Raw genomic sequence first — 72,089 nt, 5'->3', positions numbered from 1 at the left:
TTTTTGGGACCATGATTTTATTTTGGGTAAAGACATTGGAAGTAAATCTAGGTCACCTTTTATCTAGATATTTATATTAATACCTAAATTATCCTCCTGATTAATCTTGGGTCGTAATTAGTTAGTGTTAATAATAATTAGTGTAACGATTAGTGAGATGATTAAGTTAAAGATATTTAGTGAGATTAAAAAATCAGATGTTTTCTTTTTTTAAAGAAGTAGAATTATTAAGAGAGTAAAGTTAGAGAAGATGAAGAAGGAAAACATGAAAAACGATGGATTTTACCAACCACAACCGGAGGAAGGGTATTTGGGTACCCAGGTAGGCTTCAAACTTAGATAATGTTGGTTGAATTGCTCCAAACTTTCAAAAAATGAAATTTTTTATGTAGATTTGGGCCAGTTCGGTTACCATATGTCAAGAACATGTAACCGAACACACCTGAAAGTGTAGTTCGGTTACGTTTTCCAAACACACAGGTTACCGAACTCGCTCGTTAATGGAGGTTTTGGTCGTACAGTGTAATGTTCGGTTACCTAGGATAAAATGGTAGGTAACCGAACTTTGAACTTAACAGTTTATTTGGGTACACCTTGTGTGTTCGGTTAGTTCGCAAACTTCAACGCAACCAAGTTCCTAACCGAACTGCAGGTTAAAAGTAACCTAGTGTTAGAAGTTCAGTTGGTTCGCAAACTTCAACATATTTTGCGAATCAACCGAACTGGGCTTATATATGCAATTAGGCAAACGTTCGGTTACTACGAAATTTATTTCTTGGCGAATTAGGTAGAGTTCGGTTACGAAGTTTCAAAGGTAGAGTTGGTTACAAAAAAAATGTGAAGTTCCAACGTCTATTGGCTAAGTTCGGTTACTTTGTAGTTTTAAAATTTTTTGCGAACAAACCGAATTCTATTGGCTAAGTTCGGTTATTTTGGAACTCAACATAGTGGTCACAACAACACAGTTCGGTTAGACTGGATTTGTTTTTTTTTCGGTTCTAAGGGTGGAGTTCGGTCACTTTGTAGTTTTAAATTTTTTTATGAAACAACCGAACAGAGAGTTCGGTGACTTAGTTTCAAATCCAATAGAACCGAATTGTTCTTCGTGTTCTTCATTTTCAAGAAGTTCGGTTAGTTCGATAAAAATATTATATACCCGAACTTAATTGTGATTGCATTGATGTTGTTACATTTCTTAAATAAGCGGTGGCGGTGGTGGTGGGAGGAGGAGGTGGTGGTAATCGGTGGTTGGTAGTGGTGATAATCGGAGGTGGTGGTGGTGGTAATCGGCGGTGGTGGGCGGTGGTGGTGGTGGTGATAATCGGTGGCTGGTGGTGGTGATAATCGGAGGTGGTGGTGGTAATCGGCGGTGGTGGTGGTTATATATATATATATGTGGTTATTAGGTTGGTTTTAAATTAAATTAGGTTAAGAGTAGATTAGTCATTTCAACGTTTTAGGATACCCCTTATCACTATAGAAAAGGTGACCTAATAAAACCATGGTCCCTCAAAAAAACCATGGTCCCTAAAAAATCATTCAAAACCAATCACCATTGGAAATCGAATGTAGCCAAGAAAGTAAAATGAGCTTCCCAATAGAAAAGCTCATAGGGTTCATCCATATGGGTTCGACATCTTTCTCAGGCGTGCTTGCACATATAGCACTAAGCTGATCTATAAAGCGTCCGGGTAGCAATTCTCCGAATTATACACTAATTTCTTCGAATCTAAATTATATACGTATCATACGTATGGAATTCAGAATTAGTTTAACAAATTTTCTGTACAAAATGAGTTATACGTATACTGATGAATTAACGGGCTGTACTCCGTGAATAATACTTTTCCGCATTATCGTCACGTATTATTTTCGACCATATTTTAATCTTTCAACATCCATTTTTTTTTCCAGAACATGCTAATAGCAAAGAACTTTGAACCTGTGATTATGGATATAGCAATGTAGCTCGTTAAAATCATTAAATTATAGTAACAAAAAGTGAGATTATATTTGTAAAACGAATTATACACATGGATATGTAGTTCCGGATCACTGTTGAATCACAAATGGTTGACTGAATAGTTGACCAAATTAGATTTTATCTAATTGAATAATACTCGTACATTTATCGTCCTGAGTATGAAAAGGGTATCGAATTGGTTATTTGAAACAATTTATCCGAGTGGTATAAGTTATAATCATCCAGACATGCAACAAAATCTTTTATCCTTTTCAAATAGCAAAGGGAGCGTGAACACCGCTAATTATATCTTTTATTAGAGTCCTCTTTTTTTTTTAGAGATAGAAAAAGAGAGTTACTAAGAATAGGTAGCTGTATCCTTTGCCTCCCACATTAGAGGACTTTGAGTACTACTTCCCATTTTTGCAAGATTCCGGAGATCTAAGAAGTTTTTGGGATTAATAACCTTACAATTCACTTTCTCAAAAGAATTGATTTTTAAAAGAAGCTGATCTATTTCAGAGTTGGTCTTCCAACTAATTTTTTTGTTTCCTCCCTTGAGAGTACTGGTTATGTGATGATTTGTACCAAGCAAGTTGAACTTTTTGCATTGCAGTTGAGAAGGCCCACTCCAGAGCATCCCGAGCAGCTAAGCAGTCTACTGCTTCTTTTCCTAGAGTTATTGCTCCCCTGGTTCTTCTTCCGATAGTTTCTCCTGTGTCACCTATTAAGGACACAACAATCCCAGTTAGACCTGTGCAGTTATTGTAACGAGAGTAATAAGCAAAAGAGGTTGTCATGTGCTCTTCCTGTTCAACAAAATTTGGAGATCTAGATTGACTGTTTAAATTTCTGGCTTGCAGAGTCATACTAGAGGTGATGTGGTTTATGATGAGTTTTCCTGTTCGGCCTGGACAAGGTTTTATTTTCTGAAGGACTCTGGATTTCCAGATGTGCCAGCTGATGGTAGCACAAAGATTTTTCCATGGGCCAAAAGGAGTGTCAGGTATGTCATTTCTAAACCAACTAGTGCACCAATCAGTAATGTTACTGAAATCATAAGTAGCGTTATCCAGATTAAGATAACACTGAGCCCACACCGCCCTAAAAAAAGAGCATTGCATGAGAGCGTGTTCTCCTGTTTCTATGTTATTCCTGCACATGACACATATGAGATCAATATAATTTATAAACACAGAAAGACAACCAATAAATGGAAGAATATTTTCCTTCATTTTCCAGGTGAAAAATTGAGTTCTTGGCAAAAAATTCATACTCCAGATTTTACTAGCAAGGGTATCACTGCATTGAGAGGTTTTGTTGTCTAGAATATCATATAAAGACTTTCTAGTGAAATTGCCATGTTTGTTGTCAATCCATCTGATTGTGTCATCGATGTTGGAATTAGGTTTAATAGTCAAAATTCTTTCAATGGTGTTCGAGTCAAATATCTGATGTAAGGTTCAAATATTCCAATTATCTCCTATCATAAGATCTCTAACAAGGTGGAAATTACTAGATTTGCTATCATCTCTAATAGTTATAGGATTCCCCTGAGCATTGGGTATCCACTAGTCTTTCCAAATATTAACACTAGTATCGTTACCAATTTCCCAGAAGCTATGCTCCTTAATTAGCATTAAACCCTTATAGACTCCTTTCCAAGCCCATGATGAGCTCTCATTACAGGTGGCATGGAATGAATTTGAATTCGGGTAGTATTTTCCCTTTATAGTTTTGGCATAAACATTTTTTGGTTGTTTGAAAAGTCTCCAACCGTTTTTGGCAATTAGAGATAGATTCATATTGTCAAGATCCTTGAGGTCGTTTCCCCTCTTCTCCTTACTTTTACTCAGTCTATTCCAACCTCTCATGTAAACACCTTTAGTGATCCCTGTTTTTCCCCACCAGAAATCTCTAATTATACTCGTGACCTTCTTTGTTATTTCTTTAGGAATAATGAAAGTGGTCATGTTATAGACAGGGATGGACTCAAGAACAGCTTTGGCCATGATACCTCTACCAGGAGGGAATAAAGACTCACCTTTCCACCCCTTGAGTCTACCTAGCATATTCTGAAGAAGGTTTTCAAAGCAAACTATCTTGGATTTATTGGTAAACAAAGGACCTCCTAGATATTTATCATCTTGTCTGATTTTCTTGACCTTAAGAATACCTATTATCTCTTTCCCTAGACTATTTTGGATATGGGGGGTGAAGAAAATACCTGATTTGTAGAAATTTATCATCTGACCTAATGTGCTTCCATAATCATCCAAGATTTTTAAAAGGTTGGCAGCTTGCTGAGTGGTGGCTTTGGCAAAGATGAGACAGTCATCTGCAAAAAGAAGGTGACTAATAGAGGGACAACTTTTATTTGTTTTAAACCCAGAGATCAGACCAAGGTCTTCAGAATGAGTGAGAGTCCGTGAGAAGAACTCCATGCATAATATGAAGAGGTATGGAGACAAAGAGTCTCCTTGTCTCAACCCTCTAGAAGGATTGAAAGGTTTACTAGGAACTCCATTTATGAGGATGGCATAGGAGCTAGTGCTTATGCATTGAAAGATGAGGTTGCACCAAACATCACAGAAACCCATCCGTTTTAGAATATCAATTAAAAAGTTCCACTATACCCTATCAAAAGCTTTCGACATGTCAATCTTAAAGCCCATTGAATGAGTTTTGGTTTTTTTTGTTCTTTTTCCTCATTGCATGTATTATCTCATGAGCAACAAGGATGTTGTCTGAGATGAGTCTTTGTTTAATAAAAGCAGACTGATAAGGAGAAATCAGTCTGTCCAAAAAAGATTTATTAGAGTAAATCCTATGAATAATGGCACTCTTTCAAACGAACGGGAGACTTCCAATTAGGTCTAATTCCTGTTAGTTTATGTTATCATTTGATTTTTATTAACAAAAATTATGTCAAAAATGAGAGAATAAAAATGTGAAGAAATCATTTCCTATTATCTATATAACTAATATGCTAACAATAAAAATCAAATAAATGTGGATCCTTTCCCTTTGTTTAATATCTAAGGCGTTATTGCTTTAAATTTAGGGATGGGATAAAGCCTCATCTAGTCCCAGGGGTGTCCAATTTTTCTGGAACCGAAATGGAACAAGTTACTTCGATTTTGGTTCCTAACTCCAACCCATTCGATGTTTTAAAACCTGATAGGTAGGTCGGTGCCTATCGAGGCTAGGAAATTGGAATGCCAAATGGCCTGGGGAACTGTCTCACCACTATGTAAGAAAAGCTAAGAGATAGAGTTCCTATCGTCAGGATCAAGACTCCGTCGCTCGACATATACTATATGTCTCCGATCGTTGGTTCTCAACCGCTATAAATAAACACATCCTCGTTTCATTTTTTCGTACTTTTCAATATTTTTTCTCTACCTTCTCCGTATTTATTTCCCAAATTCTTCAACCTATTTCTCTCTAAATATGTTATTGTACTAAGTTTTTTTTAAAAAAAAATGACTAACCCAAGGGGAAGAAGAAGAAAAAAAGATATCAAGCATCACCCTAACGAGTCAAATAGACTGGTCACAGAATGTCGTACATGATTTCAAAAATAGTGGGAAACAACTTGATCCTGCAGGTGTACACCTTCTGCATATAACTAGCCACCATGGACGAGTTAATTCAATCAAAGTAAGAGATGAATGGTCCGAGTTCGCGGATGTGTACGAGTTCGTTTTCCCAACTATTAAAGAAAGATCTGAAGATATCCTTGGTGGCGTTTTTATTTTATAAACTTAAATCCATAAGACTTTAATTTTTCAAGTTATATTAGAACCTTGATGGAGACCAAATATACGTTTTTTTTTAAGGATCTCCAATGCAGTAAGTTTATTTATTCTCAAATTTAAATTTTGGATTTAGTTTTTAGTTTAGATATATGTGAAATGTGAGATAAGGAAATTCTAAAGTATGCAAAAATTTAATTATGAACATGTTATTTTTAAGAGTTACACAGTTAGATATACACATGATTCTGGGAATTTTATGTGAGGGAGACTTGGTCCCATTAGACTAATTAAAGTGGGAGTCACAGGGAAGATGGAAAGAGTTAATTTCATTGTACCGTATTGGTGTAGAAGAAAACTCAGAGCACAGAATAATAAAAGCATGCAGACTAAGAGTGCCTAGGTTGATTTCTTTTAAAGCGTTGTTCTGAGAAAATAGAAGTGAACAAACTAGTGAAACATAATATTTATTTCCTGGCCATTTGGATGAGATCAAAAGAGTGTTTGTGTTATATGTAATAGAAAGATGTTCATTTTCAAAAGGTAGCTCAATGATATTACTTGGTTTTTCTCGAATATTTAGAATATTTAAAGCTAGCACCAACATACAACTGAGAATCTGCAATATAACCGAACTGTACATAAGCCTTGGTAGGACTGCACAGGAACCGTCCCGTCTCATGGAACCGTACCGGAACCGCAGGAACCGTACCGGTACCGTCCCGGAACCGCAGTCAGATGGGACAGGTACAAGTACCAAAAACTGGTACCGTGCCTAGAGTAAGTACGAGTAACGATTCTATGTTATTCCCGTCCCGTACCGTAGTACTGAAGGGAAGTGTATTCTTGCGATAAATATTGGAAGTGTGTATGCCCACGAAGGGAAGAACATTGCATCCCTTTGCTCGTAAAAAACTGGCAACCTTGCAATTGTCATTTGCAATTCAGCCAGTCCATTAAACATATTGTTCACTAGTCCAAAGAAAAGAACACCCATATAATTCTGTGCGCCTTGTGCAGTGTTGTGATTCGTCTATGTTCTTAGGAAAACTGTCATGGTTATTGTTGCAACTACCGTAATCTCCCCAAATAATAAGGCAACAAAATTCTTAGCTCGACCAATTCACTATTCTGACGATTATTGTTTCAACAATTTTAAGTTTGGAAGATGACAGGTGTTGTTTCTCTCACCTGTATGACTTTAAAGATGTAAATGAATGCGCTTCTCTTCATAAGCAGAACTTCGCGGTCAAAACATGCTTTAAAGAGTTCTTTGTTGGTTGCTCCATATTTCTGTTTTACCAAAGCAGCTGGATGACACACTGATTTGTCATAAGTTCTAAGTTTTAAACTTAGAACTTTCAAGACTTTTTGCTTTGTTTTTTCTTTGTTCTTTTTTTTTTTTTTTGGTTACATATGTTACAGGTAAAAAACCGGTCCCGTCCTGTACCGAGTTAAATAGGTACAGGTTCCGTCCCGTCCCATACTGCACAGGTACAGGTACAAAGTATAAGGTACAGGTACCGATCATAGGGAGGTACAGGTACTGAACTAGGCAAAAATCCGTACCGCCCCGTCTCATGTGCAGCCCTAAGCCTTAGTGAATCCTCGAGCTTTAAACCAATGACGTACCTACAGCTGGGCTAAAGGGGGCTTTAGCCCGGGTAGGCTTCCCAGTCCACAAGCCAATTTTTTTTTTTTTTTACTCGACCAAGACTTCTAGCCCGGGTCTTAAAAGAAAATTTATCTTTCCTGGGTCCGTCCCTACTTTAAACCAAGCCTAAATGGTTTGAGAAGTAGTATAGGTAAACCCCACGATTTATATCAATCATTTTTTTATATTTGTTTTAATTTTGTAATGGTAATGTACTAAAATGCCAATGTCATTGGTCTTGGTGGATGGTGGTATACTTACTTCCGTGACGGTAAACCTTATCTTCGAAATACTATCAATGTTTTACACAAGTACCAAATAGATAATTGGTTTCCAGGTTAGATAGATGATGGTCAAAGCATTAGCATGTTCAAAGGATTCAATAATGTGTGGAACAAGTCGTAACATTGTTGCCATGCCGTGTGAAACTTTTGAAGAGTACCAAAGTGTTGAATCCTAAAGAATGCTATAACTAAGGCTAAATTGGTACGTCCGTATTTTTGAAAATGGAGTTTGGTACATTAGTGAAAACACCTTCTTCAGCCACAAGGGAGAAAAATAAAATCCGTCCACGCTCTTTCGAGATGGGATATTTTTCCTGAGGATTGGTTAGATTTGTTAGAACCTTGGAAGAAGCTGAACACTTGATCTGGGTGCCTCGTGATGAAAGGTTTGGGTGGGATAGATATATACCATCTTTAGATAGTATTCCACTATGATGATTGTCCTTCTTCTCATCCTCCACTACCAAAACCCTTCGCCTTTTTCGTAACCCATTTGTCAAAGAGCTTCATCGCTAGCTAACTGTATCTCCATATTGACAGATTATTACTGTTTATGGTACTTCTGAAAGGTTTTAATCTGAATCATCCGTAATATTTGTTAGATCACTGCTCGGTCGAACTCGCATGCGTTGCTATCTCAAGCATGTTTGTAAATATTAGTGATCAAAACTATATGTCTTGATTTCTAGTTTACTTATGACTAAGTCTCGGTCTAGGATTGTTAAGTGTAGTTGAGCTCCAGACTCCATGGCGATCATCTTACGAAGACGAAGAACTACTCGAGGAACCAGTGGAACTTCATCCGACTAAAAAGGTATGTGGAGACTTGAACTTATCTATCACTCAAAAATCTACTCTATCTCCTACTCTTGAGACAATAGTCGTATAAGTATGATAGTTTTCATACATACACATTTGCTATTTCGACCCGAGTTTACTCGCCTATCTTTTTCTCGAAATATGTGTTGGTAAGCTTTTGCTTTAACCACTTTCATCTTCACCCGTGACGAAAGTCATGATGACGTTTCAATCTTGAAAATAGCTTTGATGACGATAGTCGTGAATAACGATTGTTATAACATTATAGAAGAATGTTTTAATGATTGAAATGTAGAGTTGAGATTACCAACTATGGATATAAGCATATATAGTGTGTTCGCACATTAGTGTATAAATCCATGTGCCGGAAACCAAGTGTGTGCATATGTGTACATACGATATTGGTGAAGGAGACAGGTTGGGCACGCGTACCAGCGGAAGTTTTCAACCGAAAATTTCTGCTGAGTTTGTAGTTTGCAAACTAGTAAACCAGTCTGAGGCTAGCAACTTGTTTACAAAACTACACCCGTTTTATCACACTATTTAAAGATCTAGCCATACATCTATGGAATGAAACGGACGCTGCAGATTTATCTAACTTAAAAATTTACGGATGCACCCATAAATCAAAAACCTTTCAAGTTGCTTTCTTAGTAATAATACTACTAAATTAGAAAAAAAAAGTTTCTTGTTGTTGATAAGGATGGCGTTGTAGTTGCAGTAGGTGGTGAAGGAGGAGGTGGAATTAAGAGTGCTCGGTCATCACTTTTGGCCCTCAACTTGGGATCTGATTAATTCTCTTGCTCCCATAAACAATAAGCAAACTCTTCGGATGAAGATGAACAGGAAGAGTTGGAAATAAGGAATCGAGTTCATCGCGATACTTTCAAAACCTTTGATATCAAACAATTTCTCAACTTCTTCTCAGCTTCTATTCAGGTGTTTAACTCTCTGCAAATACTCATCGATCCATACAACTTCTTCTTAACCATCAACAGCTTCATCTCCTCTCTAATATCCCAGCAAATTATCTTCCACAATCTCAAAAACCCACCATCAATAGCTTTCTCTGCTTCTAGTTCCCATTCCCGTAGGGGTTTTTCATACTTCTCATGTCCTAACAGTTGTAAGACAGCTGTATACTTAACTGTCGTTAGCCGTTCTTTTTAAAAAACGGATGGAATAATCGTAACGGGTGTATTTTAAAAATATAATAAAAAACGTGTGTATGTTACAAAACACATTATCTGGGTGTACATTAGAAAAAGCCCCATCTTCTTGTAAACATATCTTTGACCAAACCATGTAGGTCAACCTTTCTTTTCATTTATTTTCTTGTAAACATATCTTTGACCAAACATGTAGGTCAACTTTTCCACTAATCAATAAGAAACGTGTTTAGACTTTAGAGGTACCCCAACCCAGCGTGTCTAGGTGAGGTCACCGGAACTAAATTGATCAAGGAACGGTCTAAAAATGAAGAAACTAGAAATAAAGTTGAAGCTATAGCAAAGAAGAAATAAATGAAGAATGAAGCAGTTTTGTGATTGTTCGAAATTTCCTCCTCTTGTTGTCTGTAAGACTGAAAGCTATTCACAATTACCTCCTCTTACTAGCAGTAGTACTTGTTGGAAAAACAACACGTATTTTAACTAAATAAAACAAATGATTTGTTTTTTCTTTGTAATTGAAACTTAATAATCTCTTAAAGCGCAGTTCATTACGATCCTTATTCGAAACCTTCCCAATCTAAGACAAAAGAGGGAGAACTATTTTGTAGTAATTTACTAAAACGTATGGCTTTACTGAGCATTGTTTAACAAGGAGTCAATTATTTGTACGAACATAGACTTCAAATCCATCAAAAAAAGACAATAAAGACTAAGGGGTAGAACATATCACCATGGTACTGCTTTAAACTTTTGGTACAACTGGATTTGAAGTAGTTAAAATATATTAAGCAAAGGCATAAAAACTATTGAGTAGATTGATTATTGATCATTCTAAACGCTCTAACTTGAATATTCTCATAAGTTTTTATCAATCTACGGATCTTCAACAACAAGGTGCTGAACGAACAACTTGAAGAGCTTGAAGAGAGAAGAATTTAAGTGTCAAGAAGTATTATGGAGATTTAGTTAAAAAAATATATATATTTTTGAATCCATATGTAGTTGGTAATTTTGTCACTAAAGTTAACAGGGGGTGGTGGTGGTGGTGGTGGTGGGGTGGGGGGGGGGGGGTGATTGTTAGAGAATCGCTGGGTCAAACTCACAAGTTTTGGTATGTCAAGCTTTTTGTCAAATTTAGTTATTTAAAGTCAGTCTATGACTAGGAATAGAGCATGGTAGTTGAGTATTAGAATTCACCAATCGACCTTGAAGATTGAGGATTGAAGAACAATGGGGACATGTATGAGGACTTCATCAACAAAGGTATGTGAAGAATGACTATCCTATTTACTCATATTTTCTATAATTCTATTTACCATGATGTTGTATAGCATATTATGTTGAAAATTGTAAAGAAGAAAATTTCAAGTTCAAGCTACTTGATAAATCTCAAATTATACTTTCAAGCAATGGAAGTTCTAAAGAACTTATCGCATAATAGGTTGAGAACAATTTGATTGTTCAATATATTGTAATTGCTTAAAAAGTTCATGTGAGGCATCAAGTTATATTCATGTTCATGAAATGAGTAGGTCAATACGCGAACCATGCGTTTATTGATAATACACTTGATGAATAAATCTCTTATTGACCTTGCATTTTGAGATGTTTGTCGTCAATTTTGAATGCGCAAATACACGAACTGATTTGGTCAGTATGTAAACTGGTTGATTCTAATAGGTTCATGGATAATTTTTGTAACTTGAGTACACGAACTGATTTGGACAGTCCACGAACTTATAGATATGAAAGTTCCTGAAATATGAGATGAAAATTTATTAACAAACTGTTTTGGTCAGTTCAAGAACTGATTTCGTCTTTTAGAGTTAAAGAACTTGATGATTTCTTGATGGTTCAGGGAAAACATAGCCACTGTTTTTGGGCTAACCTTTCGTTGTAGAAAGATTATATCGTTAAATACGCTGGTGCACATTCTTCTTTGTAATTCAAGGAAAACTTCTCACATGCTTACATGATCAATATATATTGATAAATTGAGTTTACTTGGTCAAATTAATTCGTAAAACTGTAAACTAGTTCACAGACGTAGATTTGATTGTAAACTACCTAACATTGTTCATCATTACAAATCTGCATACTAGAATCTCAATCCTTGCACTTTGTGTCCTAGTTGCAGCTAGCTTCGTCCTTTGAAGACCTAGGTTTCCTTGTGAAAGTGTATTAGGATACAACTTTTGATGTCATTACTAAGGGATTTGTGAAGTCCGGTTAGACTATCTTTTACTTGATAGTTTTTGATATATGGAAACTCATCTTGATCATTATGGTTCTTGTCAATTGTGGGGTTCGTCTTTCTAATATACGACCACTCAAGAACTATCGATCATGGAATAAGATCGATATAAATTATCTCGGTAGTCTATGCAGCATCTAATTTTTTCATTTATCTTTTTTACGAGAACAATGTTTGTAAGCCAAGTCGGATGTTGGATATGTTTGATGAATTTAGCTTCCAACAAACGCTCCACATCTTCCTTGATTGCAAGGGCCGTTGTCCGAGGGAACTCGCGACTCATCTGATTTACCGGTCTAAAATCGGGCGAGATGCTGAGGTTATGGGCGATGAGGCTGTTTTCGAGTCCTGGAATCTCATCATATTTGAAGGAGAATACGTCTTTATATTCTCGTAGTAATCCTACCAATGCTTCCCTTTCTTCACCACTCAAATTTTTACTGATCTTGATAAGGAGCTCCTCTGTTTGAGTTCCAATATTGACTTGTTCCATTCCATCCATAGTGAGGTCTTCTGGTGTCCGCTCTCCGGACAGGGTTTGCGTTCCTTTTGTCTGTTGGTTTCGCAAATCGTCGTCATCGAGCATGTCGTAGGTTAACTCGGCTAGCTCCTTGTTGATGCTTTCGTAGGGATACTCTGTTTCTTTATCAATTGATGACATGACACATTCTTGTTTGTCAGTGCGAGCCCCCTCGGCTGATTGCTATAAGCGGTACACATGTCCTCTGCCTGGTTTTGAAAAGTGCAGGAATCTAGGATGCTCTTCTTGTTTCCACTTCTTTTCAGTCGGGCGAACCATCCTGGAAGGGCTGAATACAAACTTGGTCGTTCTCGGTTTTCTTATTTTTCCCATTTAGGTAGCGGAATAGGCTGTACTTCCGGTATCTCACCTGATTACTTTGGGGTGTCGTAAAACACCGCGTCTTCCATGTATATGCTTCCTCCGGGTCGAATGGGTTGCTCGTCACAGGGATCTGATACTTCCTACACCCTCTGTTGGGTTTGACACATTGATGATACGTTGAAGCCACAATCTTGTGATTGAGCAACCATCCTCATCCTAGAAGTACGTGGAATGTGGTGTCATCTTCTAAAGCGTAGAACGGAGTGAGCGCTCTGATGGGTCCAACTCTCATTACCAAATTAACGATTCCAATAGCTTTCTGCGTATGGCCTCCAAATCCATTCACGATCATTGTTCACATCCGTATGGATGATCGTTGTAATCCTAGGATTTCGAGGGTGTGCCTGGAGATTAAATTTAAAGACGCACCACCATCGACAAAGTATCTCTTTAGTGGTTGTCCGTTGATGGTGACTGTAAGATATAAACTCCTGACATGTTCTCCTGGATATCAAATATCCTCGTTTGTAAACACGATCGATCCCTTGGGCATGGGGTCGTAAGATTTTCCGTCTGCAATGGTTGTTATTTTCTTTGACGCTTCCTTGATTTGGTTTTCGCTGAATCCTAACAAGTCGAAAAATTGTTGAGCCAGGATTGTTTGTACGAATTTAGTGGCTATACCTTCGGTGTTTTCGAACGCGGGGGCTTCTATTTCTGCCTCACATATCTCATCTTCAGTGTCTTCCCATGGCTTCCATACATCTCCGCTTGGGTCATGGGTAAGAATCATGACCTGGTGTTGGAATGGCCTATTGGTTCCTTGGTTGTTTATTTCGATTTCCCCCGCCGTCTGCTTCCGTTGGAATATTCTTTGGAGGGAGAAACACTCGACAGTTGAGTGATGTATCCTCCAGTGGAAATGACAGTACTTGGCGTCGTTTTGGCCAATGGTGCTGGGATCTACCGTTATTGGTGGTAGTGGGACTTTCTTGTTTGCCAACCATTACTCGAGTATACCTATGATTTTTTCCCGACTGCAAGGTACGGAGGTAGTTTGACGAAATCCCATTTCGGCTCTCTGGCGCCTTCTCGATTGTAAGATTGAGGTGCTTGTGCACTCTACCCATCCTGACTGTTGTTCGCACGGGTGTTATGTAGGGCCACTGACACCGTGTTAACCGAATGTCGCCAAGCATAATCCTCGTTAGACTCGTCTACATAGTCGGCGATCCTTTCTGCAGCATCTTCTAGTTTGACAAAGGTATGGAACCGGAAATTAACTAGATTCCTTCTAAAGGCGGGTGTCATTCCGCGTATGCAAACCTCTACCAACGTGTCTCATGGCAGTCCAATGCAAAGTGACATGAACCTGGTGATGAACTTTCCTACTTCTTCTCTTATTCGTTGGTTGCATCTACTCAAGTCTACTGATGTGACCTTCGTTTTGGCTGGGTAAAAACTTTCTGAGGAAAAGGGTGGACATGGATACCCATGAGTCTATACTTCAGGGATTCAGGTTGTTGTACTAGGTAAATGTTGTGTCTGTGAGCGACTTGGGGAATTATCTCAAACATAGATTTCCGTCAGCTGCTCGATCATTCTGTCAACATGACAGAAACCGACTAAGGTATTCTTGCGCATTCCTTTGCCCGTTGTATGCTTTGAAATTAGGTGAGGTGTAATTCTCGGGGTATTGATACTCCGCGACTTCAGAAGAATATGGAATGTTCATGAAATCATAATTGTCTTGTTTCACCACTCGGTAGTTTGCCTTCAGGGACTTTGCTATCGCCTCCTGTGACATAAACGCAGACGTTTTTCCTCCGTCTCCAGTATTTTTTATTGCTTCTTTAGCAGCGCTCTGCTCCGCTTCATCCGCCTTCATTAATTTTCTAATCTTTTACTCTCTCATGACATGATCCTCCAACTCTCTTTGTATATCTTGTAAAGTTGGTCGCGCGGGTGGTGTGTCCACGGGTGCTTGCTGTTTTTCCTTTCCTGCGAGACTTTCGTTCTTCCTCCCCTTATAATCAGACTCTTTACTATTCCTCCACGCGCAACTTCTACTCTCTCGCCATCAAGATTGAGTGGCTGGTCGACTGGTTGATCCTCTAACGCGCCCATACTGGTGCTTGTTGGGTGTGTCATGGTGGACGAGAGACGAGCATCCGGGTATGGTCACCAAATATTGAGAGGTAAAGATGATATATAGGTCCTACTCGTCCTAGTCACAACTATGACTACACCTATTCCTAGAATAATATGAGAGAGAGCTTTCTTTCCATTGTACTATATTCCTCCTTTTATAGGATTTTCCCAAAATCCCTTCTTCTCATAACATCATGACACATGTCAGTGGAGTTTCTTATTTACCATTGTTGCCATTCTCCTTATTATAACCCTTAGTTTCTTTTTAATCCCTTCCTTATCCCTACTATTCCATGGACACACTCTATTGGACTTGGACTTTAGTCCCCAAGTCTCCATTTTCCTAATGGACTTATCCCCCCCCCCCCTTTGGGGCTCCCCAGCCCTACCAAGGGGTAACTATTTTCATGTATCGACATGGGGTGCTTGTGCTACAGAGGAAGCTGTTATGAAAAAAGGCTTCAATAATGTTTCTAAATGTCATTTATGTGGTAATAATCAAGACATAATGGAGCATATACTGTGGTACTATGATTTTAGTGAAAGTATTTGGCACTGGATGGGGGGATATTTCATTTCTTAAATCCATTAAAATTTTGAGGAAGTAATAAAATTAGCTCCAGACAAGAGTACTGAAAACGTGGGGTTACCAAAATGCACCACCACTTTTTTCTTTGGGAAATCTGTATGGACAAACTCAATACAACTCCGAGAGTTAAACTCAATCAAGAAATAGTATCTAGAGTTATATCTCTCTCTTGCGATAAGAAGGTTTACAGAAACAAGTCCGTGAACCTAATCACAAATTACTTGGACGATACCAAAGACCAATTTTCCAAGAATCAATCAAGTCGTATCCAACAAACTAGGTCAGATGTATCTACTATGATTCATCAACGTACAACCTGTGATATTTCATTATAAAGATAAACAATATAATGCGGAAAAAATAGACACCAGAAGTTTTGTTAACGAGAAAACCCCGGGACCTAGTCCAGATTGAACACCAAACTGTATTAATTAAGCCTCTACAAACATTAGTCTACTACCAATTAACTTCAGACTGGAATGTAGTTGATCCCTAAAAGGTATCCCACCGATTAAGGTACATTCACGCTCCTTATGCATCTTGAATCCCAGCAGGACTCTGCGCAATTGATTCCCTTAGATGACATCACACGAACTAAGAATTGTTTCAACTCAATTGAAGACTTTGAACCAATTTTCCTCCCGCAGATTAATCCTATTTATATAATTTCCTATTAGAATCAAATAATTTGATCAAAGGTGTGGAAATCTCAATAGACAAAGTCTATCTAACCTCAAAATCCGGACTTATGCAACCCGAAGTGCATCCTAGATTATTACTCACCTCACAAATATAAAACTTGTGGAATCAAAAAATTTTGAGACGAAGAGAACTTTGATGTTTTATATCTATCTTGATCGATGGAGCAAGCTCAACAAACAATCAAGATCAGGATACTCGAGTTATCAAGGAAATATATTTGGACATGGCTTCACGAATTCCTATGAAGACTTTATAGTCGCTAAACCCTAAAAGGGTTAGGAAGAGGACGACTCTAGATACAACTAGGACACAAAAAAGTAGTGTAGGGATTCAAAGATCCCAGTTTCTTGAAGTTATCCTTTTATAGACATTCAAAGCATAGGTTGCTTTAGGTTTAAGCTAAGATAGCTTTGGAACCAAGCAATCAATATCCAATGTTAGATGAATCTTTGAATTTGATTTACATAAGCATGATATACACTTTGGTTAGGTGAAACTGTAACCGAACCTGTACAAAGTCTATGTTCAACATGGTTAGCCGAAACTAGCCGATTTCAACTTAAAAGCTTAATACTCATTTTCATGAAAATCTTGAGTCACAATCATGTGATCAAATAAGTTTAGTGTTTTTAGAGAATTAATCAAATGTTAATTATCTCGTAGAAATAATTTAATCCCACTTGAAGATAATCGACATGGTTAGTAAATGCACAAAGTACAAATACCTAGCCGTTCGTGACTCAGGTCAGTCAGAGTACGTGTACCGGTTTGTAAACATTTAACTAAACCAAGTTCCGGAGTCAACAGAACTTTTAAAGTATGCGTACCAGTTTCGAAACCTTAAGACTACGACCGGTTCCGTAGTTCGTAGAACTATTTTGGTATGCGTACCAGTTTGGGTACTAAAACCGAGTTCAGAAACGCAAAACTATTTTGGTTTGCATACCGGTTTGTAAACTAACCAGGTCCCGTAACCACAGTTCCTAAATGGTTTGTATGCCGATCCGGTTCACAAGTTGAACAGATTTTCACATGATATACATACGAATATGTGTACCAAAATTCTGCAAGTCGATATATAGCTACTCCGTTACGTGTACGAATACATGTAATACGGGTTAAGACTTATAACAGTTTTCCCAGTTTGTAAGACTAATAACACTGTCTTGTATCCGAATCTATATTAGTTATATATTTCTCTCTAAATGATTCAAAACATTCCTGAATAACATCAATGACACATATCACTGTTTCAGACTATTTTCGAATAATAAAAATTGAATCGTGATTTTGATTTTGAACAATAAATTATCCTTAACCGAAATTCATCAAGTATGAAAAAATATTCATTAAGCTTAGTCATTATATTTCGAGAACTAATTGTCAATATAAACTTGACTCGAAATTCTTGTCTATGCATAATAGTCTAATTAGTTATGTGATATCGTCTCAGTAATACAAAAGTGACTATAACTTGAGAAATAGGTGGTTCAGTATTCACTTACCTTTTGTTGATGAAGTTCTCCAAAAGCTTCAGTTGATCTTTGCCTTCAAATGGTAGAATGCAATTATGACTGTCGTGATCCTCTGTTTCTCAACTACATTTCTACCCTAGTCCGAGACTTAACTAAATGTAGACTAGAAATCAAGATATAGTTTTGACAACTAAATTTGACAACAAGCTTGAGATAGGAACACTTGTGAGTTTGACCGAGCAATGCTCTAACAAGTACAATAATAAAGGAGGTGTGGTATAATTGTGCGTCAATTATCATGGTTGAGCTATGGCATACAAGAAACATAGTGATATATGAAAAAGAAAAACCAAATTTTGAGAAGTTTAAACAGAGAATTATTAGTTTCACAAAAGAGTGTGGTGTCAGAATGATGGGGACAAAGTGGGGGAGTATGTATGATCTACGGATTCTTCTTTTCTTTGGTATTATAGGATTAAAACACACACTGTAGGGATTAAACAATACTTTATCAAGCTACTTGTTCAGAATCAGGTTCTTATCTGTTGTGATTGTGAATGTAAAGGGAATCCTGGGAGTGCAGGTCTTGAGTTTGTTGTAAGGAGTAGTAGTGGTGGGTGGAGCATCAGGTGGTTGGGTGGGTGGAGAATCAGGTGGTGTGGGATAACCACAAATTATCTGGATGAGGTGATGACATCGATTGTAGCAGGTGAATGGGTAGTCATGCAAGAATACGTGGAAGTATGTTTCAGTCTTGACGGTAAGGCAGTTTTGGTGGCTTTAAATAATGGTAAGATACCCTGGATAGTGGTAAATAGATGGAATAAGATTAAAAACTACATTACCGCAATCACTTTCAGACACTCCTACATGGAAGTTAATTTTTCTGCTGATAAAATGGCCAAGAAGAGTGTACTTCTGGAAAGAGGAGTAATATACTTTTATGAGGACAAACCAATTTTTTTGGGGGATTGGAGTGTGAAGAAGAATTATATTTCAGAGTAAATTCTTGAGGTTTAATTGATAAGCACGTATGTGCTACATTTTATACACATATTTATATTAATTAGGACTCGATATTTTGGCTAATAACACTATTTTAGTGTTTTTGTAGAAAATACGAGCGAATATCATCATCCAAAAATAAACTGCTAAATTTACAAGCTTGAGCGCGTTTGCAACAAAAATGACCGGAGCGTCTCAAGGCAGCAAAGGGAGACAAATTAATTAATTACGAGCTATCAAGTAAAATCTGTTTTAGCACCAGTAACAATTTTCACAGATAGTAAATGGTAAAACAGAGAAGTGCATTCTTTGATTCAAGCAAGTGACGTGTCCACCACAAAAGGAATGAGAAAAATATCTTTTGGTCCTATTTTAGGTGGTCTCATGTTTGTTTGGTCTAACAATAAAAAGAGAGTTCCATTTGGTCCTTAATTATTTAAAAATATTAGAATATCTAAAATACCCTCTTTAATATTTTCTCTCTTCTCATGTGTTTCTTCTTTTAGTTTTGTCTCTTCTTTATTTTCTCTCCACAAATTTCTCTCTCTTCTTAACTTTAATAAATAAAAAACTTTAAAATGAAATATCTCTCAAGATATAAGTCGAAAATTAATAAATTTTATATATTCGGAAAGGTCTCGACGATATCTACACACGGAGTACCCATTATGCTATGTATCGGAATTTAATTTTTTCGGTGTAATAGTAGTTCATTTCCGAGAATGAAACTATTTTAGAACATATATAGTTCATTCTACTTATAGCAGTTCATTTCATAGAATGAACTCGTATATGTTAGTAATTTGTTTTGTAGAATGAACTCATAAAAGTAGTTCATTATGAAGAATGAAGTCGTAATGGTAGTTCATTATTATAGTTCATGATAGATGTTTCTTATTGTCAAATGAATTCATAATGGTTGTTCATATTGTAGGATTTATAATTCACGTTGTAAAATGAATTCTCAATGATAATTAAGTATGGTAGTTGATATTGTAGAATGAACTCGTAATAGGTGTTCATTATGGTAGTTCATATTATAAAATGAACTCGTAAATGGTAATTTATATTGTAGAATGAACTCGTGATAGGTGTTCATATTGTTGAATGAACTCATAGTATTAGTTCATTATACCCGTTCATTATGTAGAATGAACCAGTTCATATTGCTAGTTAATATTGTAGAATGAACCCTTGATAGGTGTTCATTTTGTAGAATGAACTCGTAATAATAGTTGATTACACCAGTTCATTTCATCTAATGAAGTCGTATGGTAGTTCATTTTATAGAATGAATTAGTATGTTATTTAATCCTAAGAGTTCAATTTTTAAAATGAACTAATTAGCATAATTATTCATTATAGTAGTTCATTTTATAGAATGAATTCGTATAATAGTTCATTTCATAGCTAAAAAATAAGGTAAAACTTAAAAGCACCGAAATATAGCGACAATGGTACTCGTTGGAAAGCTCTCATCGAGGGCTTTCCGAAGATATAAAATTTGTTCAAAAGATATTTAAGTTTTAAGTTTTTATTTATTTATTTATATTAGAAAAGAGAAAAAAAATGAAAAAGGGTATTTCTGTCACAATTAAAGGACTGTGACATCATTGATGACATCATCCCGCGTGGGTATTGTCCACCCTAGGACCAACAATAATTTTTTGGACCAAATAATAATAAATATTTTTTAAAAGGACCAAACAGACAGTTGACTGGGTCAACTGGACCAAACTAATTCTAATATATTATTTTTAGGACCTATTAATATTTCACACGGAAGGAATTCTCATGCAGGTGCAGGGACGGACCTATGAGAGGGCTAATCGGGACTTTAGCCCCGGTCGCCCTCCCGGTCCATAAGCCTAATTTTTTCCATTTAAGCCAAATTTTTGATTAATCATGTGTAGCCCGGTTCTAAAATGAAAAATCCGTCATCCTGGTAGACGTGTCTAGTTAAACGAGAATCTGGTAGACGTGTCTAGTTTCCCAACTGCCTCCTTTCCTTGCAAGGCAGAATATGCATTTCCTATACTCTCTTCCAAGCAGCTGGTATCACATTTTCTTCGTGGTGATAAATATTAATCTACAGAGAAATTGGCGATGGAAGATTACAAAGGGAAGGCACAGCAGTACGTCGTCGGCAGAGTTTTGGGGGTTGTAGTTACTCGCAGTAGAGATGGAGCTCATTGTTTGTCGCTGGAGTTAGGAGAAATATGTGGCTGTTGTTGCGAACGGAGAAGATGATGAAATTGTTCAGGGTACATGGTAATCGTTCAAACTGTTGGTGGTAGTGGTGTCCGTATATACATGAATGGTCGTTGTAGCTGGATGTAGAATGGTGATGGCCTCTAGTGTTCGATTGCGAAACACTTACCTGTGGTAGTAATGGATTTTATCTCTGAAATGAGAGGACATTGAAGAAACATAAGAAGTGAATCAAACTGGTGGTCGTTGTGATGAGTGATATCCCACAGTGGCGTTTATTGGCAGCAATACTTGAAGACCTCAAACGAATGGGTGACTGCAGTTGGTGGAGAAGTTGGGAGATGAGTTATGTTTCCAGTTGTATGGTTTGGTCCAAATGATGTTGCTCGTGTGTAAGTTAGATGGACGGTGAAGGAAGGTGGTCGGTCTGGAATGGAGTTGAAGTCAAGAAGGGTTATTGCTGTGGCTGATCTTGTGCCGAGAATTTGTGAGGATAGTTGATGTGCTCGGCTATCAGTAGAAATGTTAAATGGCCGGATTAAATGGCTGGTTCGTGTAGTGAACTGTCGGTCTCGATTAAGAAGTTTTGGGGTGTATTTCAGCTTGGAGGATCAGCAAGAAGGCATGAGAACAGATGGGTGCTGGAAGAAAAGTGAACATTTTCGAAGAAGAATGGTGCCTATTGTGCGCAGTTAAGAAGATGAAGTCAAGCTTCAATGGAATCCAACTCGTAATGCTACAAAGTGCATATATAAGCAAACTTCGAATATGGAGATTTCTGGGTGTTGGCAGTTGGCTACGTACAGATCTTAGCCGTGAATGAAGAAGAACGGTGGTGGTGATGGCTAGATGGACGAACAGAAAATGGAGTTAGGTGTTGTAGCCGTAGCGAGATGCGGTTATGTGTGAATTGGTTATGGAAGATGCCTCGAATGAGTCTAGTTCGTAATGATCTTGGGAAGGAGCTGGTTGCATTTGGTGGAGACGGTTCTCAGAGGTTCGGGAAATTGATGTTGTGGCCGAGTCTGAAAAGGAAGGGAAACTGACGGCTGATTAGACGGAAGCAACTGGAGTGGGCCTTGGTAGTCCTTGGTCCGAATGGTGTGTGGACTGGGCCTGGCATTTGTGTTGGGTTTAGACTTCTACGCAACAACTATATATGAATCGAGAAGAAACAGTAAAAAGGGGAGGAAGACTTTGTTGATGAAGGGGAAGCAGTCAAAGAGAGTGAACTGATTCTAAATCTTGTTAGAATCCAAGCTGATAGAATCAATCGGTTGAAACACAACGTCAATGTACTCATCGGTATAGTAAAAGATTGTGACTCTAAATTAAAGGCTCTTAGCGAAGAAAACGCCGATGTTTGCTTCTCACGAACCTTACTCGAGGCGAAACTCAAGAAGGATGCCTTGGAAATTGAACATCTTTTGATTAAACTCTCTATTCGAGGATGTTCTAAAGAGTCCACTATACCAATCGCTTATGACCCAACTGAAAATTCAATTCCAGAAGCTAAATCGCAATCCCTTCCGATTAGAAAAGATGTACTTGTATCTTCCTCTAATCAAGGAAACTTCACATCGCTCGGAAGGAAGAAATATCCTAACTATGATGATAAGTCTGTTCACTCTAACCACTTAAGTGATCAGAAAGTGTGTGTCTTTTGTGATTCAAAAGGACATGTTGAACGAAAAAGCAAATCTAGGTTGAATGACAATTCTATTGTTCAACTTCAACACACCTTAGATTTAATACTCAAAGGTGGAACTGACATTCGGATATCTAAACCTATTGGTTTTAGTACTCACCCTGTGAATTCTTCCAAGAAGGTCAGTTCAATTTGCTCATCGAATGTACAAATTGTAGCTTTAATACAATTTGGTCAAGGAGATTTCAGAAAGGTCCTCTCAACCTAATGAGAAGAATGATGTTCAAGATGTAAAAAAGGTTCCTGTAGTTGGAAGCAACAATGGAGATATGAAAGACAACCTTAATATGATAATTGAAGGATACAAGGATCATATCAACAGTCTGTCAAAATCCTCCATACAAACTTCTTCTGGTAAGGACTCTAACTTATCCTTACATTTTGATGACAACAAGTTTCATGATAATTTTTCACATCAAAAAGGTTTCTCTTTTAGAATTGGAAGAAAGAAAAGACTCAATCGTGAACACCATTCATTTAATGAGCTTAGGGCTCATACTTGTGCTAATTAATCATAAGGTTGAATGCTTACTCATAAAAATCATGTTGAGTAAGATTTTTTAATAATCAGGTATACTTTCAGCAAAATTTCTTTCTTATTAGTTGAGCTATTTTTTTACCGTCCATAGCTAAATTATTTTCCACAGACAGCTTTGCCGAAGTATTGGTTGTGTCTCGAGAATCTCGTCGATTGTCTTTTTTTTTGAATAAAAGGTTTTTGTTGCAACTATGTTGCCTGCTACGCTCATGCTCTAGATTCTTCTCTGTGAGAATATAAAATTTATTGAGCCGAGTCCTGTTATAATATTCACTTAGCAAAATTTTGCTTTCCAAACGTTTTTCTTGGCTTGCATTTTCTTCTTTAGTGTTTTCCACCTTGGGTTCAGATTGTGTTCGTACGGGTACCCATGACTTACTTGTCACGATCTGCCTTTGGAAACCCTAAAAGTTACCGTCCCTAAGAAACCATTTAAATACCAAACCTATTGAGTCACGTACGCATACTCTAGGTTATTGTGTTTTTGTCAAGAATGTCTTCACCTTCTTGCACTGGTGGTTTTGCAAGAGGTTTTCTTGATAAAGGTATTGGTTTCGAGTCCAAAGAGAGGAAGAAAAGAACCCTAGTAGAAGATGATGATCAAAATCCTGATGCCTCATGTTACTATGCCTATATTCATCAAGATCTTGAGAATGAGGATATGGTTTCTGCTGAAGTGGTTCATGATTTTCTTAAATACTTTGAGGAAGCAAAATTGCAACTCGTTGATACTATGAAGGGTCTTCATGTGTTCAGAACTGAGTTGAAGAAGGTTAATTCATACCTTGTTCTCATGAAGACACATGTTAGAGATCTTCTCAATGAGGATATCTTCTCTGAAGAAGCAATGGATGTTGTCAATCACAAGCTCAAAGAACTCAAGACTCGTGAGGGTTCCGGAAGTGATCTTTGATTTCCATTCATGATCGGTTTTGTTGATTTATGAGTCCTTTGTTTTTGCTTGTTGTCTTTATCTTTTGTCTAGGAAAATTCTTATGAGAATTTATTCTTGTGTTTTAAGAAGGATAACTAAGGTTTGGAATAACAATTATTGTGAGTAACATAGCTATTGCCAACAATTTTTATCTTGCAATGTTTTTATATTTATTTATTTAAATTCTAAAGTTTATTTGGAAGATGATTTTGAAATATTAATCTTTATGGTTTTGTATATTGCAACTTGTTATAGGATATGTGTGTTTGTGTCCGTGAACTGTGATTGTCCCATATTTTTCTCAAAAGTTAAGTCTATCATATGTCTTTATTGATAAAAGATAGAATGAACTTTTGACAACAAAAGTTAAGCCTATTATGTCATTATGCAAATATTGATGAAGATAGGATGAACTTTTGTATGCAAAGATTACGTCTATTATATGTCTTTACACAAATATTGATGAAAAATAGAATGAATTTTTGTATATTCCGAAGTATTTGTCTTTCCCTGATCCACATCTTTGTGTAAATATTGTGCGGCTTCGTAAGTTCTCTTATATGAGCATTTCCGATTAAATTAATCATGGGTTATGTTGTGGTTAATTTAATTGAGTTTTCTGGATACAAATTCATGTTTCATGTGATTTGTTAATGTCCAAAGAAATCCTTCTTTTCTTGTAAAAGTAAGGTCGCTCTTGTTGTTCTTTCAGGAATGACATTTTATAGGGGAGAGTTCTTAATTGAACTTGTACTTAATTGCCAAATCTTTGTGGGGAGTGCGGTTGTGGAATATAGTAGGATTTTTCTTGTATCTTTATTAACTCCTTGATGAATGCATTTAGTTTCGACTATATGATTGCATCTAAACAAAGTTGATATGTTTTCTTTTGGTCATGAAGTATCTCCATGAGAATTTCATTAGGATCCCACTAGTTTTCGTATCTTTGCCAATTTTTATTGGCAAAAAGGAGGAGAATTAATGTGTAGTTCACACTACAAATACATATGGTTTACGGATCATTATGATGCTGAGTTGAACACGTTCAGAATCATTGGAGTACTTGGAAGTGTGAAAAAGCGGGGGTCTAACAACCACACCCAATATTTCGTTCGGCAATCTGAATAGACAAACTCCAATATACTTTCAATAGAATCAACTAGACAGTCATACTCAATCCAGAGAAAAGTATATCAACGAGTTTATATCTCAATTTCTCAATTCAATCTGCAATCAGCAAATAGGAATTTGCGACCCCGTTTGAATAAGAGAAATAACTTGAACGGTGTCAAAGACCAATGTTCAAGTGTCAATCAATTTATATCAACAACCAAAGGTTGGATTATCTAATTGATTGATCTTAATGCACAACCTGTGATATTTCTATTACATAACAAAATATAATGCGGAAAACGAATAACACTGACACCAGAATTTTGTTAACGAGGAAAACCGTAAATGCAGAAAAACCCCGGGACCTAGTCCAACTTTGAACACCACACTGTATTAAGCCGCTACAGACACTAGCCTACTACCAATGAACTTCAGACTGGAATGTAGTTGAGCCCTAATCAATCTCACACTGGTCAAGGTACAGTTGCGCTCATTACGTCTCTGAACCCCAGCAGGATTCTATGCACTTGATTCCCTTTAGCTGATCTAACCCACAACCAAGAGTTGCTACAACCCAAAGTCGAAGACTTGATAAACAAATCTGTCTCACACAGAAAAGTCTATTGGAATAGATAAATCTGTCTCCCACAGAAATACCTATGAGTTTTGTTATGTCTTTTGATAAATCAAGGTGCACAGGAACCAATTGATAAACCGGACTTATATTCCCGAAGAACAACCTAGTATTTTCAATCACCTCACAATAATCTTAATTGTATGGAAGCGAAACAAGATATTGTGGAATCACAAACAATGAGACTAAGATGTTTGTGACTATTTTTTATCTTGCCTATCGGAGACTAAATCTCGAGCAAATCTTAGAGAAGATAGTACTCAATCACGATAGAAAACAATGTTATTTCAAGCTGCCCAGTCAAAACCAAGTACTTATATGCTGTGATGGTGCTTTTAAAGGGATCCCAAGGATGGAAGGTTTGGGATTCATATCCAGAAATAATGTTGGAGATTGTCTAGGTGCTGCATCAGGTGGACTGGGTATAGCCACAGACTATTTGGCTGAAGTTATGGCTCTCATAGTAGCAGGGGAATGGGCTATCACAAAAGGATATCAAAAGGTATGCTTCTGTTTAGACTCTAATGTTGTTCTGGTTGCTTTTAATAACAATAAAATACCATGGATAGTATTTCATAGATGGATGAAGATAAAGCAAGGTATTCCTCTGATTACATTTAGATACTCATGCAGAGAAATAAATTTCTCTGCTGACAAGATTAGGCCTTTCAACGGAAGAATATCCGTCGGATATTTAGAAATCCGATATCCGACAGCTTAAGCACTACCGGATATTCGATATCCGATAATATCCTATAGGATATCAAAATCAGATATCATTTCCGATAGGTTAAGCTATCGGATATCGGATATTTATCCGATAATATCCGATTCTGACAAAAAAATAGTTTATAATCTGTAAAACATATACAAAGGTGAAATTTAAGTTCTATTTCTCATACATACCATCCAAATTGTCTTCAAAAACAGTCTTAAAACATTGCTCTAGTTATGTCTCTAAGTAAGTCTCTTACTCACACACATACATGAAAAGAAACACAAGCAAATGTTATAGAAAGTAAGAAACTTCGAAACACGAAGTATGATAAGTATCTGTCACTCTCCTCTCCAGCCTCTGACATTCATGCAATCCTTTCATAACAATCATTTACCTAGAGTAAGGCTTCTTAGTAGCAGGACGCCTCTTCTTTACTGCTCCGGCAGCAATGTCCTGCAAACAATCACAAATAACAATCAAATGGAGCTTCCGTTGTAAAACTAAATATCATTATGAAGTGAAAGTCATGCTGAAACCAATAAAATAAAATAAAATTAACAGGATATGTATAGTCTCTCGGGAAGTTTTAACTCTTACAGTTGGGGCGGTGACAACCCTATGGTGGGAAATAATACTTCACTCCTACAACAAAATTAATAAACCAACCGACCAACAAACACATACTACTACAATGGAGTGTCATTTCTTATATAAAACATGCAGTACAATACTCCTACCTACCTACATATGTACCCACCGACAGAATTTAAGTAAGAAATTCATTACTTGTAACACCACGATGGTTGCACCTAACTAATCACCTGAAACAGCAAATACACCTAACTAACACCACAGATCTCGTCAAAATCTGAAATGAAAAAAATAATTAAAAAAGGCACAGAAACGACCCAGAGGAGAGGAGCATTCACAAGAATGAACCACATTCATAAAACCCAACAACCAAGTGAGAATTCACGCACCAACCTCATAGGCTCGTACTTGCAAGTATAACGACAAAACAAAGGAAACAACCACATAAGTGAATAAGTATAAGCTCTCCCCATAGGCCAGGGAGTAAGGAGCGTGGACCTCCCACAAGCTAGCCAGGGATCCAATGATTCACATAAGAGTTGCAAAATAATTCCGGAATCTGGTTGAGATGATCTTGTATCTCAAGTAACTAGGATTATGACATATTATATATTCTGTGGATGACACTGACTGAATGCAAGTTGACCCTGCATGCTTACTGAGATATTATAACTCCATGGGTAATCAACATGATTAATGTTCAACAACCTGTGGTTTTCATTAAAATTTAACCAATAAAGAGAAAACCCAACTTCAATCATCATCTAAATGATTCAATTCAATCAATAATAACCAGTAAACTCAACAAGTTTATCCTATGATTGAGAAGAAAACCCAAATTTTGAAACAACAACAGAAACCCTAATTTGCAATTTCTAATTTCAAAACCCTAATAAATTCTAATTTCATAAAAACTCATACAAATTCATCACTCTATATCATCAAATTCTATCTACAAACAAACAGAACCACAATACTAGATAACTTTCTACACAGAGAGAAGAGAAAGATTGGTACCATAAGATGACTAACTCCTGCTGCTAACACAAAAAAAGAGAAGAGAAAGATTCTTGCGGAGATTCAGTGGAGAGGCGGTGAGAAATAAGAAGAGAAGAAAAAAAGAAATGACTAATAAGTTCTCGAGTCCTCGACTAGTGGAGTCAAATAAAATAAGGGTATGAGAAAATTACAAGTACGTCCATATTACATCTAATATATCAGATATCTAAACAAACAGATATAGCCTAATCCGATTCCGATATGTTAACGAAGAAATATCCGATAACATATCATATCCGATATCCGATAAAACGGATAAAATCCTATAGGATCTCGAATAGTCGGAAACGGATTCCGGATACCGGACAGATATTGACAGGCCTAGACAAGATGGCAAAAAGAGAAGTTACACTAGCTAGAGGAGTAGTGCAGTTCTATGGTGAAAACCCTCAGATTCTTGGCAGAATGGAAAATGAAATGGATGTATACTTCAGATTTTGAATTCCTTACTTATGTTTCTTGTAATGCTCTGCTGAGCTTTTTTGCTTTTTCTTGTTATTAGGCTTAGCATACTGGGAAGTTTTCTTTTTGTTTTTCTGCCTTGAAAATGTCTTGGCTCTTTTGTAAGTTGTAAATTGAAATCTTTTTAGTAATAAAATTTCATGCTTAAGCAAAAAAATAAAAATAAAATAAAAAAATAAAACGATATAAAACAGAAAGATCAAAACAAGCAACTACAGAGAAAATAGTTGGGTCTGGCTTCACAATCCAAATGAAGTCTTTAAGTCGTTAACCTACAGGGTTTCGTGAAAAACCTAAGTTTAAAGGAGAATCGGCTCTAGTCGCAACTAGTATCACACATGAGGTGTGGGGATTAGGTTTCCCAGTTGCTAGAGTTCTCCCTTATATAGTTTTCAAATCAGGGTTTGCAATCTAAGTTACCTTGGTAACAAAGCATTCAATATTACCGTTAGATGAAAACCTTATTAGATTCAAGCTAATATCTTTCAACCGTTAGATCGAACTTAGCTAGTTATACACAAATGAAATGTACCTTCATTTAGGTTTGAGTAACCGTACCTAAATGTGTACACTAAGTTGGCTCAACAGTAGTTAACCGAAGTTAGATATATGAACACTCTCATATCAACCTTATTCATCTTAATCACAACTAGTTCAAATGACTCAAATGAAACTAGTTATAGAGTTGTTCAATTACTATATTCTCATAGAATTATACAACAACACAATTGAAGCAAAACCGGTTTGATTCACTCGAATCAATTCATGAACATTATAGCCACGGTTTGCAAAGAATGCATTCCTTAATATATAAATATATTAGTTCATTTAAAAAACCGATTTTAGAACATTAACCACTCAAGTATGCAAACGGGTACGCATACTTAAGTAGCCGGTCTGAGTTTAGGTTCACCGGTATGCAAACGGGTACGCATACCTGCAAACACGACAGAAAATTCCGGACCCAAAAGTACGCGTACCGGTATGTGTACTTAGGTACCGTACTTTCACAAACTAACAGGTACGCACACGGGTATGTATACTATGGTTCCCGGACATGGATTACATATATGCAAGTACGCATACTATGCTTATATCCAATTGTTCTAAACTCTATTTCAATCATTGAAACTTTCTTAGAGGATGACAATAGCTGTTTTCACACACTATTAGCATCAAAGCACCTTTCAAGTTATTGAAATAATCATAACGAAACATTCCAAGTCTACACCAAATGATCGTATCACACAAACCATGTAAGATATTACTCGGAAATTTTCACATGATCATCTTTTGACTTCCGTTAAGAATATAAGATGAACTTGGTTGAAGCGAAAGCTTACCGACACATATTTCGAGAAATATGTAAGCGAGTTAAACTCAGCTCGAAATCTCAAATGTGCATAATCGAATACTATATAGTAATACGACTTTTGTCTCAATATAGGAGATAGACTAGAAATAGACTTTCCAAGTGATAGATGAGTTTTAGTCTCCACATACCTTTTGTTGATGAAGTTCCACAAGCTCTCCTTAGTAGTTCTTCGTCTTCAATTGATGAACGTCGTGAAGTCTAATGCTCAACTACACAATCTATCCTAGTTCGAGACATCATTGTAAGTAGACTAGAAATCAAGACTTATAGTTTTGATCACTAACATTGACAAAACAATCTTGAGATATCAATGCTTGCGAGTTCGACCGAGTAGTGCTCTAACAATCTCCCCTTTTGTCAATTTTAGTGACAAAACTATCAATACATATGGATTACAAAATAAATAAACTTTTTTGATTCTCATACAAATGCTTTATCTCCTTGGTTCTTCAACATTACTCGAAATCTTCGTCACTTCCAAGTACTCCAATGATTCTAAATGTGTTCAACTCAGCATCATAGTTGTTGAAGATCCGTAGCCATAACAATGAAAAAACAATTGCTCTCAATCATTGTTATACAGTGTCATAGTATTATTACACAACATCAAAGTCATTGTATCACAACTTTGACAACAATACTATGGTGATATGTATCACTCTTCCTTAGTCAATACTTCATCTCGCATTGAAAACCACCCCTACTTCTCCCTACATAAGGGAATATTGATAAAATACACCATATGGGATTAGTATTTCCTAAAGTACACCCGTTTTTTTCTAAATTGTTAAAATGCACCCACCATCCAATAACCCGTTAAGGCCCACTAGCACCTGATCCGACCGCAATCAATTAATTTGAATCAACAGTGGAGATCTATTCTAAATTTGAAACTACTGATTTATCCTTAGCTGGAAAATAAAAAGGACCGTGAAGAAAGTAGGGTTCATTCTGCTCGGTTATTAACCATGTTCTCTTCCCAGATTCAACGACAAGTACTCAGGAAGAAAAATGTGAAGTTTCAAAGGCAAGAAACTTCTTCTCTTTTGAATTGAGACGAAATACACAAGATTTAAACTTATTAAACAAACTGACGAACAATCAGTCCTTTTAGATCTCCGCATAAGTACTAGCTGAAAACTTAATCTGAATCAAAGGGCAATCTTTATTTTTTAATTTAATTCTGGGTTTAAATATAATTTTGATTCTGACTACGATTTCTTTGGATTTGGAATTTTGGTTTCTTCCTATCTTTCTTCTTCTACTTCACTATTTGGTTAGAGAGAGAGGGGAAGATTAATATACAAAGGAAAATATGATGAAAATAAAGGTCTATTTTGATCTAATTGGTATTTTAACTGCTAATTTGAGAAACTGATTGGTATATACCAAACGAACCTTAAAGGGAGGTTAAAACCTTAAAGTAAGACCCTCCGTCCAAGTTAATTTGAGAAATTAATCTAGTCTAGTTGATTCTATTGAAAGTATATTGGAGTTTGTTTATTCAGATTACCGAACGAAATATTGGGTGTGGTTGTTAGACCCCCACTTTTTCACACTTCCAAGTACTCCAATGATTTTGAACATGTTCAACTCAGCATCATAGTTGTTGAAGATCCGTAGCTACATCAATGAGAAAACAGTTGCTCCCAATCATTGTTATACAGTGTCATAGTATTATTACACAACATCAAAGTCCAATTATATCACAACTTTGAAAATATTACTATGGTGATATGTATCACTCCCCCTTAGTCAATACTTCATCTCACATGAAAACCACTCCCCTTACATAATGATCCGTAAACCATATGTATTTGTAGTGTGAACTACACATTAATTCTCCCCCTTTTTGTCAATATAAATTGGCAAAGGTATGAAAACTAGTGGGATCCTCATGAAATTTTCATAGAGATACTTCATGACCAAAAGAAAACAACATACCAACTTGTTTCGATGATTTCACATAGTCGAAACTTAGTGTATTCATCAAGGAGTTTATAAAGATACAACAAAACTCCTATAATATTCCACAGCCGCACTCCCCACAAAGATTTGGCAATTAAGCACAAGTTCAATTAAGAACTCTCCCCCATAAAATGTCATTCCCGAAAGAACAACAAGAGCGACCTTACTTTTACAAGAAAACACTAGTGGAAAACAGACATTCCGCGACCCTAAGAATAGGTCATATATAAGAGTTAAATGACCTGTTCTAGGGTTCTCTGAATGGGTCGTTGATAAAGCGTTTTTTAATTGCACGACCCCTTACGCGCGGGTCTCTGAACAGAGACCGTTTCTTACGGAAACTAGATGCTGACCCCGTACGCGTGGGTCGTAGATTTGAATTATAATATAAAAAAAATACATATTCAGATTAGCTGAAATGCCTGAATCTGAATTAATCTGACTGACATTGAAGTCAAACTAAAGTCAAGTCAAATTAAAGTCAAATTGAAATTCAAATGCAACTTCAAATTAACTGAAATTCAAATACAACTTCAAATTTGACTGAAATTTATAATCAAACTGAGAATTTTAACATTCATTCATTTTATCCATTGGGTTTAAAATTACACAAAAAAGGAGGAAATTTTGAGTTCATAACAATATATGTCCAAGCTAGCTAGTAAGTTCAAACAACAACATGCTAAACTAATTGATAAACCAATAGACGATGTTCCGACAACGTTTGACAGGCAAGAATCGAAATGTTAAAACTGCAGAGTTGATGCCAAACCAATATATAAAAAATGCTTTGAGACTATCATGCCTCTCACTAAGGTGTAAGCTCCAAAGTAACCAGGATATCAAGAGAACCTACATATCAAAACACAACAATTCAGAATCTGTTAAGGATACATAACAGTCATGAATATTACAAGCTGCAAATATGAACAACTTACTCTGCAGTTAAGGAAACAACCTAACAACCCTTGTTACCACTTTCCATGACGAATCTTAGTACACCACTGCATGCCCTAAGCACAGAAACTTCATTAGTGATGCATAAAGAGATGGGTCAGTTATTGCTATTTTTGGATTGATTGGCAAGACAAACTAAATGTAGATGGTTCCAGGGAAAATAAATCCAAATTTCGCACAAGAGATACAGGTCAAGGAGAAATAAATGCGTCCATTTCTGAAACTTACATGCAGTAGTAGGGGAGGTGTTGCACTATAGATTTGGCCATTTGTCCAAAAGCAACCAAAAATAGTCATCTCGGCAGCTGTTACAAACACAACACAAATTTATGAACGCCCATACCTATAAGTACCGATACTTTCAAGGTTTGGATGGAACAATTAAAAATTGACAAAGGATTTATTGAAAGTTAAGATACACAATGAAATTACTGTGTATACTTCTTTACAGTAAGGTAAATTCGATACAAAAAAGGCTTCTAGGCCATTGAAACTAACCTTTATCAAGATTTGTAACTTCAAAAACCTACAATTGGAATTTTACCACCAAGTTCCATAGAGACAGGATGCTACACAGTCACATACCAAATGAGAAGGATCAAAAAATATAAAAAAACACTTAACATAATTCCAAGGTAAAGCTATAACATAAATTAACCAATTGAGATACAGAGGCCATCACCTTAGAACCAGTTGCAGAACTTCTGATGAATGCAACCTGGTTAAGGGACGGATTATCTTAGTGCTTATTCAACATGAAATCAATAATACCATAGATGCAGAGATAAAACATCAAATACTGATGAAGAACAAAACCTTCTTTTACTGTAGGACTCTAAAACAGGACAGAACCGAAAACAGGGAACTGAGAAAAACTGATCCAAGCAGACATGGAATTTACCAAATGTTACACGCCCAAGACTTACCAAATGTTAAACTCTAAAGGACAAGGACAAGATATTCACCTCTACCAATAATCATTATTGCAACCAATCTAACTACAGGTGTTATACTGAGAGGGATGAAGAACCTGTGATTCAATCACGAAGAAGTAAGTAAGTAAGATGCAATTAGATTATATACCAGCACAATCTTTAGAAACGAATTTAATGTGTGCAGCGAAGAAAGCCCCCATACTTGACTAAATCCCAGTATGATCTGCAAGCTTGCAGCTACAATCAGGACTCCTTGAGTTTCTATAATAATGTGTAAAAATCTCTGCAAGTAGAGAATACATGTGCATAAAACTAGCTGAATCGTCAAAGTTAAGCAACATAAATGGAAATAGGTGGACAAAGGGACTATTGATTCTTACAAAGGTAACACAAATCTTGAAAAGCATCCAATGCTTAAGCGCATTGATCCTTTTCAAATGCTTTTTTAACCCCCTTGCCTGTTACCACACCAAAATTAGTACACATGGATGAATGTCAAACTCATGGAATCCAAAGATAGAGTCCTGTAATTTCATAAATATCCTATCCCTGGAAAGGAAACTCCAAAAAACAATATGAGCAAATCTCATAAGACATTATCGCGGAACTTGTCCAAGGAGACTACATTAACTCAAGGTAATATATAGATAGCAATAATGTATGTAGTAGGTGTAAGTATAAACACTTATAATTTGGAGATTCATTAATTACAAAAAAAGAAACCAGACCCAAGGATCAGAATACCGTTGAAAGTTGTCGAGTTCATCACTATGGAAGAAGTAAAGTATACGTACCTAGAAAGATACACCCTACAGTGTCACTCTTTGGAGCGGATTTAGCTGAACTCATGCCCCCACCGTACCTGCATCGAGAATCAGTAGAGAGTTAGAGTCACTATACATAAATATTGAAATATCCAGTTTTCATTAATGCGTAACAAACTACGAATACACTCGTAGAGGAAGCAGTATATATGTTAAACAGAACTACACAGTATAACCTAATATGACCTAGCTAAATTTCCTGCTACTGAATAATGAGAAAAGTTACTCAAATTTTGAAAGTTAGGTCTGAAGTATCTTAGGTTCCCTTGTATCTAGTTAAATCATCATTCTAAATCATGGGATAAGAACTGTTATGTATATTCTAACAATAACCAGTACAACATTCAAAGTATCCAATCAACTCCTGTGCAAAAACAACTTTCTACATTAGACTCTAGCAGCAACAATACCATCACCATGAGGAGTAGTAACCATTCTTACAGTAACAGAACAGTTCCCAGTTACCTTATAAGAAACAACATGTGGTTTAGAAATCTTAATACCCCAATAACTTCTTCGAACAGGTAGAACATATAACTTAGCAAGAATAATCCCACCACGAATAGCATCAATAACCAGCCACCCTGAAGAAAACTGACAAGAATAGTGAAAACTTTAACCAACTACACAAACAGAAACATAATAACATAAGAAAATAAATGCCTGATACTTACCAGAAAACCTTGCAGATCTAGAAATGCAGCAACACATCTAGTTTGATGCTTCAAGGGCGATTAAGTTTTCTCAAAATCCTCCTATTAATATCCATAACTATTATTACACTGGGATTTGATTACCAAAAAATCTAAATAAAAAAACACTTAGGTTTGTTCAGTTAACATTCCATAAGAATATTGCCTCAAACTTTTCTTCAGATTTCAGAGACACCGAGTCAGTATCTGTAAAATTTGAAAGAGAGAGACAAAAATTATAAATGAATTCATTATTAACGAAATCAATGCAGTAGATATAGATTTTGAAAAAACCCTAAAACCCAAATTGAAAAAACAAAAACAAAATCCATATAATCTGAATTGGAAGACCAAAAACAGAATACAAATAGAAATAGAACTCCAGATTACAGCAAGATAACCTCACGAACCATTGAAAGGATGTAACAATTCAATAGATTTCAAGATTCGAAACCATTGATATCTTCACAATTATTCAATTGAGTGTTAAATCAAAGTAACGAACCAGAGTTTTAAACCAATCTTATTCAATGATTGAAATCCTAGAATCTAAATCTTCTCGGATTGAATATCGAGAACTAAAAACTAAAAACCCTAACAAAAACATGAAAACCTATCTGTATAGATCGAAGAAATCGAAGAACATCTCAAGATTCTCAAACCCTAAAATGAACAAAATTTAACAGCAATCATAGTTTATTTAGAAGTTGTTAGAGATTTCGACAAAACCCTTAAAAATGAAAACAAAAAAACATGGATTCAATCGAAAATAATTTGAGAAGGAGCACTGACGAAAATCAATTTCCAGCAGGTTTGAGGTTTAATTAGCGACATCTGGGGTTATTGATCAGAAGAAGAATTAAGAGAAGGGATTTCCATGGTGCTGGTTTTTCAGGTGAGGGATGGAGACCGAGAGCAGAGGTGAGGTGATGAGGTGAGAGGAAGATGCAGTGAAAGGGAGAGGATATTTTCTTTAGTAGGGATGATGAAAACGAGAGAGAGAGGATTCTTATCATCCAGCCGTTCTTTTAAGTTGAGCAAACCATGACCACAGAAACTGTGGGGCCCAGAATCGATCACCAGATCTGAATCGGAGGTCGAGAGTCGTGGAATCGGTAGTTCCATGATGGCAAAACGGTAAATAAAATTTCTAATTCAGAGACGTCTTATTAAGCTTTCGGATTTTTTCCATGTTTTTACCGAATCAGAGACCGCTATCTTTGGTCAACGTATCGGCTATGGTCAACGAGGGTCTCTGACGTGGGTCATTTAAACCCCATTTTCCACTAGTGAAAGAAGGATTTCTTTGGACATTAACAAATCTCATGAATCATGAATTTGTATCCAAAAATCTCAATTGAATTAACCACAAGGAAAATGATCAATTCAATTGGCCATGCTCAACATAAGAGAACTTACGTAGCCGCACAATATTTACACAAAGATGTGGATCAAGGAAAGACTGTTAGAGCATTGCTCGGTTGAACCCACCAAGCGTTGGTATGTCAAGTTTGGTTTCCATATTTTAGTGAACCAAAATTCATTTAAAGATTCAATTGATTATTTAATAGAGTCAACTTCGTATAGGTTATCTAGAAAGTTATTAGGATATGAGACTTACAAGTATTACTCGAAGACTTGAAGAATGCGAAGAAGTAAAGAGCTACATCGACGACATCATCCTTCCTCTTGAGGTTAGTAATATTTTGACTTGAACTGTTTCATTCCTAACGTATCTTTCAAGTTGTGTTATATTGAAAACATAACTGCGAAGCTGTGAATGATTATACTCTAGTTAGACGTAGTATTAAGGAATTGTATAACGCATATCTATTGAACTTCGTATATAAAGACATTGACATAATAGTATGAATAATATTGTGATTATGTATGGGTATGGGTGAAGATTTTATCCTAGGAAACAATGTTTTACATTCGTTTAAAGGAAGTATAATTCATAAACTTGTTTTGTGAATCGAAAGGGAAATCGCTAGGCTTATTGGTATTGTTATTCATTGCAAATCTTTGGATTACCAATATGTGTGTTTAGTATAACCAATCATAACTTGTTTATGTATCTTGGTAAAACTATTCACAGTGCCTGACTTATGTATCGGTATGACTTTTATTACTGAAACCAATCTTAAGTAATCACCTGAGGTGGTATGATCGATATTTGTAATTGGTGTGACCAATCCTAGTCATTGGGTAACCGATCCTAGTACTGGGTGGGACTAATCACAAGATGTGTAATCGATCCTTGTAGTAGGTTAACAAGTTTTAGTAATTGGTTTAACTGATCCTATAACTTGTGCAACCGATCACAAGTAAGCGATCCTGGTACTTAGTTAGCCATTTTATGGAAACTAGTGTAACCGATTCTAGTAGCCACTTGGAGATAGAACCGAACTTTGTGTTTGGTAGAACCGTTAAACCCATGAATGGTTATTGAAATTTTTTGATCAATCACATAGTTCTTGGAAATCAGATGAACCAATTTTAAACTCGTCTGGAAGTGTGGCAAATCGGTTCCAAGATTGTAAATATGAAAAAGCATTTACAAAGTAAAGATGTCGACATACTTTGAACATGTGCACTAATTATTATCTATTATTGTTCAAAGATATTCCTTAATAACTAAAGGAGAACCCCGGATCGAAATAAATTAAGAATCTTTTAATTAAGGTTTTTAATTCTATATGCTTTTAATTTCCAGCAATTAAATGCATATCTTTAGAAAATAAAAATTGGCAATGTACATTTACTAATTGGAGATTTTCTACTGAGATTTCGGCCAATATTTGGACAGAGCATTTCCAGGAATTATGAAAACCGATTTTGGCTTTATTGCATATCTTTGAGAATATTCGGTTTTGGAAATTCCTTGGTGTCCAAACTTCCTTGGTCTATAAATATTGAAGTTTGCATTTCGAGCCAACTAATCCTCAGAGCCAGCAAAACTACCTAGTTGTGTTGTTACTGGTGGAGCCGTCTATTCGTAGAGTAAAGTACCCTAAATAGGCAGAATCTCTTACGACCGCTCATTTTAAATACTTCTTTGGGATTGAGAAGCTCTACGAGTACCGTTGGTGGGAAACTAGATAATTGTAGTTTATTATTAGTTTTCGATTGATTTGATTGACTAACGATTGTTGAACTTTTATTGCACCTAGTTTGTTTATGCTTGAGAATCTTCTCTTCTGATATAAGATTCACTCAAACTAGATTGAAATATCGACGCGGATCTTTAGACTGTTTGTATATCTAAAGAAATCTTGTGATAATCCGTCGTTAACAGACTCTGTTCTGTGTGTGATTGATCACAAGAGATTCAACTTGTTTGTGAGCAGGTGTTTATTGAAGATCTAAGAAGATTTGAAGAAAAAAAAGATTTCTTATTTTAGTTCATAATCTTTGGTGTGCACAAAACTTGATCGGTTGGGGATCCAACTATAATCGGTTTATCTTTTCATAGATTGGATTGATTAGTTGCGTAGATCGGCATCAATACATTTATTTGTGATTCATAGTATTGATTGCATAGTCTAAACAATTACTTTGGTAGTTGTTAAATAGATTGATCTAAGAACCCGACAAAGGAGTTTATTGGTTAAACAGAAGAGCCTTTTATCAAACTCGTATCACATTTTTTGAAAAGATTTTTTATCGAACAGATTTGTTATTCCTTTACTGTTTGGAATACGAACCAAAGGAATTGTTCCAAGTGCGCGACTTATTGCAAGTTGGAGGCGCAGGGATACTGGGGGAACTAGGTGAACTATAGGTTTAGTTTATTGGTCTCAACTATACGAACTTAGTTTAGATTTTGTATAACGGATTAATTCTGAGAATATTCATTTATGGACAAGGTCCCTGGGTTTTTCTGCATTTGCGATTTCCTCGTTAACAAAACCTTGTTGTGTCTTTTACTTTTCTATTTCTGCAATTATAATTGATTTATTATAATTAGAAGTAAAATACAAAAACGTTAATTCCTAATTACTTGATAGCAATCCTATAGTGTTTGGTTAAGTCCGAACCTATTATCAAGTAATCATACTTCGTTGTATTGTCTCGATCTTGTATCCATAGTCAATCACAAAAGTTATCTTGTTGTCGTATTGTCTCGATCTATTATACATAGACGATCACACGAAGTGTGAACCGATTCGTTGTATTGTCTCGACTCAGTCCATAGACAATAACTTTCCGAGAAAGGACTTATAGGTGGAAACGTTTTAGATTAAGGTATATTTGGGTACCCTCGTCTTTTCAATTGGTATCAGAGCAGGCAAACACAAAAAGATCTAACAATCTGTGTTTGGTGCTATCCAACCTATAAGAAATGAATATTATGTATGATTCAGTTAACGTACCACCAAGATTTAATGGGATGAATTACCCATTTTGGAAATCTGCTATGAGAACTTTTCTTCAATTCCGAGATTTTAATACTTGGTTATTAATCGAAGACGGATATGAAAGACCAAGAGTAGAATATCCAGAAGCGGAGTTTAAACACTTAACATTCTACAGTTATGAAGAAAGAGCTCTTGTAAAGCAGAACTCTAATGGTCTAAATGCCATCATACACGCAGTTAGTGATGATCTTCTTCATCATTTTATGTCTTGTGAAACTTCTAAGGGGGCATTGGATACTCTTGAGACTGTATTCGAAGGAAATGATTCCGAAAAAGAAGCGCGACTTCTGTCCCTTTCTTCTGAAAGGGAATACCTTAAAATGGATGATAACGATACCTTTGAGGAGTTTAACACTAAACTTTCTGAAATTATCAATGATTCTTTCTTACTTGGAAAGGCTATACTTGAAAAGGAAATAGTATGAAAAATACTCAGATCGTTACCATCTAGATATGAGTCTAAGAAACATGCCATAATATAAGCAAATGATATTTCTATACTTTCTCGAAGCTCTCTTGTAGGAAAGTTAAAGATATTTGATAGAGAAATTCTGCTGAAGAATCAAACTGAGAAATGTTGTCAAGAAGACAAGGTACTTGTTGAAAAGGAGATTGACTCAACAATTGTGCTTCTAGCGCAACGAATTAAGGACATCTTATCTAATGATAAATATGATCCTGATACATTATCTTTTTGTCATAAAAAAGATAGTGAGGAAATACAATGCTTCAAGTGTCGTAGTTTCGGACATAGGGCAAATCAGTGTTCTGGCATAAATGCTCAGAAATGCAATAGGGCTTACATCTCTGTTTATGGGTAAAAACTGATTCTGCTGTTTTTGATAATTTGGGGTGTGTTGATGAGAAATGAGTTCAAACCCTAAACAAATGCACTGCACGGGAATGCTTTTAGGTTTGAGAAATCAATCTGTAAGACTCTGGCCTAAACCAAGAAATGGTCGTTCCAGATTCAATTCGGTCACAAGGTGAAGGAGAAGGGCTGATCTTAGGGAGGGAAGCGGAGAAGGTGTTTGAAATCAGAGTGTTGAAGGTGTGGCTGTTTATGACTTGCATATCAGAAAATGGTTTCTGGATACTTGTATTGATAACACATGTGTCCTTCGTTTTGAATAGGTTGAAAACCCATTTATACAAGTCATCGAGCGTACCCTGATCTCTTAGGAAGTGGAGGAACTGAAGTTGTGGAGAAGTGGGTTTTGTACGGAAGGTGGTGATCATCGTGTCTCGTTATGAGGGATGACTGATCACACGTCCCCCCACTACTCTCATTACTGATAACCGTCCGCCTTTCCTGACACGTTCTCGTAATGGACGCTTGTGACATGTTTGATGTCTCGAATAAGTGGGTTGTGGGACCCACAGAGAATAGCATGGTGCTATTAGGTGAAACAACTAAGTTGTTTATGAGGCCAATGTAGGATCAGAATCTCGCAGCAATAATGCCTCAGCGAAATTATTAACAACACAACACAGCAGTGCCGATGAATAACTTCAGAAACGAAATAATAAACGACGTTAGCTAAATCATGAGAAAAATGTGATGGTCCTGCGAAAATTAGAGAGTTTGCGAGATTAACATTTGTAAGGATGTGAGAATGTCGCAAGTCATATCCGAAAATAAAGGACAGATTAGCTGTCATCCACTACGTAATTTTCTATAAATAGACGCTCAGTTGTAAAGGAAAAGTGATAGAGATCTTTTCTGAATGAGAAACAAGTAAATAGGAGAGAGAAAATCTAGAGAAGTGGTTATTCTTGATTCCTTTATCTTTTCTTGTAAGATTTTTCAAAGATTGATCAATAAAATTAAGATTGTTAATCTAAAATGAGTTGAATGTTAATGAAATCTTGTGAGGGGTGTAGTGTAGGATTTCCTGCAACTACATAATGGCGCTAGAAACAGGGAGGATTGAAGATTGAAGATTATTCTAGAAAAAAATGAAGATTAATATTGAGATTTGTGAAGATTTGGAGTGATTGATTAAGAATTTTACATAATCTCTTGCAATTCATTAATATTAAAGAAATGGCTAGAAGAAGAAACACATCAGAACAACCAACTACTGTTAGAAGAAGCAAGAGAATTGCTGGAAGGGAAAGAAGTGAAATGGGAGAATCTACTAGAATGAGAAATAATAGAGAAAATATAATTCAACCACCAGTTCAACAAACACTAGTACAAGGAAGGAGTACAGATTATGATAGGGTGAGTATACACACTTGGCAATTAAATTCAGCAGAAGAAGAAGAAGAAGAGCAGCAAACCAGAAACCATAGACAGGTAGAGAGAAGTCAAGAAGAAGATGAAGGAATAATTCATGGATATGAAAAAATTGGAGAGTTAGAAACGTTGAGACGAAGAATACATGAAGAAAGAAGAGCTGAGGCAGAAGAACGTGCGAATCTAACAAGGCAAAATCACGAATTGAGGATGGAAAATATGAGACTACAGAGTAGAAGATCGAGAAGTATTAAAAAATCATATTTAAGATCGATTAGAAGAGAGATGAGGCGAAACTCACCCACAATTAGTGCCGGAAATAATATTCAAGAAGAAATATCAAATCCTAATGAAGAACATCGCGAAAATAGAGAAATGACTTATGATCGTTACGTTCCACAAAGTGAAACTTTTGATGATAGGCAAAATGATAGAAATCAAGAGAATGGACAATGTCAGGGACAAAATAATCAAGATGGCGAAGGGAAACGAGAGGAAGGAAGGAGAATTTTACATGAGAGAGAAGCTCAAAGAAATCAACAAACGACTGAAGAAGAAATTGAAAGACATTATGCTGAACAAGCACGTTTAATTTGCGAACGTGAAAGATTGAGAGCGGAAATGGAAGAACAAGAGCTTCAGGAAACAATTCGCCAGAACAATCACGACAATCGAGAAAGAAGACGAACACAAAACCGGAATAACGGTAATATCAATGAAGAGTATGATAGAGTACAGAGGATGGTTGAAAGACAGCGAATGGAATTGATGAGAAATGAACAAAATCATGGAAGGGAAAATGAGAGACATCATCATATGCGAATTCAAGATAGAGATGAGGAAGAGAATCGCAGAAGAAGACGAGATAAAGATGATGAAGAAGAAATGCAAAATTTTGCGAGAGAAGAAAGATATGAACGTAGAAGAAGGGAGGTGAAATTAAAAAGACCAATGGATCAAAATTCAGGTGTAAATAAACAAATTTTAAAAGAATTAGAAGAAATGAGAGGAATGCTAAATAATAGAGGAGAAGTAGGCAGAAGACAACTGGATGAATCTATAGAAGAAGCTGCGAAAACTCCATTTACAAGGGAAGTACAACTAGGAGGAATACCACCGAAGTCCAATTTTCCCGCATTAAAGCCTACGTGAGGTGCATGTTGCAATGGGAAAATCATGATGCTGTATTATGCAAGTATTTCGTATCCATCTTAACAGGGGAGGCGTTAAAATGGTTCGAAGGTCTACCAAAGAATACAATAACATCCTTCAATCATTTTTTAGTTGCAGGAAATCCTACAACACACCCCTTGTATTATCATGACTATGATTTCTAGATCTAAACTTATTTGATATGAAAATAAAGATAAAGATAATGAAAATAGAAAATAAGACACAAGATTTACGTGGTTCGATCAATTTGATCTACATTCACGGGGTTGGGTTTTACTATGATTATTTGTAATTACATCTTAATTACATGGAGACTCCATTAATGAATATTTGGAGCTCTAGGTTGGTAGAGGAAGAAGAACGAAACAATAATAATACAAATTCTAAACTTGTCCTCTCTCTCTCTGACTTTCCTTTTATATAGGTGTTTACATTGTGGATGACAGCTCATATGTAGTGGAGTACAACTCATATTATCTCGCACCCAAACTACATTCTCGCAAGCTTCGCTACCTTCTCGCAAACTCTCTCTATAACTTCGCAGGCTCTATCTATAATATCGTAAACTCTTACCGTTGTGCGATATTTGGATCCTACATCTTGCCTCCTTTTCCTTGAATATTTCTTGAAGAGTGATCTTTAAGGAAAAATCCACTTTGTTGTAGTCGTTGGAGAGAGATACGTGTTGTTGGAGTAGTCTTTGATCTTTGTTGATGAAGGAACGAGCAAAAGAATACTGGATTTGAAAAGTACGTACTTGCCTCTATTCTTTTGTGAAGTTCCGGAATGTTGCGAAGTAAATAAGAAGTATCATCTTTTGAAGTATGCGAAGTATGAAGTATCCTTGAAGAAGTATAAGAAGCATGAAGTATCCTTGATGAAGTATAAGAAATATTCAATTCTCGAAATGTAAGAAGTATCCGTCCTTGAATGAGAATAATAAGTATTGCCTCTATTCATGCGAAATTATTACTCCATTTTTGGTGATTCTTTCCGAGAAGATAAAGAACATAAAATGTTTTCTTGGTAATCCATAGTTGCCTCTGTTCTTTATCTATGAGGGTAGAATCTTTGAGAAAATGTTGAATGTGCGAATTGTTTCTTCATTCTCATCTTTCCTCTGTCCTATGTTTTGTGCTCATGCGATAGTATAATCTCTTCAAGTTGCTTATAATTGTGCGAAATAATTGAGCGAAATGATCATATCGTTCAGAATAATCACATTCTGCGAAATAATCACATTCTGCAAAATTCTGACACATTCTGCGAAATTCTGAATAATCCTGCGAAATTCGGAATAATCCTGCGAAATTCTGAAAAATCCAGCGAAATTCTGAATAATCCTGCGAAATTCTGAAAAATCCTGCGAAATTCTGAATAATTCCACGAAATTCTGAATAATTCTGCGATATTATTGCGAAGTTCTGCAATATTATTCCGTACATTTTTGTAAAGTACTTGTGCGAATATAATGCTTATGTGATGATTATGTTATGAAATGTGTATGCGATGTTTATGCTATGAAATGCTTATGCAATGCTTTTATGATACGAGTATGATGTTTGTATGATGAGAATGCTTATCTATTGCAATGTATAGCTAATGTTTGCGTTACTTAGCTCATTTTTCATGCTAAAATTGATGTAGCTTTAAATTGCCTTCATTCTCCATTTCTCTGGCTTTTTCTTTAGTGTATGCATTCCTCTTCGTGTAGTTATTGTTCCTCACAAGTTCTTACGTGTGTTTCATCTTTCCTTTTTCCTGCACTATTAGTATCTCATAACAGTATGATCATAATATTAAGTCTGCGGCATTTTCACTGCCTCAGTTTCATTTCCATGTACATATTCGCAAGCTTGTTTGCTTACATATAATCATTCTCGCAAGCTTACTTGCTTACTCATTTTCTTATGTGGTCTTATTTTGCCTTCCTAGTTAAAGGTCTTATTTTGCCACCTCTTGTCATTGCGACAAAATCGCAGGACGTCTTTGCACTTTCATGCAAAAACCCATTGATCTTGCCTTAACTTTTTCTTTTGTATTATTGCCTCTCCAGGATTGTTGCGACAATATGACAGGCCTAAATATTCTTGCGAAAATAAAGCCCTATGACATTGCCGTCTTGCGACGAAATCGCATGACGTCTTCACACTTTCATGTAATGACCCATTGATCTCGTCTTATCTTTTTCTCTAGTATTATTGCCTCTTCAGGATTGTTGCACAAATATAACAAGCCTTAATACCCTTGCGAGTAAAAAGCCTCATGACATTTGCGTCTTAAGACACTTATCAGCTCCCTAATGGAGGGTGCCGCCTTTATCTCCCCCTGGTTTCCCCTTCAAGGAGGCGCACTTCTACCATACAAGGTTAGCTCCTCCCATCCGGTCTTAACAACAACCAGTTGTTTTCGCAGCCTCTTATCCCTTTTACCTATGGGGCTTATGGTTACGAGACTGCACCCTAAGTGGGGTTTTCTTCGGGCCGAGTGCAGTATAAGCCAAGACTTGTCAAGAATGGCAAGGACGCTTCAAACGCCCCTGACACTCTTGACTCAACCGTGTACCTCGGCGCCTTGATCAGATTCTGCACTCCTTGGGAGAGTCCTTATTACCTTAGTCGCCTAACCTAAGTCATATGCTTAGGCTGAGAATCCAAGGTGCCTCTCCCGGATGGGCTTTATTGACCCCAAATCTCCATGACTCAGGTTCTAGGGCCGGTGTAACCTTTTCCCTGAGTCATGCTACAGGTACCCCCTTCTATGACGTACTTTAGGTCTTACATTTGCCTCTTGCGAAATTTCATTCGCGAACTAGGGTGTACGCCATAAAGGTTCGCCCCATTCTAATCTTAGATTTTTATGGATCTTAGATTGTCTCTTGCGAAATTTTCGCGTTTCTTTGTTCTTTTATTCTTTTATTCATTCTTTCATTTCTGTCATCTCTTTTATTCATTCTTTCATTCTCATAATATCATATCATTTGAATTAAAATAAATATTCAAGAGAAATTCTAATACATGGTAAGTTTGAAATCTTTGTAGTTGTGAAATCTTTGTAATTCTGCGATTCTATCGCGTTTTGTAAATCAAATCAAAAATCTTTTTATTCTCTGCAAAAGAAATATTCTAGAGAAATATATAAATTGAATTTTCTCAGTTTTCTGTAATTTTTAAATCTCTCAATCTTAGTAATCTTTATAATTTTTGAGATCTTGAAATCTTAGTAATCTTTATAATTTTTGAGATCTTGAAATCTTTGTAATCGTGCGATTGAATCACTTTTTATAAATCAAATCAAAAATCTTTTTATTCTTTCTTAGTATAAAGTAAAATTTTCAAGGAAGGGGTACTTATCTTTCATGTGAGTCGTTGTTTTTGTCAAAGAAGTGAATAAATGCCTTGAAATGTATGAATTTCGCGCAGCAAAAAGAAGTGTGAGAAGTGAGACTTGAACCTTTGATCTGCTTCTTGTGTTTTCTCGCACCATACCAATTGTGCTAAGCCTCTTTTGCGAAATAATCAAAGTTCTTGCGAAGTAATCAAATTCCAACTGTGTAAGAGGCAATTCTGTATAAATTTCGCATAATAAAAATAAACACGCGAGAAGCAAGAATTGATCCCGCAACCTGCTGCTTGTATTCATGCCTCCTGACCAACTGAGCTAACCCTCTCTTGCGAAATAATCAAAGACTGTGCGAAGTAATCAAATATCAACTCCGCGAAATGAATATTTGCGAAACAAAAATTATTTGGTCGCAGGGAGAATCGAACCCATGTCCTCTAGTTTGCATACTCCTTCTCTGACCATCTCCGCTACTTGTTTCTTGCAAAAGAAACGCACAATGCTGTACTTTATTCCATTTCTTCGCCTTTAGGATTTCAAAAATGTGCGAAAAATTAAGCTTGATGAGGGATTCGAACTCGAGTCTTACAACTCACTCTAGCGAAGCTTGACCAACTGTGCTACCTCTTGTTGCGAACTAATGAAACAATATTGCGAAAGTATTCATTTTTTCGCTATTTGTAAAAAGAAGAAAACTATACTCGCAGGGAAGTTGGAACTTGCGACCACGAACGTACATATTGTTCTCTTGACCAACTGTTCAAGAATCTCTTTGCGAAATAAACGCACAATGTTTTTCTCTTATTCTTTTATTCTCCCGTGCAAATGAGAAGAAAATGAAAAATATGTGTCTCTGCGAAGTTCGAACCCGTGACCTATCGCTTACTCGCTCCAGCTCAAACCATCTGTGCGAATTTTTGTTTGTGATAGAAATTGCAGCATCTGCCTCTTATCTATTCTTCGTCATTCCTTAATTTCTTTCACATTTGCCTTCTTCTTCTGATCATGAAAATCTTCCACTGAAACTTCCGTTTTCTCCTTAAATTTCACCACAACAACTAATTTTTTCTCTCACTCTTTTCATGTCTTTGAATTGTTGATGATGTTTACTCCCTGAAAGTGTGATTTCTTCCATAAAATTTCCATTTTGAACCTGAATTTTGTAGATCTAGAAAAATATGAACAGTAGCTAATCTTCATGAAAATTTCTTGAATCAACAAGTTACAGGAAGGATAAATCCTTTACTCGTTCCCTGTTTCTAGCGCCATTATGTAGTTGCAGGAAATCCTACAACACACCCCTTGTATTATCATGACTATGATTTCTAGATCTAAACTTATTTGATATGAAAATAAAGATAAATATAATGAAAATAGAAAATAAGACACAAGATTTACGTGGTTCGATCAATTTGATCTACATCCACGGGGTTAGGTTTTACTATGATTATTTGTAATTACATCTTGATTACATGGAGACTCCATTAATGAGTATTTGGAGCTCTAGGTTGGTAGAGGAAGAAGAACGAAACAATAATAATACAAATTCTAAACTTGTCGTCTCTCTCGCTGACTTTCCCTTTGTATAAGTGTTTACATAGTGGATGACAGCTCATATGTAGTGGAGTACAGCTCATATTATCTCGCACCCAAACTACATTCTCGCAAGCTTCGCTACCTTCTCGCAAACTCTCTCTATAACTTCGCAGGCTCTATCTATAATATCGCAAACTCTTACCGTTGTGCGATATTTGGATCCTACACATTTGCAGACTACATTCCTGGGGGCATGTATAAGTAATAATTCTTCGCGACCTGGTATTGAAGACGTGTTTCAATTAAAACAAAGGATTGGCGAAAGTTTGAAACACCTAACTAAAATATGGAGGACTATGTGTAGCGAAATGGTTTACCGTGTAGATGAGAGATATCTTATCTTATCATTTATCAATGCTATGTTTGCAACCAACCTATTGTATATCCAAATTTTCAGAGTCAAGAATACAATCACAATGACTGAATTGCGAGAACTTTAGGAAGAATATATTGCTCTAGAGGAAAGGCAAAATGAAATGGAATCATATCCGGTTGCGAACACCAGTTCACAAACAGCAAATGCAAGCTTATTACCCAAACTAATAAACATAGTGGTGAGCACTTCGCAAGTACAACAAGAAAAGGTGACGGGCAACAATCAACAAAAACTGGTGGCTATGGGAACCCGAGATCAAGAGGGGTATGAAAGAGAAAGAAATTTCTACAATCGTGGTGGAAATAACAAAATTCAAAGACTCGATCAGCCGCAAGAAACTTATGGAGGTCAAAGACAAAACTATAATAGAGGACAAGGAGGTCACAAGGTGGTATGGGAAGAAATCAAGATGCCACCTCTAAATGCAAGTGTGGAGAAAATATGAGAAGCTATAATTTTGATGGAGAATATACCAACATCATGGAACATGGGAACGAAACCACCTCCAAATCACAGAAGTCATGAATTTTGTTCTTATCATCATTTTCATGGACATACTACAAATGATTGCAGAAATGTAAAAAGAATTATTCTGAGAATGATAGATCAAGGAAAACTAAACCACTTTTTGGTAGGGAACCCACAATCTCAACCATTGCCACTACCACCAGAGCATCACAAAGTAAACACGATGAAAAAGAAGGATACATTCTTCATAGAAGTTGGTGCAAAAGCAAAGAATCTATTCTTTCACTCTATCGTACATTCATACAAGACAATTGAAGATTTTCATGACAATGTTTTGAGTAGAGTGTTCGCAAGAGATAATGATGGAAGAGAAATTATGAATATTGCGAAAATCTCGCCACTAGAGGAATGGCAGAAACAAATTATTTCTTTTACCGCAGAAGAAATCCCCGAAGGTGAAGAGGTACATGATAATCCATTGGTAGTAAAATTAGAAATTAATCCAAAATCGAAAGAAGATGAGGATGATGAAGCCGAAGATTCATGGGCAATTAATAGGATTCTAATCGATACTGGAAGCTCCATGAACATCTTATTTTATCATACTTATAAAACTATGGGAGGAAGAGATGATGATCTTATACCATCAACATATAAGATATATGGTTTTAATGGTACTTCCAACAAGCCTAAAGGGGAGGTTACTATGCGAATTCCATTGAAGGGAATATCTTCTGAAATCCTATTATGTGTCGTTGATGTAGAATCACCCTACAATGCACTAATTGGTCTACCTTGGCTACATGGGATTCTAGGTGTAGCTTCAACTTTCCACAAGTGCATCAAATTCCCTCACCCCAGCGGTGTAGGAATCATAAAGGGAGATTGGGTTGAAGGAAAGAGGTGTTACGAAACTGAGGTAGAATCCTACGAAGGAAGAACAAACAAGAAGGAAAATTGGCGACACAAAATCAAAGAGACACAAAGAAGTGAGAGGTTGATGATGGATACAATCGAAAGAAAAGAAGAAGAGATGTTGTGAAACTAATGCTAGCTCAGAGTAAAAAATGGTGAGCATACCACTACCAAGGAAGAAGTAGCAGAAAATAACAAAGAAGCAGAGGATAGCAAAGGTAATGTATGAATGATTGATTTATTGCGACACTCTCGCAATACATAAAATTCTCAAAAATACATTTTATTAAATAACAAAATTGAGATTGCGAAATGCAAATACAATATGATGATGTGCAAGAACCTTGCAGAGATAATGAATTCTACAAAAGACAATCAGAGAACAATGACAAAATAGAAAGGGGTGAACCTTTATGGCGTACACCCTAGTTCGCGAATACAATTTCGCAAGAGGCAAATGTAAGACCTAAAGTACGTCATATAAGGGGGTACATGTTGCATGGCTCAAGGAAAGGCTACACCGCCACCGGAACCTGAGTCATGCATATTTGGGGTCATTAAAGCCCATCCGGGAGAGGAACCTTGGATTCTCAGCATCCCAACCTAAATCATATGATTATCCGGGAGAGGCACCTTGGATTCTCAGCATAAGCATATGACTTAGGTTGGGCGACTAAGGTAATAAGGACTCTCCCAAGGAGTGCATAATCTGATCAAGGCGCCGAGGTACACGGTTGAGTCAAGAGTGCCAGGGGCGTCTGGAGCGTACCTTTCCATTCTTGACAAGTCTTGGCTTATACTGCACTATGCCCTAAGAAAACCCCACTTAGGATGCAGTCTCGTAACCATAAACCCTATAGGTAAAAGGGATAAGAGGCTGCGAAAACAACTGGTTGTTGTTAAGACTGGATGGGAGGAGATAACCTTGTATGGTAGAAGTACGCCTCCTTGAAGGGGCAACCAGGGGGGAGATAAGGGCGGCACCCTCCATTAGGGAGCTGATAAGTGTCTTAAGACGCAAATGTCATGAGGCTTTTCATATTTGTGCAACAATCCTGAAGAGGCAATAATACTAAAGAAAAAGATAAGACGAGATCAATGGGTTTCGCATGAAAGTGCGAAGACGTCCTGCGATTTCGTCGTAAGACGGCAATGTAATGGGGCTTTATTTTCGCAAGAATATTTAGGCCTGTTATATTGTCGCAACATTCCTGAAGAGGCCATAATACAAAAGAAAAAAGTTAAGGCAAGATCAATGGGTTTTTGCATGAAAGTGCAAGGACGTCCTGCGGTTTTGTCGCAATGACAAGAGGTGGCATAATAAGACCTTTAACTAGGAAGGCAAAATAAGAACACATAGGGATGATATTTTGAAAAGAATCAAAATTCACTTTGCATATGATTGCGAAATTATACATAAACAACTGCGAAGTTGAGGCACAAAATAAGAAAAATCTGCATAATCTCTCATTTGGATACAAATAACAGACACAAGTATGGGAATGAATGAAATTAGAAAATGTTATTTGTCTCCACATGATAGATTTACGCAAAAATTAAAAAATTAATGATTATATTGATTAACCATATTGCAAGGAATAATTGTTTTAATGAATGCAGGTCAAAATGAAAGAAACTCATATATTAAGGAATATGGAGAACCAAAAGAATTCGCAAATATACAGAAGGAGGAATAAATGTACAAGTATTACAGAAGATTAAAGAAAGAAACAAATACTACTTCTTAGTTGATCCTTCATCATCTTCATCAGACTTGTTCCCTTCTTCGTCTGCATCAGAACTTTTATCTCCATCAGAACCTTCATCACCATCAGATTCTTCATCATCAGCTTCGCTATCAGAAATAGTCAGACTAGGAATGTTCTTTGGGATCTCCTCCAAGAGACAAGGATAATCAGAATGAGGAATACTATGGTCATCAAAAACCATTTGAATAGTTTGATTGCGAAAATGCATAGCATCGTTCTTAAAGTTCGCAACAGTGATCTTGATTTGATTCTTTAATCTAGAATACTTATCGTTGCGAGAAGAAAGATTCTTTGCGAGTTCCTCTTTTTCAGCTTCAAGTTCCTCAATTCTTTCGCGATATCTACTTTCAGAATATGTGAGCAAAAGGAAATCAATTAATAACTTGATGAAAATTCATAAGAAACAAAAGATTAGTGAAGAAGAACAGTTATTAACCTTCTTTGTCAGAAATCATATCTCTAATCAAGGCTATATGCTCAACTTGGAGACTAACATTTACACCTAAATCTTTTCTGGCATCGTCTAAGATTTTCTCAGCCCAAGCGAATTCATCCTCATTATTTATAAGGAGACGAGAACGAATTTGGTTTTCTCTTTCGCAGAGCTCGGTATTCTTGCGGTTAGCTTCATCTCGTTCAAGTTGAACTTCAAGAAGAGTTTCTTGGAATTTCGCCAAAGCCTTAGCACCTTGATCAGAGATGTGATCCTTATCATCTATGAGACCGCTAATTTTGGTTCTTAGCTCATTGATTTTCTCTTTAGAATTAAGAAAGAGACGCTTAAATCGGTTGGCTAAGCCTAAACTAGATCTATGGTCAATCTCTAAGAGGCGAAATTTGGATCTCAGTTCATTCAGAGAAAGAGATGAAATTTTATCATTTGAGAAACTATTTAAAGAATGGTAGCTTCATCAGAAAGACCATAAATGTCTGCAAAAAGGATCAATTAAATAAGATAAAAACAACAGGATGAATGAATGAAGGGAAAGGAGAAAAGTAACATACCATAGAGTTGATTATTAGCTTGCTGAAGACTAGAGATTGTGTTCTTGTAAGAAGAAGAATCAATTTCTAGTTGTTTGTTCTTATCGCGAAGACATTTGACTTCAGCTTCCAGTTCCTCATTTTTTGTACGAAATTGAAGATTCTTCTTTTCAAGAATTTCGCGTCTCCTCTCCAGATCTGAGGCAACAACGAAAGAAGCTTTTCCAGCCTGCGAGAAAATGTAAAGAGTATTAAAATAGAAAGATATTTTGAGTTACAATAATGAAGAAGTAAAAGGACGAAAGCATACCAGACTATTAAGAGAATGCAGGAAATTGGGAGTCACCGATCTAGAAACTCCACGAAGAGAATTATCACCATCCAATAAAGGAACATCACAAATCGTAGCGAGAGCTTTGCAGGTATTAGCGAATTGATTATCTCCCATTCCTTTCCAAGAATCAGAAAAGAGGCCAGAGAGCTTAGCCATAGAAGATTCAGATGGAGAATCTTCATTTGCAGCAAGGTCATCATTATCCTCATCATCCTCATCACTCTCGGAGTTTTCATGAGAAGGAATATTTGAAGGAGAGGAAGAACGGATTTTTCTCTTCTTTGAATGAGGAGCAGTTGGTTTTTCCCTGCGAAGAACACCTTTGCCTTTATCACCAATCTTCGCAACATTGGCAGGCTCTTCTATTTCAGTAATAATCTTCACACACAGATAGAAATAAGAAATAGAGGCAACAATATACTGTTTAAAGTCATAAGAGAATATTTCTTACACTACACCATTTTTTCCGATTCGAAACGGTTTTTGAGCGTTACGAATCGGGGTTGTAACGGTTCCTGACCGTTACGAAAAGGGGTGCTACAATTTTTTCGCAACGGCCCACTAGCCTTTACGAATTTTTTTCGTAACGGCCCTTGTAACAGCTTAGAGCCGTTACTACGTGGCACCTTCGTAACATGCTCAAGCCGTTACGAATTTATTTAGTAACAGAACGTTGTAACACGTTAAAGCCGTTACGAATTTTTTTGTAACTGTAAAAATAGTACTGCCGGTCAACCTTGACCTGGTCAAAATCAGTCAGCAATGACCAATTTTGACCGGATCAAGGTTGACCGGCAGCTCATTCTCGACCGGGATACGCCGGAATTCCAAATAAATACACATTTCATTCTACCAATCATCCATATCTAACAATAGTTTCAATCAATTCATACTCTACTCAATCAAGTCATATCTACACATTCATATAAAAAACACAAATTTTTCTAAGTACCAATATTTTTTTATTAAGTATCAAATTCTGAGGGAATACATAGATAGAAATTTACTAAGTTCCAAAGTTCAGTTCATAGAAACTTAAAAAACTTTCTAAGTTCACAACTTATATCTAAGTTTTCCCATGTCACATGCTAACAGGAACAGAAACACGACTCACATAAAAGCCATCTCATGCCGCAGACTGCTGCATCTGAAGTAGGATTCACAAAGCTGATGGAATCCAACGCGACAACAGCTATGCATCTTCAATCCAATGGCCATTGCTCTTACAAGATCGCTCTACCAAGAAAGAAGCAGTTACGTAGTACTTCACCTGCAGACACAAAACACTGTTAACAACGGTTTAAGATGTCAAGAGAAAAGCTTTAAACTACAGAACTGGTAAAAGGTTTAATGCATACATCAGGTCCACGAGAGATATAATCACCAGCGTAGCTGGTGTACATTTCACTGACATCATTGCTGCCATAAGATCCTGGCACCATATCATTCATGTAAATAGGAATCATACACACAATTGGTAAACACTCAGACCACCCAGAAAAGACTCGAACTCGAAACAACACCAAAAATAAATAATTAAACTCCCTACCTCCACTATAACCTAGACTCTGACGACTGCCATAAATCCCATGCGAGTCCTGAGCAGAGAGGGAACTTCTGCTGCTAGCACCATACCCCAGGTGAGATCTCCCAAGCCTAAATCATAACGGGGTATTATAAATAGGTGCTTAAAAGAAACCAATTACAGCTACTAGCAGTAAGATGGAACTCACAAACCTGTCATTGTAAGCTTCCCCGTAATGAGAAGCACTGCCACCTTCCCCATAATCTAGCTGATCCCTTTGGCGCGGACCAGCATCAACATAACGTTGAGGTACATCCCCCTAAGGTAACATACATACAAAAAATAATCATACTACTAAAAAAACAAATAAGTACAACTATTGCAATAACTGTACTCAAGACTAAAACCCCTGAAACTAATCTAACAAGGACCAAGGTTATTAGATGTGCGTACTTGGTCTCCTTGTGTAGGACCAAAGTTTGATAACCATTTCACCACGGAAGATGGTACATTTATATCCATGGCTTCTGTTGGATCTGTTTCGCATACACGAGGTAGACACAACGCAGCACAGTTCACAATCACATCAGGCTGGCAATACATCAATTAAACTTATTATAAGATTTTGAAATCAGTACATGATTGCCCACATCAAAAATTAAAATAATTACGAGTTTGCAAACCTTTTCAAATGTAGTGGAGATTGAATCAAGACCTTGTCCAGTTTGTAAAAACCCAGGACTATATGTAAAACTTATGCAGGACTAGGTGCAGTTCCAGATTTGTCTGTGTCCATCGGCTCGCCTGCAGCGAATTCACCCTCCCCTGCACTCGCATTGACGTCAGCACCATCGTTTTGGGGTTCGGTTGTGCTTTGTGGTGGAGGTAATGGTGATTCTGCTGGAGTAGGTGGCTTTGGCGCTGCTGGCTTGGGTTTCGTCATCACTGGCCTGCAAAACCTGTTCCAACAAAACAAACAAAATATATTCATCACTCAGGAGAAAGTGGATGAGGCAATCAATCACGAAGCCAAACTTGCTTGCAAGAGTTTCAAACAAAGACCCATCCAATAAAATGGCGGACCTCAGCGAATCACGAGACTCGTCAAGTGCAGTATCAATCGCAGATTACCAAACTACAAGAGTTTTAAACAATTTCACATCTTCAGAACAATAAATCTTTGAAATGGAGAAAAGATAATCATAAAACAGAGAGGAAAATAAAATCTTATCCACCTCTACATTCTGCTTTTTTTCCTTGTATACGTTCAGTCCACATATTACGAATAATGGCACGCCGTCCTTCAACAACTGCGTTTTCCAGAGGAAGAGTACAGTAGTCAATGACCTGTCACAATTAACATAGAAATTTATCCATAAGAACGGTGTATGGCATGATTCTAGAAATGAAATCCAACTCAACACAGTAATTACAGAACAATCAAATCAAAATAATAGAAAAGAAAACACAAACCTCCAATTTACGAAGTTCTGGTAACCAAAACGTACTTAAACCATCAAGAGTGGCTGGTCTATCACATGCATAAGTTAATACAACAACATCTTCTAACTTTAATTCTTGACCAAGTGTAAATTGATACCTATCAAGGGCCTCTACATTCCTATTAACTTCATCAGACAACAACACTAGGTTAGCATATTTAGGCAGAGAGTCTTCATGTTGCTGCTTCTCTCTCAACCATGCTTCTGCTTCCACACACTCCTTAATGACCTGCCACATTAAGTCGAGTTCTTTCCTAAGTGAGTTGCATACAAATATACAAACAGAAACTCATTTTCTTTTTCTATAAATGAAGGTAGGCTCATATTTGGCTAATACTAATAAGTGGAAGTGCAATAATTAGGCATCGATAATGGGCAGAAATTGAAATAAAAATAACCTCCATAGCATTCAACAAAGCATTGAACAAAGTAGGAAGTGCTCTATTTGTAACAAACGCATCCCCTTCCACCGACAGATTCTCAAATCGCACTTCAATTTTAGGAATATCATTTCCAACCCTGGTATAACAAAACCGAAACCAATCAGTACCTTAAACAAACCTTATTTACAAGTGAAACTCCCTCAAACTGATTAACAAACTGAAACCCTTAAAACTGATTAACAAACTGAAACCCTTAAATCTGATTAACAAACTGAAACCCTAAATTCGAAATAACCCAAACCCTAAAACATATGACGAAAGACTTACACAGATAAAATACAAATGATGAAATCGAAACCCTAAACTCGATTAACAGATGATGAAATTCAAATCTAACAGACAAAAAGAAGAAACATATACCTAAAGCTGAGATTCAAGATCAGTTCTTGAAAGCTCCAACCCGATGAACCCTAAAATGAAATGGAAACAAAAAATGGTATCAGATGAAACTCAAAAATCTGATTAAATAGATGATAAAACCCTAAAATCGAAAAATTGATGATGACTTATGCAGATCGAAACTAAAATCGAAACCTAAACTCGTTAATCTTACACAGTTCTTCAAAGATCAGAAGATTAGCGAGTGTGGAGACGAGAGGAGAGAAGAAGAAAGAACAGGAGCAGATGAGAGAAAAGAAAAAACTGAAAAATGAAATCTCGATTTGGCTAAGTGCTGAGATATCCTCAAAAGCACGCATGTGAATCGCATACGCATGGGAGGAAATATCCTCTGGTATAACTCATCGTGGGTGGAAACATAATGCCACACATGTGAATGGCAAACGCACATTCTGAAGGTGTTACCACCCAAGTGTGACCAAGCGTGTGACTGGCACGCGTATTAAAAAATTCGTAACGGCTTAGCCCTGTTACAAATTTTTAAGAAATTAGTAACGACTTTCACCTATTACGAATTTTTCGTAACGGCCATTTGTAACGGGAAATTCGTAACGGCTCATAAGCCGTTACGAATTGTTGTTACTAATACGGGAATTTGGTGTAGTGTTACCCCATCTGTGTATGAGCGAAGAGATAACAAGGTACTAGCCTTCCCAGTCTTGTGATAGCTATCTTTCAGTTTCTGGATCTGTAGAATGTCGCAAGAATCAGCGAACAAAAGAATAAAAAAAAATAAAGAAATATAAAGTGGGTGAAACTGGAAGAGACATACCTCTTTCTCCTTCTCGGGCCAAGAGAATACCCAAGGTTGATAAGAAGCGAGATTCTCAGGAAGAACATTTGACCCAGCAATGTAAGGTCCTTTCAGCATCAAGGGAAAAACACACCATTTATCATCTTTGGATTGGCGAGGAGTTGTGTTCTTACCAGAATTGCAATCAATGTCTTGCATGAGTATTTTAGCTTCATCAATATTATCGTTCCTTTTCAAGCGAATACCCCAGCGAGTATTCTCTTTCTTCATGGAGATCAATTCATAATTTTCAAAGAAACTCGCTACTATGTATTTTTCAGCAATTATCTCCAAGTCTGCGAATTTAGGATCCCTAAGTTCTTTGGAGTAAATAGATCCTTTACCAGCACCACGGTTAGAGAATTCTAGCATCAGACGGATGAAATCCCCACTCAATTGGAAGAAAGCTCGCGAAAATCCCGAGTGAGCGAGAATTTCATAGAACAGAGGAATATCTGGGTCATAAAGAGGAATTTTAAGAGGGAAGAATTACAGTAGCAGAACTTACGGAAGAACAATAGAGTTGAAGAGATGAGAGAATAAAAAGAGAAGAGAAAGTAAAAAGAAAATGGAAAGAAGAGTAAGAAGAATATATAAAGAAGATTTTTTTTACTCGAAGAAATAAACACCATTAATGCGAAAAGACGTGAGCGGTTGAAAAGCAGCGGTTACGGAAGACGTGTCAAGAAATAGATGGAAGAAAGAATACGTATGATAAATGCAGAATATGAAGAGATGAACAGCTGTGGCATTTCTCACATCATTCTCTACTTCGCAGAGAAGATATGAGAAGAGGCAAGATGTAGGATCAGAATCTCGCAGCAATAATTCCTCAGCGAAATTATTAAAAACAAAACACAGTAGTGTCGCAGAATAACTTCAGAAATGAAATAATAAACGACGTCAGCTAAATCATGAGAAAAATGTGATGGTCCTGCGAAAATTAGAGAGTTTGCGAGATTAACATTTGTAAGGATGCGAGAATGGCGCAAGTCATATCTGAAAATAAAGGAAAGATTAGCTGTCATCCACTACGTAATTTTCTATAAATAGATGCTCAGTTGTAAAGGAAAAGGGAGAGAGATCTTTTCTGAGTGAGAAACAAGTAAATAGGAGAGAGAAAATCTAGAGCAGTGGTTATTCTTGATTCCTTTATCTTTTCTTGTAAGATTGTTCAAACATTGATCAATAAAATTAAGATTGTTAATCTAAAATGAGTTGAATGTTAATGAAATCTTGTGAGGGGTGTAGTGTAGGATTTCCTGCAACTACAGCCAATATTGTATGCATTCGATGCATGTGAAGCACCACAATTAAGCAGCTCAAACTAATCGATGTGTATGAAGCATCATTGTTTTAGACCCTGATTGCATAAATCGCGGATTGGCGTCTTAAAGGAGGCAGCATGATCGACTACCTTTGGGTGATCGTTGAGGACCCTATGGTCAAGTCATCGCTTGGTCGATCGCCTCATGTGGAAGAAGGATGGCCGGTCTTCACCATGTTGCTTTGCTTGTTTTCTAAAAATAAATCTATACCATCCAATTAGACTGGCGAAGTTGTATGGTCGTGATCATTTGCGGCAGTTTCAACTTCCATTGACGCGACTTTAGGGTTTAGGGAGCTATGCGGCTAACCCTCTTTGGGGGAGCGATTCGAGGCTTCGATCGTCGACTCGAGCAGGTCGGTCAGTCATATGTGAAGGTGGGCCGAAAGTGATCCCGTTGATGTCTTTGAGGCCGTTTGAAGTTAAATCTAAGACACTCGAATCATCTGGCGAAGATAAGTGGTCGAGATCGATTTGCGGTAGTAATGTATTGCCGCAAAGTAATTTTAGGTTTTTTGAAACAGCGTGTTCACGCTTCTTTGGGCTAAAGTTTTGATGCACTTTAGCCTTGCTATGGGCAAGTCGATCAACCACATGTGGAGTTAGTTCGATGTTGAACGGGTTGGCATCTCCTTAATCATTTGAAACACAATCTAAGTCGGCAGTTGTGTAACGCTTCTTATTCAATTTAGGGTTTAAAAGGCTGCGCGATCACCCTCCTTGGGGCTGGCGTTTTAACGTGCTTTGGTCCCGTTGGGGACATGTCGATCGACCAAGGGAGAGCTTGGGCCGATGGTGAACACATCGGCATCTCTTTGATTGATCTAAATGTGATCCAAGCCGTCCAACTAGGCCGGCTAAGTTGGACGGACGTGATGCGTTTTGAGACCGTTTTTGCCGGTCTCAATTCGTTTGAGTTATGTTATGCAGCGTGAACGCCCATGTTTGGGTCGATTTTCAAAGAATTTGTGAACGAGCTACATAGGGCTCGATCAACTAGGGCATTAGTGGGCCCGTCGGTGGTCATTAAGGTGATTAGCTAGTTTGTTAGGAGTAATCCAAGCTTGTTAAATCGCGCGGCCAAATTGTGTGGTCGTGATCATTTCTGAGACCGACATTATCAGTCTAGACTTTCTTTAAGGAGTAAATACATGTTCGATCATGCTAACTTTAATTAAAAAAGTGTGTGAACGGATTGATCTCTTTGTCAGAGAGATGTAGCCTGTGTGAGTATTTTTGTGCAGATCTCAATACTAGCACTTAGGGAGATTCATGCTACTCTGCTGAGAGTGAGCATTGATCGTCATGTCATGTCGGTATTGAGAGTTCGGCTGAGAACATCGCACGTAAAATATCAGGCGAGTCATGCATTAGTTAATAATGCCGGCATAAAATAGAATTCACAGAATACTGGGATTGCTACTATGTGCACCATTCTGAGCGAATTTCTTATATATACTGAGTTGTTCAATACATGTGTAAGTAAAGAGGTTTGAGCACTCGTCACTTTCAAATTCCCTTTATTCCTTTGTAGGATGACGGTGCTAAATATAAGGTTTTACGATTTTGACCCTGAACTAAAAACCACCATCAACATTAAGTCCCTTGCTTAGCACGCAACGGTGACATTGTTGCGGGGTAAGCACTAGATGGTGACAGACAAAGAAATTGACAAGAGAAGTTCGATGCACATTACCAGGATAGAGACTGTCTTGGTCCTTGTGTAGGGAACGTTTCCTTTCAGCGCGGTTATCTTCAGATAGATAAGTATCTATTTGATTGTTATCCCGTATCTGGAGCCTTTATAAACGTCAAGTAAAGACTCATTTTCTTCCCGGGGTCTTGCTGATTTGTGGAATATAAAGAAGACGCTAGATCCTTCCTCTCGTCACAGGATTGTTTCTCTTTCTCGTTCTAGGTATTGCTCCCTGTTCATTGTGCAGTTTGATTTTTAATTGATAATAACGATTTTTATTTACCAGCTATCGATATGATCATAACGTCCCTTTCTGCAGCGTATGATGGGAAATGCTGGTGATGATTACTCTTTTACTTCTCCAGAGAAGAGCTTTGAAGTCGACAAATCCGAGGCTAGCGCGTTCGAGGAGGTGATGGCCAAAATAGATCCTCCATTTCGTGAAGCTAGTCGCGCCATACAGGGCATGTCTCTTCTGCAATTGCGCATCGTTCGGGAGCGTACTCAGGTTTTTTTGGCTTCTGTGAGTATGGAGGAAAAATGGAGACACGACGAAGCATCTCAATCAAATAACGAGAGAGCTGAAAGGTTTGCAGCTCGGCTAAAGCGGCAAAGGGTCGAGCATGAGCGGCCTCCCAGTGGAAACAAGTATGATTAGCCTATCTGTGACGGAATCATAATTCTTGATTATGATGTGGACGATCTAGAGCATCCTCAGAAGGCTGTTGGGGCAGTTCTTGAGGTAAAAATTTAAGTGGGATCCGCGGAAGGTACTGAAGTAACTGCTGAGGAGCTCACGGTAGCAACATCTGGAGAGGATGTTGAAGCAGCTTCCGGGAAAGATGCATGCACGTTTCCTGGAGTGAGTATTGAAGCGGTTGTTGAAAGAGGTGTTGAAAAAGCATCAGAAAGGTAAATTGATGCGGCTTCTAGAGAGGATGGAACGGTGGCTTGTGGTGAAAGTGTTGAAGCATCTTCCAATGACAGCACCAGTGAAGACACCGCTGACACTTTCAATGTATAAAATTTCCCTTTGTTGCTTTCATTTGTAATTAAGCACCTTCTAGGGTTTCGTAGACATTTTCTTCTCGTAGTAGTTTTGTGGTTGATCCTGGTTTTAATTTAATGATTTTCTCTTGACATCCGAAACCCTAGTTGTAGCGTTTCTCCAGTAAGGTTGCGATAGAATCTTTCCATGTGACATTTGATGATGCGTTCTCATGTGAACGTGCACTTTCCCTTATGATGATCGCATATACCTCTAAAAAATAACGAAGGGGATTCAATGATTAAAATTAGAGGCTGATCACGAACCTGCCTGCCTTCCAATTGTGTTGCAATCCGCCTAATCATGTGGTGATTGAGGAGTTGCTTTATTGTTGGAGTAGACTGCTCTTCGAAGCGTTTTCCCTAATAATTACAATTCCTTTACCTCTTTTCTTCCTGCATTATTCCTTCGTTGTTTCTCGAAAGATATGAGATGTTTCTTTTAGGGTTTTGTCTTTCTGGTTTGAACTGATGGGTAATGAGGGTTTTTAGGTTTATTCAAAACTTTGTGTCATGGTTCAAGAGTAAAGAGATTTATAAAAGGAAATAATACTTTGATTAATTGACAAATTGAAACCCCAATTAAGAATGCAAGCAGTGCAATCATCTTGGAGGAATTACAAATATTGCATGGAAGAGGAAATTGCTGGAAGAAATACTAAAGAGAACGCTGGAGGAAAAGGTAGCACATCGTTTTTAGGTATGGAGAACGCTGGAGGAAATGGTATCACAGCGTTTTAGGTATTGTAGGGTTCGAGCCATCGTGAGTGAATCGTCACGCCTTCTAGTTTGTCGGCATTGATGAGCTTGCAGTAACCACCTAAGATAACATCTGCTATCAGGTATGGTTTGTCTTCCTTTTCTGTAGGCAAGTCAGCCTGAGCGGTCATCTTTACCGTCATGTCTGCAACTCGAAACGTGGTCATTTTCACTACCAAATCTCCAATTTGAAATGGGTTTGGGTGTTGTACAACTACTTGATTATGAGACTTGTTGTCTTTGACCGAAGCAACTTCTAAACTTTTAATAAAGTATTTGAAAGGGCTAGCATCTCATTAACATCTCCTAGTGGAGACATGGTTGTTGACCGAAGCGAGTCCCCGAGCCTTAGCGGAAGGCGAAGTGACTGATTGCAAAAATGGTTGTTCAATAAGACTTACTTGGGCTCGAAACCTTCTGATATATGCTGACGGGCTCTCTCCAGGAAGTTGTCTCACATTTGTGAGTGATTGATACGGCAGTAAGTAGTCTTCGAGATTGGATGGATTTTTGGAGATCCTCTCAGGTATAGACACCGGCAAAGGGCACATCCCTAACTTCGCTTTATTTGTTATGCACCCACGAGCGCCCCAGAATTATATCATAGTTCGGGTAATCTTTCACAATATGAAGCTTACCGCGTGTTAGAGCTTCTCCTATATTGATTTCGAGGTCGACGTACCCATAAGCGTCTCTGGATTCTCCTTCAGAATTTTTAATTATGATTGGGCAATGAACAGCTTCCTGTTTCGAGACCTTTGCAGCTTTCAGGGACTTGACAGTGACAATGTTGAAGTCAGATGCTACGTCAATCAGCGCGCTGTCGAACTCGACATCCTTCAAGCGAGCAATAGTCAGGAGTCCCCAGTTACATCTCGCGTTTCCTAGGAAGGATTGAGGTTCAAGAGCAACTTCTTTAACTGGGAACAGACGCTTGTCTAGACGCTGTGCCTTAGAGAAATACAAAATCTCGCACAAATGTTCCATCATAGACTGCACAGTCTTGTGAACAGAGTCCCCGGAAATCATGCAGCTCCTGACAGGAAGAGGGTCTCTGTTGACTCCTTCATTTCCTAGTTGAAGTTCTCCTGTGTCCATTTTCTCTTTGAAAATGCGCTTCAACTTGTTGCAGTCACTGGTTGGGTGATTGACGAACCTGTGATAGCGACAGTATTTGGGATTCACCATCTCTTCTTCAGTTGGCGGACGTCTAAGAGGAGGTAGCTTGATTGCATCATCTTGAGTAGCTTGATTGCATCATCTTGAATCCATGCTTCCAGGAGTTCAATGACCTCATCTATTGGTAATGGAAAGTCTGGAGCATCTCCAGCTTCATAATCTTTAGCCGTGTCTTTCCAGGATGGGGTTGTCTGCGCTGGTGCTGCGCGTTTGGGTTGTTGCTCCGTTGCTGGAGCTTTCCTTTTTCCTCCTTCACCTACCACGCTCACAGAAGGACCGTTGTTGTATTATTTATTGATGAGACGTATGTTTCCTCGAGTTTCACGTGCATCTTCACCTCTAGTCGGTCTGGTTCTCTCCAACAGGGCTGGCGCGTTCGTAACCGAACGTTTAGCAGCTTCATGAAGTTCGAAAAACGTATGAAAGCATAGGTTCTCTAGTAGAGCGTGATGAATGGGCACCATCCTATTAATGCACGACTCCACCAACTGTTGTTCAGTTACATTCGGATCATGACAATCCAACGCTTGGATCCTGAATCTTTTGACGAAATCACTCGGATGCTCGTTGTTTCGTTGAAACATTCTTCCAGGTCTGAAAAGGTGATTTGCTCAGACACGAAGAAGTACTTCTTGTAGAAGACAGTGACCATCTCACACCAGTTGGATATGTTATTCGGCGCAATGTTGTTGTACCAGGTGTACGCTCTCTAGGTGAGTGACTTTGAAAATTCTTTTAGACGAAGAACATGGTTGTTTTCGTGTTCCCCCAAAGATTTCAAAAAACGAGAGATTTGTTCACGAGCGTTACCAGTACCATCGTAGAGGGAGAACTGAGGAGAGGAGTGTCCCCTCTGGAAAGGAACTCTTTGCACGTCATGAGGATATGGAGGTTGGTGCTGGTGCAGATCCACCGGGTTTTCCTTGCCTCGATTTTGGAGAAGTCGCTCCATATCCTCACGAGTGATGAAGTTGGACTGCTGGTTCTGTTCTCATCGGAGTTCAGGAGAAATACGGTCTTCTTCATCTAGGTAGGCACGTCCTGCCGAAGCACTCGCGTCAGGCGTGTTGAAGGTAATCCTTGTTGATTCCAGGGGTTGTCGTGAATCTTGTGGCAATCGTTCTGTTAATGTCTTGAGGAAAGTGAGTACCTCTTTCTGAGTTGAAGCCATGTCTGTCTGAGACTTAGCGAGAATTTCTTGCCTCTCAATCAAATCAACAATTGTAATAGGATGTTGGCCTCCTCTGATTCCTCCGACCCCTCGTCCTGATGGGGGAGTATCATCTGCTCTGGTGATGACTGGAGGCGTTACACTTGAAGAAATGTTGGGGTTTGCGGCTGCTCTGGCTCTGGTGATGGGAGGTGTTACCGATGGAATCTCTGTTTCGCTGGTGTTGGTGGTAGAGGACGTAGTTCCACGAGATGCATTGACAGTATTGACAGGCTGTACAGTAGCGCCACTGACAAAGACATCAACGCCGAGAGGGTTGTCAGTGCTAGTTCCATCGGAATTGGTCGCCGATCCAGACCTAAGATCCACCATTTTGAAATTTGATAAAATTGGAATGAAATTGATAATTGATCTTGCAACCGAGAGATTAATCTCCCATTGTGGTCGCCAGTTGTTTATGGGTAAAAACTGATTCTGCTGTTTTTGGTAACTTGGGGTGTGTTGATAAGAAACGAGTTCAAACCCTAAACAAATGCACTGCACGGGAATGCTTTTAGGTTCGAGAAATCAATCTGTAAGACTATGTCCTAAACCAAGAAATGGTCGTTCCAGATTCAATTCGGTCACAAGGTGAAGGAGAAGGGATGATCTTACGGAGGGAAGCAAAGAAGGTGTTTGAAATCAGAGTGTTGAAGGTGTGGCTGTTTATGACTTGCGTATCAGAAAATGGTTTTTGGCTACTTGTATTGATAACACATGTGTCCTTCGTTTTGAATAGGTTGAAAACCCATTTATACAAGTCATCGAGCGCACCCTGATCTCTAAGGAAGTGGAGGAAGTGAATTAGTAGAGAAGTGGGTTTTGTACGGAAGGTGGTGATCATCGTGTCTCGTTATGAGGGATGGCTGATCACACGTTCCCCAACTGCTCTCATTACTGATAACCGTCCGCCTTTCCTGACACGTTCTCGTAATGGACGTGTTGCACGCCGCACGCCGTAAACCGCCATACTAATACCCTAGTAAGCATCCCCCATCTTGTGACATGTTTGATGTCTCGAATAAGTGGGTCGTGGGACCCGCGGAGAATAGCATGGTGCTATTAGGTGAAACAACTAAGTTGTTTACAAGGCCAATAAAATATTGTATGCATTCGACGCATGTGAAGCACCGCAATTAAGCAACTCAAACTAATCGATGTGTATGAAGCAGCATTGTTTTTTAGAGCCTGATTGCATAAGTCGCGGATTGGCGTCTTAAAGGAGGCAGCATGATCGACTACCTTTGGGCGATCGTTTGAGGACCCTGCGGTCAAGTCATCGCTTGGTCGATCGCCTCATGTGGAAGAAAGATGGCCGATCTTCACAATGTTGCTTTGCTTGTTTTCTAAAAATAAATCTATACCATCCAATTAGACTGACGAAGTTGGATGGTCGTGATCATTTGCCGAAGTTTCAAACTGCCATTGACGCGACTTTAGGGTTTAAGGAGCTATGCGGCTAACCCTCTTTGGGCAAGCGATTCGAGGCTTCGATCGTCGACTCGAGCAGGTCGGTCGGTCATATGTGAAGGTGGGCCGACAGTGATCACGTTGATGTCTTGGAGGCCGTTTGAAGTTAAATCTAAGCCACTCGAATCAGCTGGCGAAGATGAGTGGTCGAGATCGATTTGCGGCAGTAATGTATTCCCGCAAAGTAATTTTAGGTTTTTTGAAACATCGTGTTCACGCTTCTTTGGGCTGGCGTTTTGATGCGCTTTAGCCTTTATATGGGCAAGTCGATCGACCACATGTGGATTTTATTCGATGTTGAACGCGTTGGCATCTCCTTGATCATTTGAAACACGATCTAAGTCGTCCAATTATGCTGGAGAAGTTGGAAGGATATGATTGATTAGCGGCAGTTGTGTAACGCTGCTTATTCAATTTAGGGTTTAAAAGGCTGCGCGATCACCCTCCTTGGGGCTGGCGTTTTAACGTGCTTTGGTCCCGTTGGGGACAAGTTGATCGACCAAGGGAGAGCTTGGGCCGATGGTGAACACATCGTCATCTCTTTGATTGCTCGAAATGCGATCCAAACCGTCCAACTAGGCCGGCTAAGTTGGACGGACGTGATGCGTTTTGAGACCGTTTTTTCCGGTCTCAATTCGTTTGAGTTATGTTATGCAGCGTGAACGCCCATGTTTGGGTCGATGTTTGAAGCATTTGTGAACGAGCTACATAGGGCTCGATCAACTAGGGCATTGGTGGGCCCGTCGGTGGTCATTAAGGTGATTACCTAGTTCTGCTAGGAGTAATCCAAGCTTGTTAAATCGCGTGGCCAAATTGTGTTGCCGTGATCGTTTCTGAGACCGACATTATCAGTCTAGACTTTCTTTAAGGAGTAAATACGTGTTCGATCATGCTAACTTTAATTAAAAAAGTGTGTGAACACATTAATCTCTTTTTCAGAGAGATGTAGACTGTGTGACTATTTTTGTGCAGATCCCAATACTAGCACTTCGGGAGATTCATGCTACTCTTCTGAGAGTGAGCATTGATCGTCATGTCATGTCAGTATTGAGAGTTCGACTGAGAACATCGCACGTAAAATATCAGGCGAGTCATGCATTAGTTAATAATGCCGGCATAAAATAGAATTCACAGAATACCGGGATTGCTACTATCCGTACCATTCGGAGCGAATTTCATATATATACTGAGTTGGTCAATACATGTGTAAGTAAATAGGTTTGAGCACTCGTCGCTTTCAAATGCCCTTTATTCCTTTGCATGATGACGGTGCTAAATATAGGGTTTTACGATTTTGAACCTGAACTAAAAACCACCATCAACAATCTCTAATCTAGATGATATCCCTTAGGATAAACCCCATGAAGGAATATCTGAGTGTAATGCACTTTTTGCTAATTCTAATATTAATAAATCTTATGAGTCTAATCAACTCCTGACAAACTGTTTAGAAAAAATTTGGTGGGGGATTAAGGAAAACAAAATATTAAGTCTAGAACTTAAAAATCTTATGAAACCCATGTCAGATAAAACTCAAGATGTGAAATCTGAGCAAAAGAAGTTGGTCAACAAACCAAAGATTTCAGAAGATAATTCTGATAATATGACAAGTTCTTTATGTAGTCATACTGCAATGCTCCATGAGAATTCCCAACAAAACAAATTTATCAAAGCTCTTTGAAAGAGCATAAAGATGTTCAAGGGTGAAGAGTTTTTAGAACTCAAAAAGGAGCGGTAGACTCTTGCAATAACTACAGAAAGAAATAACACAAGGAAACACAATCTATTGTGTTTATAAATCATCCTAAGGATGTCTTTGTTGGCTCTGGTGAGATTAATCCTCACCACAACACACGATGATTGTGTCGAAATATGCATCCTCACTTGTGCCCAAAATCCAGTTTGTGAGGAGGCATAAAACTGGGCAGAATGTACAAAATTGTACATCAGGTAACAATAATCGGTATCTTTTTCATTTGAGTTAAATATATTCGGTTTCCATAAATCAAATTATATTACCCTTTGATTTTCTCCTATTATATATTTAAATATATTTTTTTCTTGTTTGGAAGAAGACATCTTACATCAGTGGAGAAATCAGTAAAATAAGGATCATCTCATGATGATTTAGCACTATGTGCATCAGTCTTAACCGAAACTCAAGATGTCTCACAATCTGATAATCTTCAAGATTGTCTGAGAAGACAGATTCTTACGGTTAGAAGTTGTATTAGACATCATGATCTAATGATAAAGGATTCAGAAGAAGTACTAGCCGATCTTCATTCTCAACTACTTGAGATGATCAAAACCTCTACTGGAGAAAAAAAGTGCTCAAAAGAATTTGAATCCAGTATTCGAAAGCGAACTTCACAAGACTCGCGATTAGTCAAGGAAAATAGACATCAGTTTTTGATTTGTTTCAATAATTGTATAAGGTCTATTTTGAATAAAACTATCTACTATTATGAATAAAATTATTATTTTATAATTTTTCTTGTGATAGTTTTTCGTTTACATAGCATGTGCTTGAATGCTTTATATTATTGCTATGTGTTTATGAGATGTTTGATTTCGGTTTTCATAAACTTAATATTCGATCTCATATTGTGTAAACCCTTATGGTTTGGGTGACTTTTTGATTCAGCGAGATTGATTTCTAGCCATGTTGGTAGGCTTTATCAAAGGATCATAAGGGGTTCCGATTGAAGCTCATGTGTGAAAAAGTCACAATATGTTGAATCGTTTTTGGTTTAGCATAAAAGCATATGTGTTTCGGGTTTTCAACTTTTGCTTCTTATTAGTTAAAACCGATTTTCAACCTTTCTCTGGTAAAGGTTGCCTTTTTGTTGTTGTTCTTTTGTCTTGCGAGAGGATGACAACACAACGGGGGAGAGTTCTATGTGAACTTGCGCTTAATGATATATATTTCTGGGGTGAAGAGGATGCCGAATTTGAGGTAACGAATTTGTTAGTTAATCGTTTTCATGTTTAAGAAAAGCCTGATTTTATTGCATATATTTTTCTTTTTCTTAACAAAATTTCGGTATAATTGATGTTTATTCAATTATTTGTGTATGAATGTGTGTGTGATTCAATTGTTTCCGGTTGAGAAAAACTATTGTTATCTTGCTTTATTGTTTAGGCTTAACGAAATTTCGGTGCAATTCCGGTGCTTTAATGTCTATGTTTGTTTCAATTGCTTCCGGTTAATCTAAATAATTATGCAAGTTGATTTATTTGATTTGTAAGAATTGTTTATGGCTTAACAAAAAATTTCGGGATCATTTGTTTAGTCCAATTCGATACTGGATAAGAGAAACTAAGTTAATTCTGATCTTAGTTAGACTTATCAAAGTGGAGGATTTGGTTATTCAAGTCTAACCGAATGCCTTAACAAGAAATACTAGTTAACTAACCTAGTACTTGTCTTGTTTAAAGTGAAATGTCTAAGTTATTGTTCGAATAATTAGAACCTGATGAGAAAAATAGAGTTAATTCTAATCTTTATTTTGGTCTTATCAAACAAGCGATTGTATTTGTACAATCGGTTTAGCAAAACAACTAAGGTGCTTAGTCAATTTTTAATTTTCTAAACTATTAGGGAAAATTGCTTCGGGCAATTGTTTCCTTGATACCATATCAAAATAAAATTACTTTGTAGTTTAGGTTTTGAAGTTGGTTATCTAAAATGATATGTGAAACCTTCGTGCTTAACTCTTATAGGTTATGCAAGTCTTTTAGATTTGTAAGATCCTTTCGGTTTGTCCTTTATTTGCTCATACCTTTGTCACAAAGGGGGAGAAATATATGGAGTAAACAAGTGATGTGGTTCACTAAGGAAAGGACAATGGTGCTAAAATGTTATATCTAACGAAAGAGTAAAGCATTAACTAAGGGGGAGAAACATATCATATGATGATTTGTAGTTATATGGACTACAACAGGAAATAACAAAGATGTGCGGATTGAAAATCTACCTATCTCACCTTTAGGGGGAGTATTAGCTTTGTTATTATAATGTCAACAACGACATTTATGGATTGAATATATGCAGGTTATTGTGTTGTTGAAACTTGGAATCAGGCGTATGTATAATGAATTCTTGTAATTAATTTGTTTATCCATATGATGTAAGAGTTTTGTCACTAAAATTGACAAAGGAGCAGATTGTTAGAGCATTGCTCGGTTGAACCCACCAAGCGTTGGTATGTCAAGTTTGGTTGTCATATTTTAGTGAATCAAAACTCATTTAAAGAGTCACTTGATTATTTACTAGAGTCAACTTCGTATAGGTTAGCTAGAAAGTTATTAGGATATGAGACTTACAAGTATTACTCGAAGACTTGAAAAATGCGAAGAAGTAAAGAGCTACATCGACGACATCATCCTTCCTCTTGAGGTTAGTAATATTATGACTTGAACTGTTTCATTCCTAACGTATCTTTCAAGTCGTGCTATATTGAAAACAGAACTGCGAAGTTGTGAATGATTATACTCTAGTTAGACGTAGTATTAAGGAATTATAATACGAAGTATAACGTCTATCTTTTGAACTTCGTATATAAGACATCGACATAATCGTATGGATGCTATTGTGATTATGTATGAGTATGGGTGAAGATTTCGTCCTAGGAAACAACGTTTTACATTCGTTTAAAGGAAGTACAATTCATAAACTTATTTTGTGAATCGAAAGGGAAATCGCTAGGCTTATTGGTATTGTTATTCATTGCAAATCTTTGGATTACCAATATGTGTGTTTAGTATAACCGCTCATAACTTGTTTTATGTATCTTGGTAAAAATATTCACAATGCCAGAATTATGTATTGGTATGACTTTTATTAGTGAAACCAATCTTAAGTAATCACCTGAGATGGTATGATCAATATTTGTAATTGGTGTGACCAATCCTAGTCATTGGGTAACCGATCCTAGTACTTGGTGGGACTAATCACAAGATGTGTAATCGATCCTTGTAGTAAGTTAACAAGTTTTAGTAATTGGTGTAACCGATCCTATAACTTGTGCAACCGATCACAAGTAATACCATGAGATAGTGGTAACCGATCCTGGTACTTAGTTAGCTATTTTATGGAAACTAGTGTAACCGATTCTAGTAGCCACTTGGAGATAGAACCGAACTTTGTGTTTGGTAGAACCGTTAAATCCATGAATGGTGATTGAATGTTTTTGATCAATCACATAGTTCTTAGAAATCAGATGAACCAATTTTAAACTCGTTTGGAAGTGTGGTAAATCGGTTCCAAGATTGTAAATATGAAAAAAGATTTACAAAGTAAAGATGTCGACATACTTTGAACATGTACAGTAATTCTTATCTATTATTGTTCAAATATATTCCTTAATAACTAAAGGAGAATCCCGGATCGAAATAAATTGAGAATCTTTTAATTAAGGTTTTTAATTTTATATGCTTTTAATTTCCAGCAATTAAATGCATATCTTTAGAAAATAAAAATTGGTAATATGCATTTACTAATTGGAGATTTTCTACTGAGATTTCGGTCAATATTTGGACATAGCATTTCCAGGAATTATGAAAACCGATTTTGGCTTTATTGCATATCTTTGAGAATATTCGGTTTTGGAAATTCCTTGGTGTCCAAACTTCCTTGGTCTATAAATATTGAAATTTTCATTTCGAGCAAACTAATCCTCAGAGCTAGCAAAACTACCTAGTTGTGTTGTTACTGGTTGAGCCGTC

At 37.2% G+C, this 72,089-nt stretch overlaps 1 long non-coding RNA gene across 4 annotated transcripts; it reads right to left on the bottom strand.

The window, feature by feature from the left end:
- Window positions 1-32,757: 32,757 nt before the first annotated feature.
- Window positions 32,758-34,333, bottom strand: LOC113325823. 4 transcript variants are annotated; one of them, XR_003348133.1, is made up of 7 exons: window positions 34,254-34,333; window positions 34,022-34,156; window positions 33,621-33,656; window positions 33,437-33,507; window positions 33,167-33,243; window positions 32,920-32,994; window positions 32,758-32,833 (listed from the first exon to the last, which is right to left on the bottom strand). It is a non-coding gene; the product is annotated as an uncharacterized LOC113325823 (long non-coding RNA). The 4 variants fall into 4 exon arrangements; XR_003348132.1 differs by having other exon boundaries at window positions 33,437-33,656; XR_003348135.1 differs by lacking the exons at window positions 34,022-34,156; window positions 34,254-34,333 and adding an exon at window positions 33,904-33,944.
- Between the last annotated feature and the right edge of the window lie 37,756 nt (window positions 34,334-72,089).

The sequence above is a fragment of the Papaver somniferum genome, unplaced genomic scaffold, assembly GCF_003573695.1.
Source record: "Papaver somniferum cultivar HN1 unplaced genomic scaffold, ASM357369v1 unplaced-scaffold_0, whole genome shotgun sequence".
Taxonomy (NCBI): Eukaryota; Viridiplantae; Streptophyta; class Magnoliopsida; order Ranunculales; family Papaveraceae; genus Papaver; species Papaver somniferum.
Note: the sequence above shows the minus strand (reverse complement) of the source record. Positions and strands in the feature narration are given on the sequence as shown.